The sequence below is a fragment of the Petromyzon marinus genome, unplaced genomic scaffold, assembly GCF_048934315.1.
Source record: "Petromyzon marinus isolate PM22_M1 ecotype Great Lakes invasive population unplaced genomic scaffold, UKy_Petmar_22M1.pri1.0 PM_G_Scaffold_11, whole genome shotgun sequence".
NCBI lineage: Eukaryota > Metazoa > Chordata > Hyperoartia > Petromyzontiformes > Petromyzontidae > Petromyzon > Petromyzon marinus.
The window spans coordinates 4183382-4244329 of NW_027422662.1; the positions used below are offsets into that span (position 1 = coordinate 4183382).

A 60948-nucleotide genomic window follows, 5' to 3' on the forward strand; every position below is an offset into this window, starting at 1 on the left:
CCTCCGATTAGCACGGTTGGCTACGTACGGTGCGAAAGAAGTTCAACGTACACACGTACGTGGCACCCGTTGTGGCTTCAAGGCCTCGTCGGTGGCCTGAAGCGCCCCTCGCCCCCTGAGGCATGGAGCTACGTCCCGGGTGAAGCTGCGAGGCGAGCATACATCTGGTAAACTTGTGCAGGTTGGGTTGGATCTCCTCGCGGAACTTGGCGATGACCTCCCTGACCAGACCCTGGTTGGGGTCGCCGTCCAGAGTGAAGAGGTAGGACTCGAGCAGGTGGGTGTTTGACAGGTTCCAGATGAAATCGTCTCGTTGCAGGGAGTGCAGGAACGGGTGCTCAAACTATGCAGATGTTTAAAAACGAAGGCGGTAAGATGACAAAAAATGCAATACGAGATTAACATCGCATTGACCAGTTGAGTACACATGTAAGTTAAAGGCAGCAAAACGTCAAGCTTAGCAAAGGATAGTCTTCGTTTCAGAAAAGATGTTCTCCTTGACTTATTTCTCTTTGTTTTTTTTTCGGTAAAGTCACGTAGGTAAAACTATAAAATAAAAGAATAAATGAAAAAACAACTACATTTTTTTTCATTCTATCATTTTATAGTTTTACCTACGTGACTTTACCGAAAAAACCAAAGAGTATGAATCCTTGCAGTCACGAAAGCTAAAAATCTAGACTTATTATGCAGCTGAGGGTGGGGCTGCCCAAGTCGTGCGTGCGGCTGGCAAATGTTTGATTGGTATTTGTGAATAACAGGACACTTGAATGGATCTGAGAAGTAGTTTTGTGAGATCACCTTCTGTGGGCCATTCTCTAACCAGAGGTGATGCACAGAATGAGATGTTTTTTTCCATCTCATGACATGGCACCAATTAGCACAACTCATACAGCCCTTATCAAGGCACTGCCGTATTCAGTGTTGGTCATGTAGGGTGTTTGACCATACTTCGCCAAACTGGTCAGTGTAGGTTGGTGAAGGATAGAGGACAAGGGGGGGGGGTGGGGGGGGCAGGACTGGTTCAGATATCATTTGCCACGAATGTTAGCCGTGGCCGGAAATAAAACTCAGGTGGCCGGGTTCGTAGCGCAGTGTGCGCACAACTGCGCCACCGCTCCACCCCGACGCTTGGAATAAAATTTGGGGGGGGGGAAACAACAAAAATACGTTGTTCATAATAAAGGTTTTTGGGTTAGATCGCGTTTATTTATGAATGTGTTGTAACCCTCCACCACCCGACACGGCCAATCAGCAAAAAAAAGTGTCACGTTGACAAAAAGACAAATAATTCACTACTTTAGCCCACCGGTGTGTTGAAGAGTGAATCCACATTTACAGTTTGAGTACGACGTTTCGCTGGTAAATACATCCAGCATCATCGGGCAATTCGCCAGAATGGTAAAGCCCTCGCTTGCTCCCGGTTTTATATAGAGCAGCAGGGTGACGTCATCACTTAACTCATATCAGGTGCAGTGATTAGAGGCGGAGGGGAGGGGGTATTGTAATTATATAATCGATTAGTAATCAGTCATTGGTTATGATTAGTAATGAGTTGTAGATTAGTAATTCTTTAAATCAAAATGTAACGTGTATTATTTAATAATACGCTTCCAGGCCGCACTAAGCCTGTAGCTGTCAGAGCGATTAAAGTTATTCTTGTTCCTCTCAATTTCAATGGATTATCTAATTAGTCTTTGCCAGTAATAATTAATTTTACACACCACTGCAACATTGTCAAAATCAATTGAGTGTCCTTGTTGACAAGCATGTTCTGCCACTGCCGACAGTTGTGTTTGAGATAATTTAATATTTCTCTGATGTTCTTTTAGTCTTACGCTGATGTTACGTCCCGTCTGCCCAATGTAGCAGCTGCCACATAAACAATTAATCCGATATACACCTTCTGTTGATAGTTAGGTAATGCGTCTTTAGTGCAAGATACTAGTTTTTGAATTTTGTGTACTGTACCAAATCTTACTGTAATGTTTTGCTTTTGCAAAACACGGGCTAATTTGTCAGTTACTCCTGAGATATATGGAATTTTTATTGTTTTAACAATCTGGTCGCTTTCAGCAGTATTGCTTTGCGATCGTGATTTGGCATTTAGTGCTCTGTTAATTTGAGCATTATTGTAGCCATTCTGTCGTAGTGCGTCTTTAACGTGTTTAATCTCTCTCACTAGACTCTCACCATCTGAGACTGTTTTAGCCCGATGTATGAGCATCTTGATAAGAGAGGATTTCTGAGCTGGATGATGATGTGATTCTGCATTCAGATAGGCATCAGTGTGCATTTGATTTCTGTAAACGCTGTGTTATTTTATACATCGGGCTAAAACAGTGTCAGATGGTGAGAGTCTAGTGAGAGAGATTAAACACGTTAAAGACGCACTACGACAGAATAGCTACAATAATGCTCAAATTAACAGAGCACTGAATGCCAAATCACGATCGCAAAGCAATACTGCTGAAAGCGACCAGATTGTTAAAACAATAAAAATTCCATATATCTCAGGAGTAACTGACAAATTAGCCCGTGTTTTGCAAAAGCAAAACATTACAGTAAGATTTGGTACAGTACACAAAATTCCAAAACTAGTATCTTGCACTAAAGACGCATTACCTAAATTATCAACTGAAGGTGTATATCGGATTAATTGTTTATGTGGCAGCTGCTACATTGGACAGATGGGACGTAACATCAGCGTAAGACTAAAAGAACATCAGAGAAATATTAAATTATCTCAAACACAACTGTCGGCAGTGGCAGAACATGCTTGTCAACAAGGACACTCAATTGATTTTGACAATGTTGCAGTGGTGTGTAAAACTAATTATTACTGGCAAAGACTAATTAGAGAATCCATTGAAATTGAGAGGAACAAGAATAACTTTAATCACTCTGACAGCTACAGGCTTAGTGCGGCCTGGAAGCGTATTATTAAATAATTCACATTACATTTTGATTTAAAGAATTACTAATCTACAACTCATTACTAATTATAACCAATGACTGATTACTAATCGATTATATAATTACAATACCCCCCCCTCCGCCTCTAATCACTGCACCTGATATGAGTTAAGTGATGACGTCACCCTGCTGCTCTATATAAAACCGGGAGCAAGCGAGGGCTTTACCATTCTGGCGAATTGCCCGATGATGCTGGATGTATTTACCAGCGAAACGTCGTACTCAAACTGTAAATGTGGATTCACTCTTCAACACACCGGTGGGCTAAAGTAGTGAATTATTTGTCTTTTTGTCAACGTGACACTTTTTTTGCTGATTGGCCGTGTCGGGTGGTGGAGGGTTACGACACATTTAGAAATAAACGCGATCTAACCCAAAAACCTTTATTATGAATAATATTGGTCGCGAAAGCCTACATGTTAAACTGACTAACTTCTATGGGGAGGATACTTTTCTTAAAACCAGAAAATTGGAGAAGCTCCGCATTAAGCGGATGAAATTGATATCTTCACTGGCGTTCCTCAAAAGGTGCAGAGATTCAAAGGTAATACCAAACGCAGTTAAAATAACACATCACATAAAGTCTTCTAAAGCTAACCAAATACTACACAGAGCTAGCGAATTATTATTAATAGAGAGAATACAGCACAATAGGAGTGAACTATCTTACATTTCGGAATCGCTAAAGCAGTTACACTTAGATATAAGCAATAGTGTATCTATGCATTATTGGAATATAATCGATAACATAACACAACAATCGGCTCATAATGTGTTTAAACTAACAAAAACTAACCAAATTAATCAATTTTCTAGACTACATAATAAACAAATCCCTACTGAAAACCAAAAATTTAAAAACAAAACCGTACTGAACTTGACTAACACTGTATTAACCGGTGACATGGTCTCTATCCTTTCTAAAGGCCTTAACTTTGCCGTTACCCCACGCACAATTCCAGTGGATGAGATCATTGCTGAGGTAGAATCAGCAGTTAGACTCCTTCCACATAATGAGGCAGAGATGACTAGACATGAGGTTGCTAAAATAATTGAGAATAGCAAAGTTCCAAAAGTAAATATTAGCTCTAACGAGGCAAAAGCCTTAAGAGAGCTGCGTGTAAACAAGGATATCCAAATCCTAGCAGCTGATAAAGGCCGCACTACTGTAGTGATGTCACGAGCCGATTATGATAATAAAATTAGAAATTTACTAGAAGAAAGCACCTACATTAAAATTAAACGAGATCCAACTAATACTTTAGAACGTAAGACCACTGCAATAAGTGCAAATTCATTAATCCCTAAAAATGAGCAATACCAAATTAAGCCAAGGGCCTCAAAACCACCTAGACTCTATGGGCTACCAAAGATTCATAAAATCGGCATCCCATTACGACCCATAGTCAGTACAATTGGCTCTGCCACATATCAATTAGCAAAATATATAACCCAACAAATACAGCCCTACATCGGTAGGACATCTTCATTCATAAAAAAAAATTCAGAACATCTTGTGAATGTGCTTAAAGATATTAAACTTACTCCTGATGATATTCTGGTAAGTTTTGATGTGATTTCTCTATTCACTAAGGTTCCAGTGGACGAATCGCTTAAATTACTTGATACACTAGTAAAGAATACCGGTTTACCAAAATATATTCCGAAACTTGCTGGCCATTGTTTAAATAACACTTACTTCTTATGGAGAGGGGATTTCTTTAAACAAAAGGAATGAGCAGCAATGGGTTCTTCTTTATCCCCTGCTACAGCAAATGTGTACGTGGAAAACTTTGAAATAAGAGCACTTGCCTCGAGCACATTAAAACCATCCTTTTGGTTTAGATATGTGGATGACACTTTGGTTGTCTGGCCACATGGTAAAGATACACTGAATGATTTTCTAAATCATCTCAATGCACAAAACCCGGCCATCCAGTTCACCATGGAAATGGAGGTGAATAACACACTCCCATTCCTAGATATTTTGCTTGGACATGGCCTAAACGGTAAAATAACACACAGCGTTTACAGAAAGCAAACGCACACTGATACCTATCTGAATGCAGAATCACATCATCATCCAGCTCAGAAATCCTCTCTTATCAAGATGCTCATACATCGGGCTAAAACAGTGTCAGATGGTGAGAGTCTAGTGAGAGAGGTTAACCACGTTAAAGACGCACTACGACAGAATGGCTACAATAATGCTCAAATTAACAGAGCACTGAATGCCAAATCACGATTGCAAAGCAATACTGCTGAAAGCGACCAGATTGTTAAAACAATAAAAATTCCATATATCTCGGGAGTAACTGACAAATTAGCCCGTGTTTTGCAAAAGCAAAACATTACAGTAAGATTTGGTACAGTACACAAAATTAAAAAAACTAGTGTCTGGGACTAAAGACGCATTACCTAAATTATCAACAGAAGGTGTATATTCGATTAATTGTTTATGTGGCAGCTGCTACATTGGACAGACGGGACGTAACATCAGCGTAAGACTAAAAGAACATCAGAGAAATATTAAATTATCTCAAACACAACTGTTGGCAGTGGCAGAACATGCTTGTCAACAAGGACACTCAATTGATTTTGATAACGTTGAAGTGTTGTGTAAAACTAATTATTACTGGCAAAGACTAATTAGAGAATCCATTGAAATTGAGAGGAATAAAAATAACTTTAATCGCTCTGACAGCTACAGGCTTAGTGCGGCCTGGAAGCGTATTATTAAATAATACATATTACAATTCCTTATAGGGGAAACACATACTAATTAACGGATTACTAACATAGCATATAATCACTAACACACATTACAACTAATTACTAATCTACAACCCATTACTAATCATAACCATTGACTGATTACTAATCTATTACATAATTACAATACACCCCCCCCAATCCGCCTCTAATCACTGCACCTGATATGAGTTAAATGATGACGTCACCCTGCTGCTGCTCTATATAAAACCGGGAGCAAGTGGAGAGGGCTTTACCATTCTGGCCAATTGCCCGATGATGCTGGATGTATTTACGAGCGAAACGTCACAGTACTACTCAAACTGTAAATGTTGTGGATTCACTCTTCAACACACCGGTGAGCTAAAGTAGTGAACTATTTGTCTTTTGTCAACGTGACACTTTTTTGCTGATTGGCCGTGTCGGGTGGTGGAGGGTTACGACACATTTATAAATAACGCGATCTAACCCAAAAACCTTTATTATGAATAATATTGGTCGCGAAAACCTACGTGTTAAACTATATAAACTCGAAAAATCACAATGAACTTAAAGAGAAACCCAAGAAACTGTGTCCTGACTTTTGTACCGCCCTGTATAATAATCATTACCCCTCACCCCCTGTACCCCCCCACCCTCCGCAGTACCCCTCCTCACTCATCCACTCACTCACCGAGTCGCTCACACATTCACCCACCCATTTACTCACCCACTCACTCAGCCACTCACCCAATCACTCACCTGCTGGCTCACCCACTCACTCACTCACCCACTCACTTGCTCACTTACTCGCCCACTCACTCAGCCACTCACCCACCCACACACTCACCCATCCACTCATACACTCACTTGTCCAGTCGCTCACATACTCATCTACACACTCACCCACACACTCACCCAGTCGCTCCCTCACTCACACACTCACCCATTCGCTTACACACTCACACACCCACTCACTCACCCAGTCGCACACACACTCACTCACACACCCACTCACTCACCCAGTTGCTCACCCAGTTGCTCACTCACTCAAACAGTCACCCACCCACTCATCCACCCACACACTCACCTAGTCGCTCACCTAGTTGCTCACACACTCACCTCACACACTCACTCACTCACCCACTCACCCACACACTCACTCACCCAGTCGCTCACACACTCACCACCCACTCACCCACCCACTCACCCAATCACTCACCCACCCACTCACCCAGTCGCCAACACACTCACCTCACACACTCACTCACCCAGTTGCTCACCCAGTTGCTCACTCACTCACACAGTCACCCACCTACTCATCCACCTACACACTCACCTAGTCGCTCACCCAGTCGCTCACATACTCACCTCACACACTCACTCACTCACCCACTCACCTACACACTCACTCACCCAGTCGCTCACACACTCACCACCCACTCACCCACCCACTCACCCAGTCGCCCACACACTCACCTCACACACTCACTCACTCACCCACTCACTCACTCACCCACCCACACACTCACTCACCCAGTCGCTCACACACTCACCTCACACACTCACTCACTCACCCACTCACTCACCCACCCACACACTAACCCAGTCGCTCACACACTCACCACCCACTCACCCACCCACTCACCCAGTTGCCCACACGCTCACCCACTCACTCACCCACTCTCTCAGCCACTCACCCACTCACTCACCCACTCGCTCACCCAGCCACTCACCCACTCGCTCACCTGCTCGCTCACCCAGCCACTCACCCAGCCACTCACTCACAACAATCGCCACTAATTGGCGGTGACGTCACCACGACGCTTGTGCCAGGCTCACGTGGTTAGCGGTAATCAATTGAAGGTGGAGGGGTTAATTAATTGAAGGTGGAGAGGGGCTTAATTAATTAATTACTGCTAACCACGTGAGCCTGGCACATGCGTCGTGGTGACGTCACCGCCAATTAGTGACGATTGTTGTGAGTGGCTGGGTGTGTGGGCGACTGGGTGAGTGGGTGGATGTGTGTGGGCGGGTGAGTGAGTGGGTGGTGAGTGTCTGGGTGAGTGTCTGGGTGAGTGGGTGGGCGACTGGGTGAGTGGGTGGATGTGTGAGTGTCTGGGTGAGTGGGTGGGTGAGTGGGTAGCCCCTCCACCTTCAATTAAGTAAATGAAGGTGGAGGGGTTACCAGCCCCTCCACCTTCAATTAATTAGCCACTATAGTGGTCGCAAATGCACCTGACAGAAGAGGCCGATTGGAATTGGCCCTCCACCCCACAGCACTGTCCGGCACCACGTGGAGGTAGGGAGTTGTTTTTGACAACAACAACAACAACCGCCATTCGCCACTAAGTGGCGGTGACGTCACCACGACGCTTGTGCCAGGCTATGTGCACCCTGAGGCCACGTGAAGTGTCGAACGCCCGCTGGCAGGTCACGGGGCAGACCCAGATGCCACGGGTCGACTGACTGAGATGAGTGGCTGATGCACCACCTGTGCCTCCTACTGCGCCAAACTCACCCACTCACCCAGACACTCACCCAGTCGCTCACCCACCCACTCACCCAGACACTCATACACTCACTCGTCCAGTCGCTCACATACTCATCTACACACTCACCCACCCCCTCACTCACCCAGTCGCACGCACACTCATCCACCCACACACTCACCTAGTCGCTCACCCAGTCGCTCACACACTCACCTCACACACTCACTCACTCACCCACTCACCTACACACTCACTCACCCAGTCGCTCACACACTCACCACCCACTCACCCACACACTCACCACCCACTCACCCACTCACCCAGTCGCCCACACGCTCACCCACCCACTCACCCACTCTCTCAGCCACTCACCCACTCACTCACCTGCTCGCTCACCCAGCCACTCACCCAGCCACTCACAACAACCGCCACTAATTGGCGGTGACGTCACCACGACGCTTGTGCCAGGGTCACGTGGTAAGCGGTAATTAATTGAAGGTGGAGATGGTTTAATTAATTAATGCTAACCACGTGAGCCTGGCACAAGCGTCGTGGTGACGTCACCGCCAATTAGTGGCGGTTGTTGTGAGTGGCTGGGTGAGTGGGCGGGTGGGTGAGTGGGTGGCTGACTGCCGGGAGATCCGTCTCTGCATGTTCCATCCGAGCCGGATCCCGTTTCCAGGCCCTTCGCCTTCGGGTAGTAGGTCTCCATTTCTTAAGCTTTGCTCCGTGTGCGTCTCTCTCTCTCTCAATGCCCCTCCTTCCTAAGAGTGAAACGACTTCCCGTCCTTTAGCCGGCGCGGCGCGTCCATAATGAACACCGCATGCAGTGGGCCCGCCTATTTATGTTTTCTGCACCCTCACGGAACCCCCTCCTCCACCTCCCCCTTCACCCCCACGGATCAACAGCAGCACGAACGACGTGACAGCTTAAATGCCCCTACGCGTATGACAAGACGGCCAGCGCGAACGATCACAGCGAGCGTGGTTCGCCACGTGCGCACGTGCGAAGAAGTTCAACGCCGCTCGAACCATTCAGCGCGCGCTGATCCTGTTTATCTCGGAGACCAACGAAGTTGATTATTGAGTCCTCTGAAGTGCGCCACGAGGGGGTTGCGTTCGGCGGCGCCTTTCCCTACATCGCACGGCGTTGCGACCATTTGGCCGACTGGTGCGGCTGCAGACATAAGCGACCCCACGACATCAACACCCACGTCTGGGTTATATTATTATTGTTGTTGTTATAGCGTTGCCACCTTGTCCTGGTTTTCTCCCATAATCGTGGCTGTGCTGGGAATCCAGTAAACTGTTCCCCCCGGGGAAAGTTAAAAGTCTAGTTTTTTTGTCAGTTACGTAAGATTACAACTACACGAGATGATGCATTAACACGTGGTTTCTCCCATTTTCAGCTCATACAACGTATTATTCTCACGATATGTTTAAGTGGTTTGTCCCTCAGAGATGGCAACCCAAATCATATAAGTAGAATGACTGTGGAAGAAGACGTCGCTATTTCATCGTATTCATTACTTCGCCCAGTGTTGGTGTGCGTGTGTGTGTATCTTTGTGTGTGTGTGTGCATGCATCTGTGTCCCATGTAGTGTAGCGGTTAGTGCACTGCATCACGAACCCGGCTGCCCAAGTTCGATTCCCGCTCACGGCCAACACCGGTGACGATTATCTGAACCGGTCCTGGGTCTCCCCGAGGTCGACTCGGACTCAAATTAGTATCTGATGAGGTGTGTAAACATCGCCACTGCGGGGAGACAAAGGTGGCGACCGGGCGTGGTGCTGCCCACCCCCTCGCGTGCCACAGTGCCGACCTTCATAGACGCTGGCTAGCAGCACTTGCCCCAACAGTCTGTTAATGCTATACGAGGGGACCTTTGTGTTTTTTTTTGTGTCCCACATTACCTTCAGCCCGGTCGTGGGGCAGACGTCCTGGTAAGCAAACCGGGGCGAAGCTTTAGTCTTGCCGATAGCCTAAGTGGACCCCGACCTCTCCTGCACAGCGAAGAAGAGTTGGGCCCCGTGTGTCGACTGAGTGGGGTCGTCAAGGACACGGGGGTCGTCTAACGTTGACCTCGTCTCAAGTAATCTCGGCCAAAAGTCGCCCCCCGCCTCTACCGCAAAAAAAAAAAAACCTCTACCTTTGGGCGTTTTTTTTTCGCGTTCCCAGTTTCAGGTTGCAAGCGATGAATTTATAATCAGGAACTTTGTGGTAATGTAGAAACTCGTGGCTGATTGTTACGGCTGCCGCTGTGGTGCTCACCTCCGTTGAGTCAGCGGTGAACACTCCCCATTCCCCATGGTGGGGAGTCAGTCCTCTCGAAGGCAACCCGCTATCTATAATGGGATCCTCGTTTTATTGTGCTTGCAGAGATGAGGGGCTAAATTGATCCCAGACTCGGGTGTGAACTCATCGCCTTGATTGTGAGATGGATTGTGAGTTGGATGCTCACTGCAGAAAAGCTGAGTGGACTTCATTCCTACCTCCTGGAAGAAGCTCTGATGAAGATATTGCCTCCGCATTCCAAATGTTCCAGGAAAGCACTTGGCCCATAAACAACTGATGCTGGCAAAGCAAAGATGGCATTTTCCAGCTACCGTATTAACCCACCAATTGGAGCCACACATGCCACCGTTTCATAAACATAACTCCTGTCCCACCGCCCGACCACCTTGCGACACATTGTTCCGCACATCCGATCAGCACAGTTGGCTACGTACGGTGCGAAAGTTCAACATATATGATTATTTTAATGGCTTAGTTGCCTATCACTTCACATCATTAGCCCCAAAGTTTCGCTACTCAGTAATATACGTACAGTGAGGGAAAAAAGTATTTGATCCCCTGCTGATTTTGTACGTTTGCCCACTGACAAAGAAATGATCAGTCTCTAATTTTAATGGTAGGTTTATTTGAACAGTGAGAGACAGAATAACAACAACAAAATCCAGAAAAACGCATGTCAAAAATGTTATAAATTGATTTGCATTTTAATGAGGGAATAAGCATTTGACCCCCTCTCAATCAGAAAGATTCCTGGCTCCCAGGTGTCTTTTATACAGGTAACGAGCTGAGATTAGGAGCACACTCTTAAAGGGAGTGCTCCTAATCTCAGCTTGTTACCTGTATAAAAGACACCTGTCCTAATGTGAATCCATTTCATTAGAACAAATCACTATAATTCCCATGTTATCGAAAATGTATTCGATTACATTTTCCACTCACGACCAACGTCAATTCCAATGCAGTCCCAATAGGGATCGATGCCATCGGCTTCATTTTTGACCACTATCAATTCGCATTTGTTATCCCCATAGAATCGATCCGAGTTTTAATTTAACCTTGAATCGATTTTCTCAGCACATGGCTTGGGTGAGGAGAACGCGTGGCTGCGTGTGGGGTTCATGGCGATGTCGAAACTCTACAAACTTGGCCTACTCTTCTCCTTCATCCTGCCTCTCCTCCTCCACCACCACCACCTCGTCACGTGCAGCAGCCACGGTGAGCAGAGCCGGAGGTGATCGATAAATCGGGTGCCAGTTTGTGTGATTGTGGGGGGAGCGGTGGTGCAGTGGTTAGCGCACTGTGTGTGAGTGAGTGTGTGGGGAGTGGTGGTGCAGTGGTTAGCGCAGGGGGAGTGGTGGTGCAGTGGTTAGCGCAGTGTGTGTGAGTGGTGGTGCAGTGGTTAGCGCACTGTGTGAGTGTGTGGGGAGTGGTGGTGCAGTGGTTAGCGCACTGTGTGTGTGGGGAGTGGTGGTGCAGTGGTTAGCGCACTGTGTGTGAAGGGGAAGTGGTGGTGCAGTGGTTAGCGAACTGTGTGTGAAGGGGGAGTGGTGGGGCAGTGGTTAGCACACTGTGTGTGTGTTTGGGGAGTGGTGGTGCAGTGGTTAGCGCACTGTGTGGGTGGGAAGTGGTGGTGCAGTGGTTAGCGCAGTGTATGTGTGTGGGGAGTGGTGGTGCAGTGGTTAGCACACTGTGTGTGTGAGTGTGTGGGAAGTGGTGGTGCAGTGGTTAGCGCACTGTGTGTGTGGGTCTTTGTGTGGTCTTCCCACCCAGCCCCTCGTGTGGGTGTTGAAACGGACGGCCAGGTCACGGCGGTCGTCGGCCAGAAGGTGGCGGTGCTGCGCTGCGTCCTGTGGGGTGCGGCCGTGGTGGTGGTGCAGGCCAACTGGCTGAAGGCCTCCCGTGACGACGTCTGGGCGGGGGCCAATTTGGCCGCGCTCAGCCCGCTGCACGGCACGGCGTACTCCAACTCGTCCCTCGCGGGCCGACTGCGGTTCCGCAGTGGGGGGCCGCCCGGCGACGTCTCGCTGGAGCTGCTGGACGTGCGTCATGGCGACGGGGGCCTCTTCCTCTGTCGTGTGGCCACCTTCCCCCACGGCAACTTCGAGGGGAGGGTCAACCTCTCTGTCATCGGTGAGAATTGGCACTGCCCCACACAGAGACCCATAGACTCATCACACAGAGACCCATAGACTACTCACACAGAGACCCATAGACTCACCACACAGAGACCCATAGACTCATCACACAGACACCCATAGACTACTCACACAGAGACTCATAGACTCATCACACAGAGACCCATCGACTCATCACACAGACACCCATAGACTCATCACACAGAGACCCATCGACTCATCACACAGACACCCATAGACTACTCACACAAACACTCATAGACTACTCACACAGAGACCCATAGACTATTCACACAGAGACCCATAGACTACTCACACAGAGGCCCATAGACTCATCACACAGAGACCCATCGACTCATCACACAGACACCCATAGACTACTCACACAGACACTCATAGACTACTCACACAGAGACCCATAGACTACTCACACAGAGACTCAGACTACTCACACAGACACCCATAGACTACTCACACAGATACCCATAGACTACTCACACAGAGACCCATAGACTACTCAGACTACTCACACAGAGACCCATAGACTCATCACACAGACACCCATCGACTCATCACACAGACACCCATAGACTACTCACACAGAGACCCATAGACTACTCACACAGAGACTCAGACTACTCACACAGACACCCATAGACTACTCACACAGAGACCCATAGACTACTCACACAGAGACCCATAGACTACTCACACAGAGACCCATAGACTCATCACACAGACACCCATCGACTCATCACACAGACACCCATAGACTACTCACACAGAGACCCATAGACTACTCACACAGAGACTCAGACTACTCACACAGACACCCATAGACTACTCACACAGAGACCCATAGACTACTCACACAGAGACCCATAGACTACTCACACAGAGACCCATAGACTCATCACACAGACACCCATCGACTCATCACACAGACACCCATAGACTACTCACACAGAGACCCATAGACTACTCACACAGAGACCCATAGACTACTCACACAGAGACCCATATACTCATCACACAGAGACCCATAGACTACTCACACAGAGACCCATATACTCATCACACAGAGACCCATCGACTCATCACACAGACACCCATAGACTCATCACACAGAGACCCATAGACTACTCACACAGAGACCCATAGACTCATCACACAGAGACCCATCGACTCATCACACAGACACCCATAGACTCATCACACAGAGACTCATAGACTACTCACACAGACACCCATAGACTACTCACACAGAGACCCATAGACTACTCACACAGAGACTCATAGACTACTCACACAGACACCCATAGACTACTCACACAGAGACCCATAGACTACTCACACAGAGACCCATAGACTACTCACACAGACACCCATAGACTACTCACACAGAGACCCATAGACTACTCACACAGAGACTCATAGACTACTCACACAGACACCCATAGACTACTCACACAGAGACCCATAGACTACTCACACAGAGACCCATAGACTACTCACACAGAGATCCATAGACTCATCACACAGAGACCCATCGACTCATCGCACAGACACCCATAGACTCATCACACAGAGACGCATAGACTGCTCACACAGACACCCATAGACTACTCACACAGAGACCCATAGACTACTCACACAGAGACCCATAGACTACTCACACAGAGACCCATAGACTACTCACACAGAGCCCCATAGACTACTCACACAGACACCCATAGACTACTCACACAGGGACACATAGACTCATCACACAGAGACCCATCGACTCATCACACAGACACCCATAGACTCATCACACAGAGACCCATAGACTACTCACACAGACACCCATAGACTACTCACACAGAGACCCATAGACTCATCACACAGAGACCCATAGACTCATCACTACTCACACAGACACCCATAGATTACTCACACAGAGACCCATAGACTCATCACACAGACACCCATAGACTACTCACACAGAGACCCATAGACTACTCACATAGAGACCCATAGACTCATCACACAGACACCCATAGTCTACTCAGACAGAAACCCATAGACTCACACAGAGACCAAAAGCTCGTTATCTTCTGCAGATGTAGATGCCACTGGTTCTTCACGCTCTGCAGATGTAGATGCCACTGGTTCTTCACGTTCTGCAGATGTAGATGCCACTGGTTCTTCACGTTCTGCAGATGTAGATGTCACTGGTTCTTCACCTTCTACAGATGTAGATGCCACTGCTTCTTCATGTTCTACAGATGTAGATGCCACTGGTTCTTCACGTTCTCTTCACATTCCACAGATGTAGATGCCACTGGTTCTTCACATTCTACAGATGTAGATCCCATTGTTTCTTCATGTTCTACAGATGTAGATGCAACTCGTTCTTCATAATCTGTAGATGTAGATGCCACCAGTTTTTCATATTCTGTAGATGCCACTTGTCCTTCTCGTTTTGCAGATGTAGATGCCACTGGTTTTTCACGTTCTACAGATGTAGATGCCACTGGTTCTTCACGTTCTACAGATGTAGATGCCACTGGTTCTTCTCGTTTTGCAGATGTAGATGCCACTGTTTCTTCACGTTCTGCAGATGTAGATGCCATTGGTTCTTCTCGTTTTGCAGATGTAGATGCCACTGGTTCTTCACCTTCTGGAGATGTAGATGCCACTGGTTCTTTACGTTCTGCAGATGTACATGCCACTGGTTTTTCGTATTCTGTTGATGTTAATGTCACTGGTTCTTCTCGTTTTGCAGATGTAGATGTCACTGGTTCTTCACCTTCTGGAGATGTAGATGCCACTGCTTCTTCACTTTCTGGAGATGTAGATGCCACTGGTTCTTCACGTTCTACAGATGTAGATGCCACTGGTTCTTCACGTTCTACAGATGTAGATGCCACTGGTTCTTCACGTTCTACAGATGTAGACGCCACCACCGCCGTCTGTTGCACGCCAGTTGAACTCACGACTTTCGGTCCGAACAGGCAACTCGACACACAAACAGGTTTGTTCGCATCTCTGAATGTTGCATGCGTGTGTGTCCTAGTATGTGTGTGGGTGCAACCATGTGTGTTGGTGCGTGTCTGTCCGTGTGCATGCAAGTGTGTCCGTGTGCATGCATATCTGTCCGTGTGCGTGTGTGTGTGCCTGTCCGTGGGCGTGTCCCTGTTCTGGCCACCCATCCCCTCGTTTGTCACAATCAAGGCCTTCATAGTTGCTGATACTCGCTAGCGGCACCTGCCCCAACAGTCTGCTAGGGCTTTTACGGGGGAACTTTGTCTCTGTCTGTCCTTCATCTCACTCCCTCAACCCGCAACGCCTGGGTGCAAGCAGCACGAGCCTTAAAGTGCACCTAGCCTGGCGCGTGTTGTCATTGCGGTGGTTGTTGTCGCGATGGTTGTTGTCGTCGTGCTACAGCAGCACGCTAACGCCACGCGGGGGATCGTTGTGCCACGCAGAGAAGGTGGCGGAGGCGGCGGCGGCGGGCTGGGCCAGCTGGGCCATTCCGGCCGCAATCCTCGCCGTGTCCCTCGCCCTGGCAGCCAATCTGCTGCTCTGCTGCCGCCACCGCCGGCAGCGGTAGCGTCGTCACGAGCCCTGGGGCCCCACGTGAGTCGCTCGCTTCTCTCGGACGTCGGGCGGACGTTGGCGGTGCCTGCGGGGTTACCTGTGTGACGACCTGCCGCTGTGCCCCCCCCACCACCCCCCCCGCTACCTCACCACCCCCCCCCCCCGCTACCCCCCCACCACCCCTCCACTACCCACATGCGTGCAGGGAGGAACCCCCCACTCTCCCCAAGCCACCGCGGAGAAACGCGGAGGACGACCTTGGCTACGTGAGTGGCACACCGCCCGCGCACAGAGGCCCATTCCATCCGTGTCTCTCTCTGTATTCTGTGTAGTGTATAGTGTAGTGTATAGTGTAGTGTATAGTAGTGTAGTGTATACAGTGAGGGAAAAAAGTATTTGATCCCCTGCTGATTTTGTACGTTTGCCCACTGATAAAGAAATGATCAGTCTATAATTGAATGGTAGGTTTATTTGAACAGCGAGAGACAGAATAACAAAAAAAATCCAGAAAAGCGCATGTCAAAGATGTTATAAATTGATTTGCATTTTAATGAGGGAAATAGGTATTTGACCCCCTCTCAATCAGAAAGATTTCTGGCTCCCAGGTGTCTTTTATACAGGTAACGAGCTGAGATTAGGAGCACACTCTTAAAGGGAGCCATTGGTGGGCGGGCGAGCGGTGAGCAACTTCTGGCCACCCCAGGGGCGGGGGGGGGGGGGTGGAGTCGGTCACCGTCTCTCTTATTTATTCTGACCCGCGCAGGTTTTCAAAGACGAAGATGACGACGAGGAAGGGGAGGAAGATGTTTGAGAAGCGGCGTGGGGGGGGGGGGTGCCCGAGGAGGGAGAGTGCTCCACCTTGCCGTGCTCCACCTTGCCGTGCTCCACCCTGCCGTGCTCCACCTTGCCGTGCTCCACCTTGCCGTGCTCCACCTTACCGTGCCTCCAGTTGCCGGGGCAACGCTGGGGATTGTCGCCGTGGGCGGCTTCACGAGCGGATGAACCCCCGCGTGCGACGATCTGGACTGTAGCGGAGACTGCAGGGATTCATCTTCTTTGTTCTTCCGGTAAAGTCACCACGTAGAAGGGAATTAATAAAAATAAAACATAACGTGATAAGATTCTCCCGACGTTTCGGCTGCTTGTGTTGTGGCCGAGACGTCGTGAGAATTTTATTATTTTATGTTTTATTTTTATTATTGTATTATTTCCCTTCTACGTGACTTCACCGAAAGAACCAAGAAGATTTGTTGTTGTTGTGTGATCCCAACAATCAGTGCCAAAGTTTGGCTTTTGACTTTTGTTTTTTTGGGGGGGGGGGGATTTTTTTTTACGAAAGAGCTCTCTGTTACTGGACACAGTTTTTTATTATTTTATTTTAGACTCGTGACGGTCTCTCACCTGCCAGTGCTTTCCCCCGGCATGTGCCGTTGGAAGGGAGGCGACTGGGCATGGTGCCAGGGAGCCAGGGAGAGGGGGGTGGGGGGGGGAGAATTTAAATTCGCCCTCGCGTGGCTGGGGGTCAACGAGCGGCGACATCGGCACGGTCCGTCACGACGTCCGGCACGAAGGGAGTTCCACATGTGCCGGCCGGCCGGCGGTTTATATTATTGTTTTATCGAGGCAACAAGCGGCGTCACGAGGCGCGTACAACGCCGTGAGCCTTCGTGCGCCCCGTCAGCGTCTCAGTTTTTTATTTCTCCCCGAACCCGGCCAGTTTCATCGGCCGCTCCCGCGATGCCGCGGTACTTTCATAGTTTGACACTGTTGGTTTTCGGCGAACCGATATCAGCCGGGTTAGATTGTGTAAAAAAATCAATGTACAAATGTGGCTGTCGCCTGATGAAGCTGGTTGTTGTGATTGCTGGCGAAATGTCACGGTATCCAGAGTGCAAATGTTGTTGCTTGGCTCGCTAACCCACCAGTGTGCTGTACTAGTGTACTACACTACACACTACACTACACACTATATATACTACACTATGTATACTACACTATACACTACACTATACACTACACACTATATATACTACACTATGTATACTACACTATACACTACACTATACACTACACACTATATATACTACACTATGTATACCACACTATACACTACACTAGACACTACACTATACACTACACTATACACTACACTATATATACTACACTATATATACTACACTACGCACTATACACTACACACTATATCAGGGGTCGGGAACCTTTTTGACTAAGAGAGCCATGAAAGCAAAAAATTTGGAAATTTATTTCAGTGAGAGCCATATAATATATTTTAAAAGTGAATTCAACTAAATGTCAGTATAATAAGCCTCTGAATGTATTCTTTTAAATAATGTTGTTATAACACTCACCATTAATGCGACTTCTGGTGCTGCATGGATTTGCTGATGTCTTTGTAGTCAGGTTGGTACTTGGTGAGGTTAAGCTTCATGCAAGCGTTGAGGCTTTCATCCGTTAAACGTGATCGTAGGTTGGACTTGATGTTTTTAAGATGTGAGAATGACTGCTCACATGCATACGTAGATCCAAACATGGTCAATACAGCAATACTCACACGCTGCAGTGTGTGGTATGTGACAGGAAGCGCGTTACAAGTTTTGAGAATCAGCTGGTCTTCGGGTTGGAGTTTTTTCATTTCTGTCCACATGTGCTTGCTCGCCAACTCCGCTTTCTGTCGTGTGATTCTTTCCAAATCTTCATTCAGTGACTTGAACTTATTCACCCACATGTCTGAGGCCTTCAGGTCAGCCACTTCTGCTTCAAAATCTCTGACGGAGACACCAGGGATGTAATTCAGGTCGGCTGTGTTCAGTGAACACTCGTTTGGATGGGTGATGAACTTAAAAAGACGAGTGTGCTCACGAAATTCTCCAAAGCGTGCTTTGAAGGACTGTAGGAGACTGGATGTGCAGCCAGCTAGTTGGTGGAGATCAAGGTTTTGAATGGGCTCACTTGCTGTGCATGCATCTTTAAATTGGCTCAGTTTTTCAAAATGTAATAAACGACCTGTTTCAAGATCCGTGATGAAAAGCTCCAGCTTGTTTTCAAAAGCAAATACAGCTTGTTGAAGGGATAACACTGTATTTCCAATGCCTTGCATTTTCACGTTGAGCTGGTTCAGATGTTCAGTCAGATCTACGAGATAGTAAAACTTGAGGAGCCACTCGGTGTCGGCTAGCTCAGGATGCCCGACGCCTTTCATTTCAAGGAAAGTCCGGATTTCGTTCAGGCAAGCCGCAAAACGGCTAAGCACCTTCCCTCTTGACAACCAACGCACATTGCTGTGCAAAAGCAGACCAGGATAGTTATTTACAACTTCATCCAGCAGTGTTTTAAACTGGCGATCATTTAAGGCTCGGGCAACAATAAAGTTGATCACACGAATGACCAGCGACATCACTTCGCCAAACTGCCTGTCACACATCTGAGCACAAAGTGCCTCCTGGTGTATAATGCAATGGAAACTTAGGATGGGTCTATTTTCATGTTCACGGAGAAGCGCCACAAATCCTTTGTTTTTCCCCACCATACACGGAGAACCATCAGTACACACTGAGAGAAGTTTATCCATAGGTAGACTTTTTTCTTGAGCAAACTCCATGAAAGACTTGAATAAATCCTCACCTCTTGTGGACCCTTTTAATGGCAGAACAGCAAGACTTTCTTCGCGCAGTGTGACACCAACAGCATATCTTGCAATCACGCTGAACTGCGACAAATGGCTCACGTCTGTTGACTCATCCAAAGCCAGAGAAAAGAACGGCGCTGCATTTATGTCCTTCACTTGCGTTTCCTCCACTTTGTTTGCCATCACGATGGTACGATCATGAACAGTTCTTGCCGACAGAGGCATGTCTTGTATCCGTTTGATTATCTTGTCTTTGTTCGGAAGATCATCAAAAAGTTCATTGGCTACATCCAGCATGAACGTTTTAGCATACTCGCCATCTGTGAATGGTTTTCCGTTCCTCACTATTGCTAAAGAACCAGCAAAGCTAGCCGAATTATAGTCACCTTGCCGGGTCCATACGCGGAGTTGCTGCTGGCTAGCTTGCACCCTGCTCAGAAGCTCTTGGCACGCTTTCTTTCTGCTGTCTCCCGCAGGGTATTTTGATGCAAAGGTAGCGTGGCGCGTGTCGAAGTGCCGCTTTACATTCGACCGTTTCAACGATGTAATTTTGTCATTGCAAATTAGACACACCGCAGAACCCGCTCTCTCCACAAAGGCGAATTCTTCGGTCCATTCGTCCTGAAATGTACGATACTCGTCGTCTTTTTTTCTTTTCGCCATCTTCTTCGTCGAAGGGGTAGCTTTGAGCTAATGACCGAGCAGACGCAGTCTCAGACTGATTCAAAAGGGGGCGTTTACCTGTTTTACCCAGCAACGGCAAACGTAGGCCAGTATCATCCAATTAAAATAATGGACAATTGCTCCTGCAGCCCTGAACAGGACATGCGCAGTGAAAAATCGATGGATGGATTAAAACAAGTGAGAATATTTTGTTTTATCTGCGAGCCATATGCAATCATCAAAAGAGCCACATCTGGCTCGCGAGCCATAGGTTCCCGACCCCTGCACTATATATACTACACTAGACACTACACTATACACTACACTATACACTACACTATATATACTACACTATATATACTACACTACTTACTATACACTACACACTATATATACTACACTATACATTACACTATACACTACACTACACACTATATATACTACACTACACTATACACTACACTATACACTACACTACACACTATATATACTACACTATACACTACTATACACTATATATACTACACTATACTACACTGCACACTATATACACTACACTATACACTATATATACTACACTATATATACTACACTATACACTACACTACACACTATATATACTACACTATATATACTACACTATACACTATATACTACACCACACTATATACACTACACTATACACTACACTACACACTATACACTACACTATACACTACACTATACACTACGACACACTACATTAGTAGGATCCGTCGATAATTGTTCACGTCATTGTTTTGTGATGTTCTTACTTCTGTCCGTTCACACAGAGCCTTACCGCTTATTCATATTCTGTTTTTTTCAGTAAAGTCACGTAGATAGAAAAAAATAAAATGAATAAAAAATACCACGACGTTTAGATTGCAACACGGAGAGCCATCGACTCACACGGAGAGCCACAGAATCAGAGACATAGACTCACACGGAGAGCCATCGACTCACACAGAGATCCACAGAATCACAGAGCCATCGACTCACACAGAGAGCCACAGACTCAGAGCCATAGACTCACACAGAGAGCCATCGACTCACACAGAGAGCCATCGACTCACGCAGAGAGCCACAAAATGACAGAGCCATCGACTCACACAGAGAGCCACACACTCACAGAGCCATCGACTCACACGGAGAGACAGAATCACAGACTCACACAGACTCACACAGAGACCCATAGACTCGCGCGCAGCCAAAACAAACTACAAATCAATTCACGGCCAAACACATCTGAAGAGAGGCGCCCGACAGACACCCGAGTTCGATTCCCGCTCACGGATGCGCCCTACCCAACACCATCAAAGACGTAACCGGTCCCTCTGGGGTTGGGGGGGGGGGAGAGACAAAGGCGGCCGGGCGTGGTTGCTGGCTCACACACCACCCCCCCCCCCCGTCTCGTGTGATGTCTTTAAATTCAAAAGCGCTGAAGCTTGCGCGTGGCTTGACAATGGCGCTTTTTAGTGGATGCACACGCGTGGTGATCGCACTTTGTTGAAACACATTCCTGCGGAGGGAGCTGGTAGGAACGTTGGGTTGCTCGGTCAATGGCCAGGGTCAACGGCGGCACCACGTGGTGCATTCAGCAAATATGCCCGTCTGTGAGGGCGGGCACAAGCCGGCGTGAGTAGGTTAAACGTTGAGTTTTATAAGGGCACCACGGGGTGACCAGCCCCTCCCCACCCAGCTCCACCCCTCCCACCCCCACCCAGCCCCTACCTCCCCACCCAGCCCCTCCCCACCCTCCCCACCCAGCCCCTCCCCACCCAGCCCCACCCCTCCCACCCCCCACCCAGCCCCACCCTCCCCACCCAGCCACTTCCCACCCTCCCCTCTCCACCCAGCCCCACCCCTCCCATTTTATCCGGGTGTTCGGATACATGCGTACAGACATCCACAGACATCCACAATTAATCCCCTGCCTCCTGTGAGAATTAACCCCGGTTGGGCTTCCGGTACTGCGCTGTGCCGCCCACGCGCTCTGCCTCACGGCACGGGGGGGCCGCGCGGCACGAGCCATGAAGAAAAAACAAAAACATAAAAAAAAATCCTAGAAAAGAAGAGAAGGGGGGGGGTGGGGTTACGTTAAACAAAGCATAAAAAAATCCCCCAAAAAACGAAATGATGAACGGAACCAAGTTGCCGAATCCAGCGAGCATCTTGTTTCTTCTGATCGTTAAAAAAACGAGAGAAGGACAGTGACAGAGGCAGGCAGGGAGAGAGGCATGGCACAGGGAGAGAGAGAGAGGGGCAGTGAAAGCAGCAGCAGCAGCAGCAGAGGGAGAAAGAAGCTCGTCATTGAAGAGGAGTGAGGAGGCGAAAAAAAAGAGATGGAGAGAGGCGAGGGGGGAGGAAGAGGAACGGAACGAGAGGCATGGAGGGGAGGAAGGGGAGAGGGACCAGAGAATCCTCCTCCCACACGATATTTTATTACGTGGCGGGCCATCGCCAGGTCAGGTGAGAGAGTTGATGGTGGTGGTGATGGCGATATTGTCGACGATGTTAATGATGGTGGTGATGATGGTGATGGTTGTGATGGTTATGATGGTGATGATGGTGATGATGGTGACGATGGTGGTGATGATGGTAGTGGTGGTGGTAATGGTGGTGCTGGTGACGGTTGTGATGGTGGTGATGCTGGTACGTTGACGACAATAACGGTAAATCGTCCTCTGCAGACTGAGGGCTTCCAAGCTGCAGATCGTGGGGATGAAAGGGCTTGGAGCTGAGGTTGTGAAGAACCTCATTCTGGCTGGAGTGAAGTCCGTGACGTTTCTAGATAACAAGGTATGGTACTATAATAAAGCTTGATTCCAAGCACTACTTACAAATATTTTTCATTATAACTGCTATTTGTGCACACACTCAGTTCTCAGTGGTCTGGATACGGCCTCAGAGCTTTTGCACAAATACATTCACACGTTTACGTGTTAAATGTTATGTTGTGGAGTTGTGGTGCCGCCGCAGCGGAGCCGCGCCCACCACCGTGATGCCGTCACCGATGCCTCGGATTTCCTGCCACTCTCCCGGAGCCGGTGCCTTCTCAGACGTCCGCGTTTTGGCCCCTGCACAGTCGTGAGGCCGCTGCAGCAGGGCCGCTCTGCCGAGGTCGTGCCCACCGCCGCAAAGCCGCCACCGGGGGATGTCGACGCCGACGCTGCGCACCCTCACCACCCCCCCTTCCCCCCCACACGAACGTACACACGCCCCACGTAGAGCCAGAAGGGGAGGTCACCCGGCTGATTGGTTTTTGTCCAGAAGTCCCTAATGGGATCAAACTTCATGGTTTCCTGCGGCCGGGAAATTGGGCGATCTTCCCCCTGTAGCTGACATGCACTGCGGCGCCGCGACCTGATATTAAAGTTGCATGGTCACGGCAAGGGCCATCGAACCACCGCGAGTGGAGCCACGCACGCACAAGCGCGGGTCAGTGGACTGGTAGCGGGAGAACAGAGAGCGGACGTCGGTGAGATCACTGCGGCGACGTCACCCGAGCTGGGATCTGGGCATCGATAGGGCGGGAGAATCCGAGCCCCTGATTGGACGGGAGGCCAAGGGTCTGAAAGAGCAAAAATGCCTTTGTTGTAGGTAGGATAAAAGGAGGGGGATTGGGGTAGCAGGGGGGTTCTTCTTGTTCAAGATCATTGCGGTCCCGGGAGCAGGAGAGTCAGCCATCCGAGACGTCCGTGAGACGTACTCCAGCATCGGCAGGCTCGCCGCCTCATTCCCTTACAGCGGTCAGTACATCGGGGAGAAGTAAGTACGAGTGAGAGAGGCGTAAGTTCAGCCGTTTTAAATCCAGGATAGAGAGCGGGGCGAGCGGTAGGGGAAATCGACTCGAAGACCTCCGAGGGAAAGATTAGCTTCCACTGACCATACCATCACAGGTAAATAAAATTCGCTAGTGGGGGAATAAAACTGTGTTGCGTGGTCTTTTGGGAGTGTGAAGTGGAGGGCAGTGTGCGCTGGGTGTCTACATGTATGCGCGGCTGTGCACCTCGAGACGAAGCGTGGGGTGTTTACATGCCCGCACGATTGCCCACCATAGTGCTTAGCGATCGCGTACCTGGGTGGCGGTGCCGCGGTCACGCACCCGCACACGGGTCTGGTCGCGAGATAGCGAGTTAGAGCGCCGAGCGCGCGCAAATTCGCGCGACTGTTTGAGCGGGATCTTTAACTCAGAGCCAAGCGAGCGTCCCCAATCAGCGGTGCGCGCACGGCAGAAACCCCGCCCGCCCGCCCCCCGGCTCCAACCCCCTCGCGTGCGATTGGTCTGTTTACGGGCAGAGGGAAGGGACGTGTTTGTTATTGTCGGCACACGTGGAGCGCGGGTGGGAGGGAAACACGCGCCGCGCCTGTTTGTTTACGGGCGGTACGGAGATTTACTGGTGAGCGCGCTTACAGCCCCACCCCGCCGTTGCACAGTGTAGTGCATCGCAAGCGCGAAGCGTACGAGCCGCTAATTAAACTATGCAAACGCGGTCGACATCCCAGGCAGAGGTACAGGGGGGCGAGACGTTAGGGGTCGTTAGTCTGGACCTGACAGAGCAGCCGGGGGGTAGCGGTGTGAGTGGAATGGGGGAGTCGGTGGGCAGCGGCCCCGACAATTCAGTGATGGCGGGGGACGGTAGCCCCCACAGTTTGGCGTCAGAAGCGGTACGAACCCCCGCATTACCCCACGCGAAAATAAGGCATATATTCACAGGCCGGGGTACACCTTCGTGGAAAGCATTTGCCCGCAACGTCCTAGGGGCTAAGGAAATTAATTGGTGGACGGACGCGCAGGCGTTACGTCAACTTAATATGAATCTGGATGGGCGGGCAGCCGATTTTGTGGAAGCCCTACCCGCAAGCGCGCAGACACAGCTAGAGGAGCTGATGCGCCGACTTGATCTGCGTTTCGGTACGCGCGATGAGGAGGCAAAAGCGGCCTTAGAGGCTCGCCGTCGCCAACCCGGCGAGGACCTGCGCGATTATGCCGAGGATGTGCGCGAGCTAACAAAGATCGCACGCCCGGGGTACACAACGGAAGTGATTGAGGAGCTGGCCGCAGAGAAAATCCAGCGATACTTAACGCGCACGGCGTGGTGGCAGCCAGACATGAACTGTACGCGCCTCCCCTTTAACGCCCTTGTCGAGCGCGCGCGCAAATGTGAAAGAATTTCTAGCGAACGCGCACAGCTCCGAGGACTGGGACGGGAGCGCACCATCGCAAGTCTGTCCACCGAGGAGGAAGAGGAGGAACAGGGGCTCGCCAGGACGGTAAGGGGTCGGGAAAGGGAGCCTCCGGCATCCCGCGAGACAACCCCGGGATGGGTAGCAGGGATACAGACGGGCATTGGGGGGATCGACAACAAGGTAACCCAAATGGACACAAGGTAACCCAAGTGGGTGAGAGAGCAACCCAAGTGGACAACAAGGTAACCCAAGTACGGGCACATATGACTGCGCTGCAGACTACGGTAGAGACGGTTCAGACCGAGTTGGGAGGGCTGGCCGAGAGGGTAGCCTGACTAGAGGCAGAGTCTGGGCAGCGGCGTACGGGAGGGGAAAGAGGGAGCGGGCGGGGAGGCTCCTACGGGGCCGCCGCCCTTCCCCGAGCATGCTACCTGTGCGACCAGCGAGGGCATCTGGTGAGGGACTGTCCCCAGATCGCCCGCGCTAGAAAGGCGCCAGGGTTAAACGCCAACGCCCCCTAGAGAGTGGACCACCTAGGGTTGCAATCAACGAGGTCCCGAAACAAAACGGCGATAATAATAATGGTGAGCAAGTGACACCCACACAGGTCCCGGCCACAACACCCAAGGACGCGGTGAGGACGGGCAACTGGCTACGGGAGCTGGTGGCAGGAATCACGGGGGCCACGTCGCTGGTGGAAGGACAGGTGAACGGGCAGCGCACCCGGATCCTACTGGACACGGGGGCCGTAGCCTCACTCGTGAGCGCCACGCACTGCAGCGTGCTCGGGGTTGACGTGAGCCGCCTGCAGGCCCCGGATTGCGCGCTGCACACAGCAAGCGGAGCCGGGATGGGGTTGCTGGGAAGGATCTCCCTCGAGGTCCGTCTCGGAAACCAGTTGTGCAACCAGGAATTCTACGTCTCGAGTGTGTTGTGCCATGAGTGTATTGCAGGTACGGACCTCCTGGAAAAGCTGGGGCTCAACGTGCAGCCCCGCCAGCGATGCGCCACCGTGGAGGGCAGCGGGGAGCGGATTCCGTTCCTGGGACCCGAGCCGAATCGCCCTCGCTTCACACCCGTGGCCGCTACGCTGGTGTCAGCCCTCACCATCGGGCCACTCGCCGAGATGCTGGTGCCAGTGGCAACCCCCTCCGCCGACCCCACACACCGACCATCGGGTGAGGTAATGCTAACTCCTCACCCGGAGTTGGCAGCGCGGTACGGAGTCGTAGGATCAGCCACGCTGGTAAACGCAGATGGGGGCTGACTGTTCATGCCGGTGTTTAACCCACACAGTACCCCGGCGATGCTACGACGACGCACCACAGTAGCCACCATACACCCCCTGCACGCGCACCACTCTAACGACTCGGTGTTTGCACTCTGGGCGGAAGACCCTGGCCACTCTGAGGACAACCAGGATCTGGCCTGGCGGGTCGGCCCAACCCCCCGGGCCGAGATCGCTCCCCTACATGATGCGTTACATGTGCCTTGGGCAGATTTACCTAGGGGGGAGGCCGATCAGCTGCGCGGGTTGTTACGGGAGTACGCCGACGTGTTCAGCGAGCACGATTCAGATGTAGGCCGAACAGACCTTGTTAAGCACCAAATTGACACAGGTGCAGCCCGACCGATCAAACTCCCCGCATACCGGGTGGGCGCGCCTGAACGGACCCAGATCAAGGAGGCAGTCGCGGACATGCTACGTGATAACATAATTCAGCCCTCGACGAGCCCCTGGTCTGCCCCCGTGGTGCTAGTGACGAAAAAAGACGGGTCGACCCGATTCTGCGTTGATTACCGAAAATTGAACGCAGTCACCCTCGGCGACGCCTTCCCCATACCGCGCATCGACGACACCTTTGACAGCCTCGCAGGGGCACGGTATTTTTCCACCCTCGATCTGGCGTCCGGGTACTGGCAGGTGGAGATGGCGGAGGAGGATCGGCTGAAAACCGCGTTCACCACCCCGATGGGGCTGTTCGAGTTTCGAGTGCTTCCGTTCGGACTCACTAACGCACCCGCGACATTCCAGCGGTTGATGGAGTTGGTAATGCGGGGCTTACAGTGGGAACAGTGCCTGATTTACCTGGATGACGTGATAGTGTTCAGCAGATCTCTGTCCGAGCACTGGTCAAGGTTGCGAGAGGTGTTCCAGCGACTACGAGCAGCCCATCTCAAGCTCAAGCCGCGTAAGTGCTACATTGCGCAGCGCGAGGTAGGGTACCTCGGACACCGAGTCAGCGAGGCAGGGGTGTGCACCGATCCGGAAAAGGTGCGCGCCGTAGTGGAATGGCCACGGCCCAGGAATCTGACGGAGATCAGGTCATTCTTAGGACTCGCCACCTATTATCGTCGATTTGTAAAGGGATTCAGCGAGATTGCACGCCCCCTCACCCAACTCACCTCCCCTAAGAACCCCTATCGATGGACGGAGGCCTGCGAAACGGCCTTCACCGCCCTCAAAGACCACCTCACCCACACCCCCACCCTAGCTTTCCCAGATTTCACCACGGATTTTATCTTGGACACCGACGCCTGCAGCAGTGGGCTGGGCGCGGTGCTGTCACAGGTGCAGGGTGGGACAGAGCGGGTCATCGCATACGCCAGTCGGACCCTGAGTGGGGCCGAGCTGAATTATTGCGTGACCCGTCAAGAACTGTATGCCGTGATCTTCGCGTGTAAACAGTTCCGACCGTATTTGTACGGCAGGAAATGTCGGGTGCGCACTGACCATTATGCCCTGCAGTTTCTCCTTACATTCAAGGAACTGCGGGGGCAGATGGCCCGATGGCTGGCGCAGTTGCAGGAGTACAACCTGCAAATAGAGTACCGAGCTGGGCGTACGCACGCAAACGCGGACGCCTTGTCGAGGCAGCCCGCGGTGTGTGCCGAGACAAGGTTGGAGGAAGTCTGCCCGTGCTTCACGGGAGGCCGTTGCTGGCAGGTGGCAGGCCCCCAGGAGCGCACCGAGACTAACCCTCCCCCGGTGAGAGGCAGTGCAGTATGTGCCACAGAGACCCCGGTAGGAGGAACCAGGGACCCGGGGGACCACTCGACAGGCACGGGGCCCACACCCTGGGGCCCAACGGGTCGCGCAACCCCATCCGATCGGATCCAGGAGGACGTCGGCTGCGCCTTTCCGGGCCTGGACCACGCGCAGCTGATACGGACCCAGCTGCGGGATCCGGATCTGGCGGCGGTGGAAGCGGCTCTACGGGAGAAGAAGGACGCCCTACCAGGACCCTGGAGTGGTTTGTACGCCCGGTTGTGCGTGCAGAACGGGGTAGTACGAGAGCTGACAGAAGCCGGCCAGCCTGGGTGCATCTGTGTTTCCGCCCAGGTGCGACCCCAGCTGCTAAGACTGGTGCACCACCACCCGCTCGGGGACCATGACGGGGAAACGGCGCACTCGGGAAACCCTGCATCGCCAGTATCTCTGGCCCAAGTTAGCACAAGACGTGGCCGCCTGGGTACAGGGCTGTCGCGCGTGCCAGCAATGTGGGCCGAAACCGGCACGATACCAGGTACCCATGAGACTGTTCCGCGTCAGTCGAACGAATCAGCTGGTTGGGATCGACCTGCAAGGGCCATTCCCGCGATCCCACCGGGGCAACCGATATATTCTCGTAGCGGTGGAGTACTTCACACGCTATCCCGTAGCGGTGGCCATCCCCGATAAGACAGCCCTCGTAGTAGCCCGAGCGTTCTTGGAACACTGTGTACTTAAGCACGGGATCCCTCACAGAGTCATTACTGACCAGGGTAGTGAGTTCGAGGCAGAGCTATTCCAGGCGCTGTGCCGGGAGTTCGGGATCCAGAAGGACCGAACTACGGCGTATCATCCCCAGGCAAATGGGATGGTAGAGAGAATGAACCAGACCCTAGCCGGGAAGCTTAAACGCATGGCGGCCGCGAATCAACGGGACTGGGACGAACACCTCCCCTATGCTCTGTTCGCCTACGCCACCACAGTACACACCTCCACGGGACAGACCCCGCTCCTAATGATGTTTGGTCGTGAGTCTCGCCTGCCTACAGATCTGCTGTTCGGTGTCCCTCCACCGCAATGGGAGGAAGGGAGCCGCCCCGTGGAGGACTTGATGGGGACCCTGCGAGAAGCTAGGGTCCGGGCCTACCCGCAAGGTGAGACCGCGCACCAGTGGCAGGAGCGGGGCACCCGACCCCGAATGGAGCCCCCCTTCTACTCGGCGGGCTCTCAGATGTGGCTGCACACCCCTCGCGTCGGGGCCAGGCAGGTGGGGAAGTAAACCACCTACTGGCGGGGGCCCTGGACGGTGGGGCGACAGATCTCCCCTTGGATGGTACTGATTCAAGGGGGAGAGGGGGGCTGGGAGATGGTAGTCAGTGTCCGGCGACTGAAACCATGGAGGGCGGCCCCAGCAAGGGAGAACCCCGCCGCTCGAGGACGCCGGAACCTCCCCCCCCCACACCCCCCATACCCGGGGGCCTTGTGCCGTATATGGGCCCCACGGGGCCCTGGGCCCCAGGGGGTACCGACCCAAGCCAAGGGAGACGAGGACGACGGCCCCTGAACCCTACCGCCCCCGAGTTTGTCTCCCAGCCCGCAGGTACCCAGGACCGGAAAGAACCCCTGGAGTGGAGGAGGAGACCGCCGCCAGAACCCCGAGAGACGGACCCGCCACCGCCGAGACCAGCCACAAGAGCCGGACGAGTCCCGCAGACCCCGCGGCGCTACCTCGTAGGGGCAACCCAGGCGAGGTGCTCCAGTCAACCCGGAACGGGGACTGGCACCTCGGGGGGCTGTGTGGTGCCGCCGCAGCGGAGCCGCTCCAGCGGAGCCGTACCCATCGCCGCGACGCCATCACCGATGCCTCGGATTTCCCGCCACTCTCCCGGGCCGGTGCCTTCTCAGACGTCCGCGTTTTGCCCACTGCACAGTCGTGAGGCCGCCGCAGCAGGGCCGCTCTGCCGAGGCCGTGCCCACCGCCGCTCTGCCGCCACCGGGGGATGCCGACGCGGTGCACCCTCACCACCCCCCCCCCCCCCCCCCCGCACGAACGCACACACGCCCAACGTAGAGCCGGGAGGGGAGGTCACCCGGCCGATAGATTTTTTTCCAGAAGTCCCTAATGGGATCGAACTTCATGGTTTCCTGCGGCCGGGAAATTGGGCGATCTTCCCCCTGTAGCTGACATGCACTGTGGCGCCGTGACCTAATAGTAAAAGTTGCATGGTCACGGAAAGGGCCATCGAGCCACCGCGAGTGGAACCACACACACACAAGCACGGGTCAGTGGACTGGTAGCGGGAGAACAAAGAGCGTATGTCGGAGAGATCATTGCGGCGACGTCACCTGAGCTGGGATCCGGGTATCGAAAGGGCGGGAAAATCCGAGCCCCTGATTGGACGGGAGGTCAAGGAAGCGAAACGCCGAAATTCCTTTGTTGTAGGTGGGATAAAGGGAGGGGGATTCAGGTAGCAAGGCAGTTCTTCTTCAAGATCATCGCGGTCCACGCAGGAGGGGAGTCAGCCGTTCGAGACGTCCGCGTGACGAACTTCAGCGCAGCCAGGCTCAACCCTCTACTGATCGCTTTTCTACAGCTTCCAGTGCAGCAGAGTGGAAGTACGCATGAGTAAGAGAGAGGTAAGTTTGGGCTATTTGATTGAGGGTAGAAAGCAGAGCGATAGGCAGGGGAAATACAGTCTAGGATCCCAAGGGGAATAGGCTGACATCCACTTACCCACAGAATTACGCGTAGCTTAACGGGTTGCTCGCGGTAAATAAAATAACTGGTAGGGGAATAAACTGTTTCGTGTGGTCCTTTGGAGGGTGAAGAGGAGGGTGGAGAGTGTTTTGTGTTCGCGCGCACACGCGGCTGTTTGCGGCGAATAAGGGAGTAGAGCGTGCTTGGTGTCCGTACCTGTACGATCGTTTCCAGTATTGTTCAGCGCATACCTACACGACTATTTTCGGTGGTGCCCAGCGCTCGTGTACCTGCGCAATCACCTACAGTAGCGCTTTGCGCTCGCGTGCGTGCGCGGTTGTTTTCCACGAAGCGGAGTGTTCAGTGTACGCGTGCCTACGTGTTTGGTTTCGGTGGCGTTTAGCGCTCGCATACCTGTACGATTGTTTACAGTAGGGCTTAACGCTCGCGCATCTGTGTGACGGGGTGGCGGTCGCGCACCCGCGCGATTGTCTAATAGCGAGGGAGCGAATTAAGCGCCTAGCGTGCGCGAAAACGCAGCTGTGTAAACAGCCCGTTAAATCGGAGCAAAGTAATCGCGGCGTGTTTGTTTTTGCTCAAGCGGGTGGAGCGTGGGTGGGAGGGAAACCCACGGCGGCGCGCCGCACCTGTTTATTCCCGTGCAGGACGGGGTTTTACTTTGTGAGCGCGCTCACTGTGGCACGCCGCCATTGAACAGGGTAGCGCATCGCAAGCGCAAAGCGTACGAGCCGCTAATTAAGCTACGCAAACACGGTCGACATCCCAGGCAGAGGTACAGGGGTGCGAGACATTAGGGGTCGGCAGTCTGGACCTGACAGAGCAGCCGGGGGGTAGCGGTATGAGTGGAACGGGGGAGTCGGTGGGCAACGGCCCTGACAATTCAGTGATGGCGGGGGACGGTAGCCCCCACAGTTTGGCGTCAGAAGCGGTACGAACCCCCGCGTTACCCCACGCAAAAATAAGGCATATATTCACCGGCCGGGGTACCCCTTCGTGGAAAGCGTTTGCCCGCAATGTCCTAGGGGCTAAGGAAATTAGTGGGTGGACGGACGCGCAGGCGTTACGTCAACTTAATATGAATCTGGATGGGCGGGCAGCCGATTTTGTGGAAGCCCTACCCGCAAGCGCGCAGACACAGCTAGAGGAGCTGATGCGCCGACTTGATCTGCGTTTCGGTACGCGCGATGAGGAGGAGGCAAAAGCAGCCTTAGAGGCACGCCGTTGCCAACCCGGTGAGGACCTGCCTGATTATGCCGAGGATGTGCGCGAGCTAACAAAGATCTTACACCCGGGGTACACAACAGAGGTTTTTTATTGGTTAGATGGCGTAGATATATGAATGTCTTCAAACCCGCCACCACCCGACAGCCCATTTAGTCAGGTTCGTCACGTAAACAGAATGTGCCAATTCGTTACCTGCACGGCACACCAGTTGTGTGTTGGAGAGCTAAAGCCACGACATTGATGATCTATGTTCGTGTTTGAGTACAGATGAAGCTGTCACGTTTTTAATTCATTAATGTTTTATCGTTGAAGCGATTTGTGGATCGAGTACGCCAGCCCCACATTTAGGTCGCCCCTTGACGCTGGTTGGCTTGCCACTTCATCAACGCACATTTATCGTAAATTCTGTCGCGTTTTTGATCCACAAATCGTCGCATTGAACGCGGCAGTCGCGTGACAGGAAATTACTTGGACAATTTAAGAAAAAAATTGCTCACAAATGCACTTCACCTACCTCTCATCTCACTCCACTCCACTCACTCTCCTGCCTCTCCCTCTCAATCCACTCCCCTCCACGCACTCTCCTGCCTCTCCCTCTCACTCCACTACCCTCCACTCACTCTCCTGCCTCTCCCTCTCATCCCACTCCACTCCACTCACTCTCCTGCCTCTCCCTCTCATCTCACTCCACTCACTCTCCTGCCTCTCCCTCTCATCTCACTCCACTCCACTCACTCTCCTGACCCTCCCCTCTCATCTCACTCCATTCCCCTCACTCTCCTGCCTCTCCCTCTCATCTCACTCCCCTCCACTCACTCTCCTGTCTCTCACTCCCCTCCACTCACTCTCCTGCCTCTCCCTCTCATCTCACTCCACTCACTCTCCTGCCTCTCCCTCTCACTCCACTCCACTCACTCTCCTACCTCTCCCCTCTCATCTCACTCCACTCCACTCCCCCCACTCTCAGACCCCTTCCCCTCTCGTCTCTCCGTGGCCGCGTGTATTTTCACTCGCGACACGTTATTAACATTCACGTCTTCAGCTCCCAGTCCCCCGAGCTTGGAGAACTTCGCTCCCCATTCCGGCGTCAGTGGGAGCCGTCGCTCTCCCAGCTTTGGCATTTCCCGTGCCTCCAGGCGCACCTCGTCGGGGCCTTTGGGAGGAAGTTTGGGGGAGCGACCGCCCTCCGTGTTACCGCCACCACCGCCGCCATCGCCGCCGCCGCCCAAGTCGTTAGCTATCCAGGAAACTTCCCTGGGCCGGCGCCTGAGACACCGCGGCCGGCAGCGGCGGCCTACGGCCAGGCCGCTCAGCAGGCAGACGGCCAGCGACAGGGGGAGCAGCACAGGCAGCAGGGAGCCTGGGGGAGGGGAGGGGGAGGGAGGGGGATGGAGGGAGGGGGGGGGAGGAAGGGGATTGAGACCACAAACTCCAAATACTCCCCTACTTAGGTACCATGCAATTGCAGGCGGACAACTCTACTAACGAACAAGTAACGTTCCAGAGCTCCGTGTGTTCCTAAGTCTCAACGTCACCACCATCACGGTCAACTACTCAGTCCCCTATCACCCCCCCCCCCCACTCACCATCCACGCCGGCGGAAGCCGGGGGGACGAATCTGCCACCGTCGATGGTCGTGACGCCCTCGCTGGACTCACACGAGGAGCCAACACCGTCAACGCTGCTGCACTCCTCCACCTCCTCCACCTCCTCCTCCTCGTTGTCGTCGTTGTCATCGTCCACCTTCTCTCCTGATGGCGCACAAAAAACACAGGAAGGCCGTAGGTACGTCTATGGGTCTCTGTGTGGTGAGTCTATGGGTCTCTGTGTGATGAGTCTATGGGTCTCTGTGTGATGAGTCTATGAGTCTCTGTGTGGTGAGTCTATGGGTCTCTGTGTGGTGAGTCTATGGGTCACTGTGTGATGAGTCTATGGGTCTCTGTGTGGTGAGTCTATGGGTCTCTGTGTGATGAGTCTATGGGTCTCTGTGTGATGAGTCTATGGGTCTCTGTATGGTGAGTCTATGGGTCTCTGTGTGATGAGTCTATGGGTCTCTGTGTGGTGAGTCTATGGGTCTCTGTGTGATGAGTCTATGGGTCTCTGTAAGGTGAGTCTATGGGTCTCTGCGTGGTGAGTCTATGGGTCTCTGTGTGGTGAGTCTATGGGTCTCTGTGTGGTCAGTCTATGGGTCTCTGTGTGGTCAGTCTATGGGTATCTGTGTGATTAGACTCTGGGTCTCTGTGTGATGAGTCTATGGGTCTCTGCGTGGTGAGTCTATGGGTCTCTGTGTGATGAGTCTATGGGTCTCTGCGTGGTGAGTCTATGGGTCTCTGTGTGTGATGAGTCTATGGGTCTCTGTGTGGTGAGTCTATGGGTCTCCGTGTGATGAGTCTATGGGGGGGATCGGCAACAACACACCACACACTCACCACACTCACCACACTCACCACACACACTCACTACACTCACTACACTCACCACACTCAACATACACACACCACACTCACCACACACTCACCACACACTCACGACACACACACACACTCACCACACTCACCACACTCAACACACACTCACCACACTCACCACACACTCACCACACACTCACGACACACTCACCACACTCACCACACACACACCACACACACACACCACACACTCACCACACACTCACCTATCTCGCAGCTCATGCCGGAATACCCTTGGGGGCAGTTGCAGGTGAACTCATCCGGCTTGGCGTTGATGCAGCTGCCTCCATTCAAGCACGGCTGGTGGCTGGCGCAGTAATTCAGATCTAGCGAGAAGCGAGGGAGGGGAACGGCAACAACAACATCCACCACCGTGTGACAATTGGGTTTCCCCCTTTTATTTGGCAGCAAAACAGCGACGTTAAGATGTTAAAACACCAAATTGTGAAACCCTTTTACAAGGAATCACGTCACTGCATTAACCAAAATGCTTGTGGTCAGAATGCAAACAAAACACATCATCTGATAGTAGATGATGATGATGCGCTGTCCTTGAAGCTGATTGGTCCACACCAGAGACGGCTTTCTTTAGAGCCTCGTCTCAAACGGTGTGAGACCAGAGGTGACCTCTAGACCAGAGGTGACCTCTAGACCAGATGTGACCTCTAGACCAGAGGTGACCTCTAGACCAGAGGTGACCTCTAGACCAGAGGTGACCTCAAGACCAGAGGTCACCTTAGACCAGAGGTGACCTCTAGACCTGAGGTGACCTCGAGACCTGAGGTGACCTCGAGACCAGAGGTGACCTTTAGACCAGAGGTGGCCTCTAGACCAGAGGTGACCTCCAGACCAGAGGTGACCTCTAGACCAGAGGTTCATTCTGAACCGCAAGGCATTGTGGTTTGTGCAGTGACGTCATGCCTTGTAAAAGGTTTCACAGTTTGGTGTTTTAACATCTTAACGCCGCTGTTTTGTTGCCAGAAAAAAAGGGGAAAAACTTATTGTCATATTTTGGTACTGGCAGAGGAGGTCCCATGATGTAACATCCACAACCACCACAACCACAACAACCACCACCACATCCACCAACACCATCACCACAATCACCACCACCACAACCACAACCACCAACACCACCACCACCAGCACCACCACCACCAACACCACCACCAACACCATCACGACTATCACCATCACCACCACAACCACCACAACCACCACAACCACCATCACCACCACTATCACCACCACTATCACCACCACCACTATCACCACCACCATCACCACCACCATCACCACCACCACCAGCACCACCATCACCACCACCATCACCACCACTATCACCATCACCACCACTATCACCACCACCACCATCACCACCACCACCATCACCACCACCACTATCACCACCACCACCATCACCACCACCATCACTACCACTATCACCACCACTATCACCACCATCACCACCACCACCAACACCACCACCACTATCACCACCACTATCACCACCCCCACCGCCACCACCACCACCGCCACCACCACCACACACTCACCACACTCACCACACACACCACACACACCACACACCACACACTCACCACACTCACACCACACACCACACACTCACCACACTCACCACACACACACCACACTCACACCACACACACCACACACTCACCACACACACCACACACTCACGACACTCACCACACACACACCACATACTCACCACACTCACCACACACTCACCACACTCACACCACACACTCACCACACTCAACACACACACAACACTCACCACACTCACCACACACTCACTACACTCAACACACTCACCACACACACACCACACTCACCACACTCACTACACTCACCACACTCACCACACACACACCACACACTCACCACACACTCACCACACACTCACTACACTCAACACACACACACACCACACTCACCACACTCACACTACACTCACCACACTCAACACACACACACCACACACTCACCACACACTCACCACACTCACCACACACACACCACACTCACCACACAATCACTACACGCACCACACTCACCACACACACTCACCACACACTCACCACACTCACCACACTCACCACACACACACCACACTCACCACACACTCACTACACTCACCACACTCACCACACACACTCACCACACACTCACTACACTCAACGCACACTCACCACACTCACCACACTCACACTACACTCACCACATTCACACACACACACACCACACACTCACCACATACTCACCACACTCAAAACACACACACCACACTCACCACACAATCACTACACGCACCACACTCACCACACACACTCACCACACACTCACCACACTCACCACACTCACCACACTCACCACACATACTCACCACACACTCACTACACTCAACACACACACACCACACTCACCACACTCACCACACTCACACTACACTCACAACACACACACCACACTCACCACACACTCACCACACACTCACTACACTCAACACACTCACCACACACACACCACACTCACCACACTCACTACACTCACCACACTCACCACACACACACCACACACTCACCACACACTCACCACACACTCACTACACTCAACACACACACACACCACACTCACCACACTCACACTACACTCACCACACTCAACACACACACACCACACACTCACCACACACTCACCACACTCACCACACACACACCACACTCACCACACAATCACTACACGCACCACACTCACCACACACACTCACCACACACTCACCACACTCACCACACTCACCACACACACACCACACTCACCACACACTCACTACACTCACCACACTCACCACACACACTCACCACACACTCACTACACTCAACGCACACTCACCACACTCACACTACACTCACCACATTCACACACACACACACACCACACACTCACCACATACTCACCACACTCAAAACACACACACCACACTCACCACACACTCACCACACACTCACAACACTCACCACACTCACCACACATACTCACCACACACTCACTACACTCAACACACACACACCACACTCACCACACTCACACTACACTCACAACACACACACCACACTCACCACACACTCACCACACACTCACGACACACTCACCACACTCACCACACTCACCACACACACAACACACACTCACCACACACACCACACACACTACACTCACCACATACACTCACTACACTCACCACACTCACCACACACTCACCACACGCTCAACACACACTCACCACACACTCACCACACTCACCACATTCACCACACACTCACAACACACACTACACTCACTACACACTCACCACACACTCACCACACTCACCACACTCACCACACACACACCACACTCACCACACACTCACTACACTCACCACACTCACCACACACACTCACCACACACTCACAACACTAACCACACTCACCACATACACACCACACTCACCACGTACTCACTACACTCCCCACACTCACCACACACACTCACCACACACTCACCACACACTCACGACACACTCACCACACTCACCACACTCACCACACACACCACACACACTACACTCACCACACACACTCACTACACTCACCACACTCACCACACACTCACCACACGCTCAACACACACTCACCACACACGCACCACACTCACCACACTCTCACCACACACTCACCTATCTCGCAGCTCATGCCGGAATACCCTTGGGGGCAGTTGCAGGTGAACTCATCCGGCTTGGCATTGATGCAGCTGCCTCCATTCAAGCACGGCTGGTGGCTGGCGCAGTAATTCAGATCTAGCGAGAAGCGAGGGAGGGGAACGGCAACAACAACATCCACCACCGTGTGACAATTGGGTTTCCCCCTTTTATTTGGCAGCAAAACAGCGACGTTAAGATGTTAAAACACCAAATTGTGAAACCCTTTTACAAGGAATCACGTCACTGCATTAACCAATATGCTTGTGGTCAGAATGCAAACAAAACACATCATCTGATAGTAGATGATGATGATGCGCTGTCCTTGAAGCTGATTGGTCCACACCAGAGACGGCTTTCTTTAGAGCCTCGGCTCAAACGGTGTGAGACCAGAGGTGACCTCTAGACCAGAGGTGACCTCTAGACCAGATGTGACCTCTAGACCAGAGGTGACCTCTAGACCAGAGGTGACCTCTAGACCAGAGGTGACCTCAAGACCAGAGGTCACCTTAGACCAGAGGTGACCTCTAGACCTGAGGTGACCTCGAGACCTGAGGTGACCTCGAGACCAGAGGTGACCTCTAGACCAGAGGTGACCTCTAGACCAGAGGTGACCTCCAGACCAGAGGTGACCTCTAGACCAGAGGTTCATTCTGAACCGCAAGGCATTGTGGTTTGTGCAGTGACGTCATGCCTTGTAAAAGGTTTCACAGTTTGGTGTTTTAACATCTTAACGCCGCTGTTTTGTTGCCAGAAAAAAAGGGGAAAAACTTATTGTCATATTTTGGTACTGGCAGAGGAGGTCCCATGATGTAACATCCACAACCACCACAACCACAACAACCACCACCACATCCACCAATACCACCACAATCACCACCACCACAACCACAACCACCAACACCAGCACCACCACCACCACCAACACCACCACCACCAACAACACCATCACGACTATCACCATCACCACCACAACCACCACAACCACCACAACCACCATCACCACCACTATCACCACCACTATCACCACCACCACTATCACCACCACCATCACCACTACCATCACCATCACCACCACCACCAGCACCACCATCACCACCACCACCACTATCACCATCACCACCACTATCACCACCACCACCATCACCACCACCACCATCACCACCACCACTATCACCACCACCACCATCACCACCACCATCACTACCACTATCACCACCACTATCACCACCATCACCACCACCACCACCAACACCACCACCACTATCACCACCACTATCACCACCCCCACCGCCACCGCCACCACCACCACCGCCACCACCACCACACACTCACCACACTCACCACACACACCACACACACCACACACCACACACTCACCACACTCACACCACACACCACACACTCACCACACTCACCACACACACACCACACTCACACCACACACACCACACACTCACCACACACACCACACACTCACCACACTCACCACACACACACCACATACTCACCACACTCACCACACACTCACCACACTCACACCACACACTCACCACACTCAACACACACACAACACTCACCACACTCACCACACACTCACTACACTCAACACACTCACCACACACACACCACACTCACCACACTCACTACACTCACCACACTCACCACACACACACCACACACTCACCACACACTCCCCACACACTCATTACACTCAACACACACACACACCACACTCACCACACTCACACTACACTCACCACACTCAACACACACACACCACACACTCACCACACTCACACCACACACTCACCACACTCAACACACACACAACACTCACCACACTCACCACACACTCACTACACTCACCACACTCACCACACACACACCACACTCACCACACAATCACTACACGCACCACACTCACCACACACACTCACCACACACTCACCACACTCACCACACTCACCACACACACACCACACTCACCACACACTCACCACACACTCACTACGCTCACCACACTCACCACACACACTCACCACACACTCACTACACTCAACACACACTCACCACACTCACCACACTCACACTACACTCACCACATTCACACACACACACCACACACTCACCACATACTCACCACACTCAAAACACACACACCATACTCACCACACACTCACCACACACTCACAACACTCACCACACTCACCACACATACTCACCACACACTCACTACACTCAACACACACACACTCACCACACTCACCACACTCACACTACACTCACCACACACACACCACACTCACCACACACTCACCACACACTCACGACACACTCACCACACTCACCACACTCACCACCCACACAACACACACTCACCACACACACCACACACACTACACTCACTACACTCACCACACTCACCACACACTCACCACACGCTCAACACACACTCACCACACACTCACCACACTCACCACATTCACCACACACTCACAACACACACTACACTCACTACACACTCACCACACACTCACCAGACTCACCACACACACACCACACTCACAACACACTCACTACACTCACGACACTCACCACACACACTCACCACACACTCACAACACTCACCACACTCACCACATACACACCACACTCACCACATACTCACTACACTCACCACACTCACCACACACACTCACCACACACTCACTACACTCAACACACACACACACCACACTCACCACACTCACCAGACTCACACTACACTCACCACACTCACACACACACCACACTCACCACACACTCACCACACACTCACGACACACTCACCAAACTCACCACACTCACCACACACACCACACACACTACACTCACCACACACACTCACTACACTCACCACACTCACCACACACTCACCACACGCTCAACACACACTCACCACACACACACCACACACACCACACTCACCACACACTCACCAGACTCACCACACACACACCACACTCACCACACACTCACTACACTCACCACACTCACCACACACACTCACCACACACTCACAACACTCACCACACTCACCACATACACACCACACTCACCACATACTCACTACACTTACCACACTCACCACACACACTCACCACACACTCACTACACTCAACACACACACACACCACACTCACCACACTCACCAGACTCACACTACACTCACCACACTCACACACACACCACACTCACCACACACTCACCACACACTCACGACACACTCACCACACTCACCACACTCACCACACACACCACACACACTACACTCACCACACACACTCACTACACTCACCACACTCACCACACACTCACCACACGCTCAACACACACTCACCACACACACACCACACTCACCACACTCTCACCACACACTCACCTATCTCGCAGCTCGTGCCGGAATACCCTTGGGGGCAGTTGCAGGTGAACTCATCCGGCTTGGCGTTGATGCAGCTGCCTCCATTCAAGCACGGCTGGTGGCTGGCGCAGTAATTCAGATCTAGCGAGAAGCGAGGGAGGGGAACGGCAACAACAACATCCACCACCGTGTGACAATTGGGTTTCCCCCTTTTATCTGGCAGCAAAACAGCGACGTTAAGATGTTAAAACACCTAATTGTGAAACCCTTTTACAAGGAATCACGTCACTGCATTAACCAAAATGCTTGTGGTCAGAATGCAAACAAAACACATCATCTGATAGTAGATGATGATGATGCGCTGTCCTTGAAGCTGATTGGTCCACACCAGAGACGGCTTTCTTTAGAGCCTCGTCTCAAACGGTGTGAGACCAGAGGTGACCTCTAGACCAGAGGTGACCTCTAGACCAGATGTGACCTCTAGACCAGAGGTGACCTCTAGACCAGAGGTGACCTCCAGACCAGAGGTGACCTCCAGACCAGAGGTGACCTCCAGACCAGAGGTGACCTCTAGACCAGAGGTGACCTCCAGACCAGAGGTGACCTCCAGACCAGAGGTGACCTCTAGACCAGAGGTGACCTCTAGACCAGAGGTTCATTCTGAACCGCAAGGCATTGTGGTTCGTGCAGTGACGTCATGCCTTGTAAAAGGTTTCACAGTGTGGTGTTATAACATCTTAACGCCACTGTTTTGTTGCCAGAAAAAAAGGGGGAAAGTTATTATCATATTTTGGTACTGGCAGAGGAGGTCCCATGATGTAACATCCACAACAACCACAACCACCACAACAACCACCACCACATCCACCAACACCACCACCACAACCACCATAACCACCACCAACACCACCACCAGCAGCACCACCATCACCACCACCAACACCACCACCAACACCATCACAACTATCACCATCACCACCACCACAACCACCACAACCACCACAACCACAACCACCATCACCACCATCACCACCACCAACACCACCACCACCCCCACCATCACCACCACCACCATCACCACCACCCCCACCATCACCACCACCACCATCACCACCACCACCATTACCACCACCACCATCACCACCATCACCACCACCACCACCATCACCACCACCACCATTACCACCATCACCATCACCACCACCACCATCACCACCACCACCATCACCACCACCACCATCACCACCACCACCACCATTACCACCATCACCATCACCACCACCACCAACACCACCACCATCACCACCATCACCACCACCACCATCACCACCACCACCATCACCACCACCACCATCACCACCACCACCATTACCACCATCACCACCACCACCACCAACACCACCACCATCACCACCACCCCCACCATCACCACCACCACCACTATCACCACCACCACCATCACCACCACCACCCCACCACCCCCACCATCACCACCACCACGGATGATGGTGATGATGATGATAGGTAAATATTGATGGACACATCCGAGCGTTGGATGGGGAGCGAGTGGAGGGAAATTCACCGGGTGACTTGGGGGGTGGAGGGGGGAGGAGGGGGGGGGGAGGAGGGGAGGTAGGTGGAGGAGGTGGGGAGAGGGGGTAGGTGGAGGAGGGGGGGTAGGTGGAGGAGGGGGGGGGGAGGAGGGGGGGGGAGTAGGAGGAGGGGGGTGCGGTAGTGGCACCTTTGTCACAGAGGAGGCCTCCCCAGCCACTGTCACAGCTGCAGCGCCAGGGCTGCTGTCTGCAGCTGCCGTGGCCACAGCCTGGGTAGGGGACGCAGCGCTGGCACAGCTCGCCCTGCCACCCGGAGCGGCACCTGCGGACACGCGGGCAGTGCTGAGTCTATGGTGCAGTGTTGAGTCTATGGGCAGTGTTGAGTCTATGGGCAGTGTTGAGTCTATGGTGCAGTGTTGAGTCTATGGGCAGTGTTGAGTCTATGGTGCAGTGTTGAGTCTATGATGCAGTGTTGAGTCTATAGTGCAGTGTTGAGTCTATGGTGCAGTGTTGAGTCTATGGTGCAGTGTTGAGTCTATGGTGCAGTGTTGAGTCTATGGTGCAATGTTGAGTCTATGGGCAGTGTTGAGTCTATGGGCAGTGCTATGGTGCAGTGTAGAGTCTATGGGTAGTGTTGAGTCTATGGTACAGTGTTGAGTCTATGGTGCAGTGTTGAGTCTATGGTGCAGTGTTGAGTCTATGGTGCAGTGTTGAGTCTATGGGTAGTGTTGAGTCTATGGTGCAGTGCTGAGTCTTTGGTGCAGTGTTGAGTCTATGGGTAGTGCTGAGTCTATGGTTCAGTGTTGAGTCTATGGTGCAGTGTTGAGTCTATGGGGAGTGCTGAGTCTATGGTGCAGTGTTGAGTCTATGGGCAGTGTTGAGTCTATGGTGCAGTGTTGAGTCTATGGGCAGAGTTGAGTCTATGGTGCAGTGTTGAGTCTATGGGCAGTGCTGAGTCTATGGTGCAGTGTTGAGACTATGGTGCAGTGTTGAGTCTATGGTGCAGTGTTGAGTCTATGGTGCAGTGTTGAGTCTAGGGTTCAGTGCTGAGTCTATGGTGCAGTGCTGAGTCTATGGTGCAGTGTTGAGTCTATGGTGCAGTGTTGAATCTATGGCTAGTGTTGAGTCTATGGTGCAGTGCTGAGTCTATGGTGCAGTGTTGAGTCTATGGTGCAGTGTTGAGTCTATGGTGCAGTGTTGAGTCTATGGGCAGTGTTGAGTCTATGGTGCAGTGTTGAGTCTATGGGCAGTGTTGAGTCTATGGTGCAGTGTTGAGTCTATGGGCAGTGCTGAGTCTATGGTGCAGTGTTGAGTCTATGGTGCAGTGTTGAGTCTATGGTGCAGTGCTGAGTCTATGGGCAGTGGTGAGTCTATGGGCAATGTTGAGTCTATGGTGCAGTGCTGAGTCTATGGGCAGTGTTGAGTCTATGGGTAGTGTTGAGTCTATGGTGCAGTGTTGAGTCTATGGGCAGTGTTGAGTCTATGGTGCAGTGTTGAGTCTATGGGCAGTGCTAAGTCTATGGTGCAGTGTTGAGTCTATGGTGCAGTGTTGAGTCTATGGGCAGGGCTCAGTCTATGGTGCAGTGTTGAGTCTATGGTGCGGTGTTGAGTCTATGGTGCAGTGTTGAGTCTATGGTGCGGTGTTGAGTCAATGGTGCAGTGTTGAGTCTATGGGCAGTGTTGAGTCTATGGGCAGTGTTGAGTCTATGGGCAGTGTTGAGTCTATGGGCAATGTTGAGTCTATGGTGCAGTGCTGAGTCTATGGTGCAGTGCTGAGTCTATGGTGCAGTGCTGAGTCTATGGGCAGTGTTGAGTCTATGGTGCAGTGTTGAGTCTATGGTGCAGTGTTGAGTCTATGGTGCAGTGTTGAGTCTATGGGCAGTGTTGAGTCTATGGTGCAATGTTGAGTCTATGGGCAGTGCTGAGTCTATGGTTGAGTCTATGGTGCAGTGTTGAGTCTATGGGCAATGCTGAGTCTATGGTGCAGTGTTGAGTCTATGGTGCAGTGTTGAGTCTATGGTGCAATGTTGAGTCTATGGTGCAGTGTTGAGTCTATGGGCAGTGTTGAGTCTATGGTGCAGTGTTGAGTTTATGGTGCAGTGTTGAGTCTATGGGCAGTGTTGAGTCTTTGGGGCAGTTTTGAGTCTATGGTGCAGTGTTGAGTCTATGGTCCAGTGTTGAGTCTATGGTGCAGTGTTGAGTCTATGGTGCAGTGTTGAGTCTATGGGGAGTGCTGAGTCTATGGTGCAGTGTTGAGTCTATGGGCAGTGTTGAGTCTATGGTGCAGTGTTGAGTCTATGGGCAGTGTTGAGTCTATTGTGCAGTGTTGAGTCTATGGGCAGTGCTGAGTCTATGGTGCAGTGTTGAGACTATGGTGCAGTGTTGAGTCTATAGTGCAGTGTTGAGTCTATGGTGCAGTGTTGAGTCTAGGGTTCAGTGCTGAGTCTATGGTGCAGTGCTGAGTCTATGGTGCAGTGTTGAGTCTATGGTGCAGTGTTGAATCTATGGCTAGTGTTGAGTCTATGGTGCAGTGCTGAGTCTATGGTGCAGTGTTGAGTCTATGGTGCAGTGTTGAGTCTATGGTGCAGTGTTGAGTCTATGGGCAGTGTTGAGTCTATGGTGCAGTGTTGAGTCTATGGGCAGTGTTGAGTCTATGGTGCAGTGTTGAGTCTATGGGCAGTGCTGAGTCTATGGTGCAGTGTTGAGTCTATGGTGCAGTGTTGAGTCTATGGTGCAGTGCTGAGTCTATGGGCAGTGTTGAGTCTATGGGCAATGTTGAGTCTATGGTGCAGTGCTGAGTCTATGGGCAGTGTTGAGTCTATGGTGCAGTGTTGAGTCTATGGGCAGTGTTGAGTCTATGGTGCAGTGTTGAGTCTATGGGCAGTGCTGAGTCTATGGTGCAGTGTTGAGACTATGGTGCAGTGTTGAGTCTATAGTGCAGTGTTGAGTCTATGGTGCAGTGTTGAGTCTAGGGTTCAGTGCTGAGTCTATGGTGCAGTGCTGAGTCTATGGTGCAGTGTTGAGTCTATGGTGCAGTGTTGAATCTATGGCTAGTGTTGAGTCTATGGTGCAGTGCTGAGTCTATGGTGCAGTGTTGAGTCTATGGTGCAGTGTTGAGTCTATGGTGCAGTGTTGAGTCTATGGGCAGTGTTGAGTCTATGGTGCAGTGTTGAGTCTATGGGCAGTGTTGAGTCTATGGTGCAGTGTTGAGTCTATGGGCAGTGCTGAGTCTATGGTGCAGTGTTGAGTCTATGGTGCAGTGTTGAGTCTATGGTGCAGTGCTGAGTCTATGGGCAGTGTTGAGTCTATGGGCAGTGCTAAGTCTATGGTGCAGTGTTGAGTCTATGGTGCAGTGTTGAGTCTATGGGCAGTGCTCAGTCTATGGTGCAGTGTTGAGTCTATGGTGCGGTGTTGAGTCTATGGTGCAGTGTTGAGTCTATGGTGCGGTGTTGAGTCAATGGTGGAGTGTTGAGTCTATGGGCAGTGTTGAGTCTATGGGCAGTGTTGAGTCTATGGGAAGTGTTGAGTCTATGGGCAATGTTGAGTCTATGGTGCAGTGCTGAGTCTATGGTGCAGTGCTGAGTCTATGGTGCAGTGCTGAGTCTATGGGCAGTGTTGAGTCTATGGTGCAGTGTTGAGTCTATGGTGCAGTGTTGAGTCTATGGTGCAGTGTTGAGTCTATGGGCAGTGTTGAGTCTATGGTGCAATGTTGAGTCTATGGTGCAGTGTTGAGTCTATGGTGCAGTGTTGAGTCTATGGGCAGTGTTGAGTCTATGGTGCAGTGTTGAGTCTATGGGCAATGCTGAGTCTATGGTGCAGTGTTGAGTCTATGGTGCAGTGTTGAGTCTATGGTGCAATGTTGAGTCTATGGTGCAGTGTTGAGTCTATGGGCAGTGTTGAGTCTATGGTGCAGTGTTGAGTTTATGGTGCAGTGTTGAGTCTATGGGCAGTGTTGAGTCTTTGGGGCAGTTTTGAGTCTATGGTGCAGTGTTGAGTCTATGGTCCAGTGTTGAGTCTATGGTGCAGTGTTGAGTCTATGGTGCAGTGTTGAGTCTATGGTGCAGTGTTGAGTCTATGGTGCAGTGTTGAGTCTATGGTGCAGTGTTGAGTCTATGGTGCAGTGCTGAGTCTATGGTGCAGTGTTGAGTCTATGGTGCAGTGCTGAGTCTATGGTGCAGTGCTGAGTCTATAGGTAGTGTTGAGTCTATGGTGCAGTGCTGAGTCTATGGTGCAATGTTGAGTCTATGGTGCAGTGCTGACTCTATGGGTAGTGTTGAGTCTATGGTGCAGTGTTGAGTCTATGGTGCAGTGTTGAGTCTATGGGTAGTGTTGAGTCTATGGGCAGTCTTGAGTCTATGGGCAGTGTTGAGCCTATGGTGCAGTGTTGAGTCTATGGGTAGTGTTGAGTCTATGGGGAAGTGCTGAGTCTATGGTTAGTGTTGAGTCTATGGTGCAGTGTTGAGTCTATGGGCAGTGTTGAGTCTATGGTGCAGTGTTGAGTCTATGGTGCAGTGTTGAGTCTATGGTGCAGTGCTGAGTCTATGGTGCAGTGCTGAGTCTATGGTGCAGTGCTGAGTCTATGGGCAGTGTTGAGTCTATGGTGCAGTGTTGAGTCTATGGTGCAGTGTTGAGTCTATGGTGCAGTGTTGAGTCTATGGGCAATGTTGAGTCTATGGTGCAATGTTGAGTCTATGGGCAGTGCTGAGTCTATGGTTGAGTCTATGGTGCAGTGTTGAGTCTATGGGCAATGCTGAGTCTATGGTGCAGTGTTGAGTCTATGGTGCAATGTTGAGTCTATGGGCAGTGTTGAGTCTATGGTGCAGTGTTGAGTCTATGGGCAGTGCTGAGTCTATGGTGCATTGTTGAGACTATGGTGCAGTGTTGAGTCTATGGTGCAGTGTTGAGTCTATGGTGCAGTGTTGAGTCTAGGGTTCAGTGCTGAGTCTATGGTGCAGTGCTGAGTCTATGGTGCAGTGTTGAGTCTATGGTGCAGTGTTGAATCTATGGCTAGTGTTGAGTGTATGGTGCAGTGCTGAGTCTATGGTGCAGTGTTGAGTCTATGGTGCAGTGATTGGTCTATGGTGCAGTGTTGAGTCTATGGGCAGTGTTGAGTCTATGGTGCAGTGTTGAGTCTATGGGCAGTGTTGAGTCTATGGTGCAGTGTTGAGTCTATGGGCAGTGCTGAGTCTATGGTGCAGTGTTGAGTCTATGGTGCAGTGTTGAGTCTATGGTGCAGTGCTGAGTCTATGGGCAGTGTTGAGTCTATGGGCAATGTTGAGTCTATGGTGCAGTGCTGAGTCTATGGGCAGTGTTGAGTCTATGGGCAGTGTTGAGTCTATGGTGCAGTGTTGAGTCTATGGGCAGTGCTAAGTCTATGGTGCAGTGTTGAGTCTATGGTGCAGTGTTGAGTCTATGGGCAGTGTTGAGTCTATGGTGCAGTGTTGAGTCTATGGGCAGTGCTAAGTCTATGGTGCAGTGTTGAGTCTATGGTGCAGTGTTGAGTCTATGGGCAGTGCTCAGTCGATGGTGCAGTGTTGAGTCTATGGTGCGGTGTTGAGTATATGGTGCAGTGTTGAGTCTATGGTGCGGTGTTGAGTCAATGGTGCAGTGTTGAGTCTATGGGCAGTGTTGAGTCTATGGGCAGTGTTGAGTCTATGGGCAGTGTTGAGTCTATGGGCAATGTTGAGTCTATGGTGCAGTGCTGAGTCTATGGTGCAGTGCTGAGTCTATGGTGCAGTGCTGAGTCTATGGGCAGTGTTGAGTCTATGGTGCAGTGTTGAGTCTATGGTGCAGTGTTGAGTCTATGGTGCAGTGTTGAGTCTATGGGCAGTGTTGAGTCTATGGTGCAATGTTGAGTCTATGGGCAGTGCTGAGTCTATGGTTGAGTCTATGGTGCAGTGTTGAGTCTATGGCCAATGCTGAGTCTATGGTGCAGTGTTGAGTCTATGGTGCAGTGTTGAGTCTATGGTGCAATGTTGAGTCTATGGTGCAGTGTTGAGTCTATGGGCAGTGTTGAGTCTATGGTGCAGTGTTGAGTTTATGGTGCAGTGTTGAGTCTATGGGCAGTGTTGAGTCTTTGTGGCAGTTTTGAGTCTATGGTGCAGTGTTGAGTCTATGGTCCAGTGTTGAGTCTATGGTGCAGTGTTGAGTCTATGGTGCAGTGTTGAGTCTATGGGGAGTGCTGAGTCTATGGTGCAGTGTTGAGTCTATGGGCAGTGTTGAGTCTATGGTGCAGTGTTGAGTCTATGGGCAGTGTTGAGTCTATGGTGCAGTGTTGAGTCTATGGGCAGTGCTGAGTCTATGGTGCAGTGTTGAGACTATGGTGCAGTGTTGAGTCTATGGTGCAGTGTTGAATCTATGGTGCAGTGTTGAGTCTAGGGTTCAGTGCTGAGTCTATGGTGCAGTGCTGAGTCTATGGTGCAGTGTTGAGTCTATGGTGCAGTGTTGAATCTATGGCTAGTGTTGAGTCTATGGTGCAGTGCTGAGTCTATGGTGCAGTGTTGAGTCTATGGTGCAGTGTTGAGTCTATGGTGCAGTGTTGAGTCTATGGGCAGTGTTGAGTCTATGGTGCAGTGTTGAGTCTATGGGCAGTGTTGAGTCTATGGTGCAGTGTTGAGTCTATGGGCAGTGCTGAGTCTATGGTGCAGTGTTGAGTCTATGGTGCAGTGTTGAGTCTATGGTGCAGTGCTGAGTCTATGGGCAGTGTTGAGTCTATGGGCAATGTTGAGTCTATGGTGCAGTGCTGAGTCTATGGGCAGTGTTGAGTCTATGGGTAGTGTTGAGTCTATGGTGCAGTGTTGAGTCTATGGGCAGTGTTGAGTCTATGGTGCAGTGTTGAGTCTATGGGCAGTGCTAAGTCTATGGTGCAGTGTTGAGTCTATGGTGCAGTGTTGAGTCTATGGGCAGTGCTCAGTCTATGGTGCAGTGTTGAGTCTATGGTGCGGTGTTGAGTCTATGGTGCAGTGTTGAGTCTATGGTGCGGTGTTGAGTCAATGGTGCAGTGTTGAGTCTATGGGCAGTGTTGAGTCTATGGGCCGTGTTGAGTCTATGGGCAGTGTTGAGTCTATGGGCAATGTTGAGTCTATGGTGCAGTGCTGAGTCTATGGTGCAGTGCTGAGTCTATGGTGCAGTGCTGAGTCTATGGGCAGTGTTGAGTCTATGGTGCAGTGTTGAGTCTATGGTGCAGTGTTGAGTCTATGGTGCAGTGTTGAGTCTATGGGCAGTGTTGAGTCTATGGTGCAATGTTGAGTCTATGGGCAGTGCTGAGTCTATGGTTGAGTCTATGGTGCAGTGTTGAGTCTATGGGCAATGCTGAGTCTATGGTGCAGTGTTGAGTCTATGGTGCAGTGTTGAGTCTATGGTGCAATGTTGAGTCTATGGTGCAGTGTTGAGTCTATGGGCAGTGTTGAGTCTATGGTGCAGTGTTGAGTTTATGGTGCAGTGTTGAGTCTATGGGCAGTGTTGAGTCTTTGGGGCAGTTTTGAGTCTATGGTGCAGTGTTGAGTCTATGGTCCAGTGTTGAGTCTATGGTGCAGTGTTGAGTCTATGGTGCAGTGTTGAGTCTATGGTGCAGTGTTGAGTCTATGGTGCAGTGTTGAGTCTATGGTGCAGTGTTGAGTCTATGGTGCAGTGCTGAGTCTATGGTGCAGTGTTGAGTCTATGGTGCAGTGCTGAGTCTATGGTGCAGTGCTGAGTCTATAGGTAGTGTTGAGTCTATGGTGCAGTGCTGAGTCTATGGTGCAATGTTGAGTCTATGGTGCAGTGCTGACTCTATGGGTAGTGTTGAGTCTATGGTGCAGTGTTGAGTCTATGGTGCAGTGTTGAGTCTATGGGTAGTGTTGAGTCTATGGGCAGTCTTGAGTCTATGGGCAGTGTTGAGCCTATGGTGCAGTGTTGAGTCTATGGGTAGTGTTGAGTCTATGGGGAAGTGCTGAGTCTATGGTTAGTGTTGAGTCTATGGTGCAGTGTTGAGTCTATGGGCAGTGTTGAGTCTATGGTGCAGTGTTGAGTCTATGGTGCAGTGTTGAGTCTATGGTGCAGTGCTGAGTCTATGGTGCAGTGCTGAGTCTATGGTGCAGTGCTGAGTCTATGGGCAGTGTTGAGTCTATGGTGCAGTGTTGAGTCTATGGTGCAGTGTTGAGTCTATGGGCAGTGTTGAGTCTATGGTGCAATGTTGAGTCTATGGGCAGTGCTGAGTCTATGGCTGAGTCTATGGTGCAGTGTTGAGTCTATGGGCAATGCTGAGTCTATGGTGCAGTGTTGAGTCTATGGTGCAGTGTTGAGTCTATGGGCAGTGTTGAGTCTATGGTGCAGTGTTGAGTCTATGGGCAGTGCTGAGTCTATGGTGCATTGTTGAGACTATGGTGCAGTGTTGAGTCTATGGTGCAGTGTTGAGTCTATGGTGCAGTGTTGAGTCTAGGGTTCAGTGCTGAGTCTATGGTGCAGTGCTGAGTCTATGGTGCAGTGTTGAGTCTATGGTGCAGTGTTGAATCTATGGCTAGTGTTGAGTCTATGGTGCAGTGCTGAGTCTATGGTGCAGTGTTGAGTCTATGGTGCAGTGTTGAGTCTATGGTGCAGTGTTGAGTCTATGGGCAGTGTTGAGTCTATGGTGCAGTGTTGAGTCTATGGGCAGTGTTGAGTCTATGGTGCAGTGTTGAGTCTATGGGCAGTGCTGAGTCTATGGTGCAGTGTTGAGTCTATGGTGGAGTGTTGAGTCTATGGTGCAGTGCTGAGTCTATGGGCAGTGTTGAGTCTATGGGCAATGTTGAGTCTATGGTGCAGTGCTGAGTCTATGGGCAGTGTTGAGTCTATGGGCAGTGTTGAGTCTATGGTGCAGTGTTGAGTCTATGGGCAGTGCTAAGTCTATGGTGCAGTGTTGAGTCTATGGTGCAGTGTTGAGTCTATGGGCAGTGCTCAGTCTATGGTGCAGTGTTGAGTCTATGGTGCGGTGTTGAGTCTATGGTGCAGTGTTGAGTCTATGGTGCGGTGTTGAGTCAATGGTGCAGTGTTGAGTCTATGGTGCAGTGTTGAGTCTATGGGCAATGTTGAGTCTATGGTGCAGTGCTGAGTCTATGGGCAGTGTTGAGTCTATGGGTAGTGTTGAGTCTATGGTGCAGTGTTGAGTCTATGGGCAGTGTTGAGTCTATGGTGCAGTGTTGAGTCTATGGTGCAGTGTTGAGTCTATGGGCAGTGCTCAGTCTATGGTGCAGTGTTGAGTCTATGGTGCGGTGTTGAGTCTATGGTGCAGTGTTGAGTCTATGGTGCGGTGTTGAGTCAATGGTGCAGTGTTGAGTCTATGGGCAGTGTTGAGTCTATGGGCAGTGTTGAGTCTATGGGCAGTGTTGAGTCTATGGGCAATGTTGAGTCTATGGTGCAGTGCTGAGTCTATGGTGCAGTGCTGAGTCTATGGTGCAGTGCTGAGTCTATGGGCAGTGTTGAGTCTATGGTGCAGTGTTGAGTCTATGGTGCAGTGTTGAGTCTATGGTGCAGTGTTGAGTCTATGGGCAGTGTTGAGTCTATGGTGCAATGTTGAGTCTATGGGCAGTGCTGAGTCTATGGTTGAGTCTATGGTGCAGTGTTGAGTCTATGGGCAATGCTGAGTCTATGGTGCAGTGTTGAGTCTATGGTGCAGTGTTGAGTCTATGGTGCAATGTTGAGTCTATGGTGCAGTGTTGAGTCTATGGGCAGTGTTGAGTCTATGGTGCAGTGTTGAGTCTATGGTGCAGTGTTGAGTCTATGGTGCAGTGTTGAGTCTATGGCGCAGTGTTGAGTCTATGGGCAGTGTTGAGTCTATGGGTAGTGTTGAGTCTGTGGGCAGTTTTAGTACCTCCATCATCCCCAACTCCCTCCCTCCCCCCATCCACGGTGCCTATTGTGGCCTGTTGGACACCACGGCCCTGACGAGACCCCACGTGGACATCGCCAGGTATGGCTGCGAGACGGTGCAGCGCTGACGTCGTCAGGGAACGGTTGCAAATGGTTTAAAAATGCAAATCCTGTTCATTCCTTCACTATACACTACGCTATACACTATACTATACACTACACTATACACTACACTATACACTACACTATACTATACACTACACTACACACTACACTATACACTACACTACTATACACTACACTATACACTACACTACTATACACTACACACTACACTACTATACACTACACTACTATACACTACACTACTATACACTACTATACACTACACTAAACACTACACTACTATCCACTACACTACACTATACACTACACACTACACTACACTACACACTACACTATACACTACACACTACACTATACACTACACTATACACTACTATACACTACACTATACACTAGTATACACTACACTATACACTACACTATACACTACTATACATTACACTATACACTACACTATACACTACACACTACACTCTACACTACACTACACTATACACTACACTATACACTACACTATACACTACACTACTATACACTACACTATACATTACACTACACTATACACTACACACTACACTACCCTATACACTACACTACACACTACATTATACACTACACTATATATTACACTTTACACTACACTATACACTACACTACTATACACTACACTATACATTACACTACACTAAACACTACACACTACACTATACACTACACTACACACTACACTACACTATACACTACACTATACACTACTATACACTACACTATACACTACACTATACACTACACTATACACTACACTATACACTACACTATACTTTACACTACACACTCCACTACTTGACACACGACGTCGGTACGCTCAGCGGCAGGTCGTCCAACGCCTCGCTGGGAGTGCATTGCGGCGTTGTTGGCGTCAAAGTTTCGCTCACCGGCATTGTCCGGGGACGTCGCAGCCTCCACGCAGCGAATCGCAGCCAGGCCTGCAAATTGCTGAGGCAGGAAGCCGAAGAGAAAATTCGTCGCCATTCTGGCAAATCGCCCGACCACAGCGACGATTCCACTGGTTGATGTAACGGCGAAACGTCACGGTGCTCACACACATTGTCAATGTCGTGGATTTACTCTGCAAACACACCGGTGGGCTCATGTCGTATACTACACTATACACTACACTACTATACACTACAATATAAACTACACTACAATATACTACACTACTATACACTACACTACAATATACTACACTACTATACACTACACTACTATACACTACACTATACACTACACTACAATATACTACACTACTATACACTACATTATACACTTCACTACAATATACTACACTACTATACACTGCACTATACACTGCACTATACACTACACTATACACTACACTATAATATACTACACTACTATACACTACACTATACACTACACTATAATATACACTACTATACACTACACTATACACTACACTATACACTACACTACTATATACTACTATATACTATACGACATTACTATACACTACACTATACACTACACTACTATACACTACACTACTATACACTACACTATACACTACACTACTATACACTACTATACACTACACTATAATATACTACACTACTATACACTATACTATACACTACACTACTATACACTATACTATACACTACACTACTATACACTACACTACAATACACTACACTATACACTATACTATACACTACACACTACACTATACACTACACTACTATACACTACACTACTATACACTACACTACTATACACTACACTATACACTACACTACTGTACACTATACACCACACTACTATACACTGCACTATACTTTACACTACAATATACTACACTACTATACACTACTGTACACTTCACTATACTATACACTACTGTACACCACACTACTATACACTATAAACTACACTATACTTTACACAATACTTTACACGATACACTACACTAATATACACTACACGACTATACACTACTATACATTACACTATATACTGCACTATATATTACATTAAACACGACTATACACACACTATGCACCGCTAGACACTGCACTACTATACACTATACTGTACACTACACTACTATACTATGCACAACTATACACTACACTATACTATACACAACTATACACTACACTACTACACTATACACTACACTATACACTACACCATACACTACTATACACTACACTATACAGTACACTTTACACTACACTATACTATACACTACACTATAAACTACACTATACTATGCACTACACTATACACTACTATACACTACACTATACACTACACTATACACTATACTATACACCACACACTACTATACACTACTATACACCACTATACACCACACTATACACTACACTATACACTACACTATACAATACACAACTATACACTACACTATACACTACTATACACTACACTATACACTACACGATACACTACACTACTATACACTACTATACACTACACTATACACTACACTATACACTACACTATACACTACACTATACACTACACTAAACACTACTATACACTACACTACTACACTATACACTACTATACCCTATACTACTATACACTATACTGTACACTATACACGACACTATACACTACACTATACATTACTTTAAATTATAATAGTAACAAATTGGCATTTTGTTGACGTTACAAATCCCTTACTGATTGGTTGTGTCGGGTGGTGGAGGGTTACGACACAACATCGATACTTATGCAATCTGATACCAACAAACCTTTGTTATGACAAATATCGGTCGTGAAAGGCTCCCTACGCATCAAGCTTGAGAAAGAATTCACTTCTAAAGCAACGAGGTCGTCAATTCGGGGCGGCGGTTTCAGAGTGCACGGCCTCCCAGCGGCTCCCCAAGATATCGGCAGGAAAGAACACTCCAGAAGGCCGCTGCTGCTGCGAGAATGAGCGGAGTTGGCGTGGTGGTGGTGGTGGTGGTTCATGCTCCTTGACGAGCTCAGCAGCAGCGAGGGAGGTGTCGGGGGTTTATTTGTGTCAAGGATTGTGTTGTGTGTGTGTGCTTCATCAGGGCCTCACGTCACCACCGCTACCACCACCGCTACCACCACCGCTACCACCACCGCTACCACCACCAAAACTACCACCACCGCCACCACCACCACCACCACCGCCACCACCACCGCCACCACCATCACCACCACCGCCACCACCACCACCACCACCGCCACCACCACCACCACCACCGCCACCACCACCGCCACCACCACCGCTACCACCGCTACCACCACCGCTACCACCGCTACCACCACTGCTACCACCATCACCACCGCTTCCACCACCACCACCGCCACCACCGCCACCACCACCACTACCACCAACACCACCACCACCACCGCCACCAGCGCACCTCTGTCACAATATTCCCCCGCCCAGCCCGGCATGCACTCCTTGCGTCCGTGGGCGTCGCACTCGTTGTGGCCGAAGTGGTCGTCACGGCGACGGCACCACCGCTTGCAGTCGACGCCGTAGTAGTCGGCGTGGCAACGCACGCGGACGCGGTACTCCAGGGCGGTGGCGTTGGCGGCGGCCGCGTGGTGCAGCGTCCGCCACGGCTCGCCGGGGCGGTCGCCGATGACGTGGACGGCTCGCGTCACCTGCCGGAGATCTCCTCCTGTGGGGGGGGGTGGAGGAAGAGGAGGAGGAGGATGTCGCGTGACGATTCAAATAAATAGCGAAATAAAAATGTGCAAAATAAAAGCATGCGAATATTCATTGAAATATTTACATGAATATTTTTTGTTTTTTTTTACGTGACTTTACCAAAAAGAACCAAAGAGTATAGAAATATTACATGAATATTTATAGAAATATTTACATGAATATTTACGTAACATTTTTTTGCTGTATTATGTAACTATGTAAATACATATCTAGATAAATATATGAACAATAAATACGTGTTATATGAAGATTTAAATAAATATGGTCGTAAATATTTAAACTATATTCATTAAAAAAAAAATTCAATATTGGCTGCGAATTTTAATAGCGCGGTGAGCTAACCACTGCACCACCGCTCATCATACGTGAGCAATATGCACGTACACACACGCGTACACACACAAAGACAAAGATCCCCCATATAGCCTTAACAGACTGTAGGGGCAAGTGCTGTTAGCGAGCACCTATGAAGGCCGGAACGGTACACGAGGGGGTGGGTGGCCAGCACCACGCCCGACCGCCTTTGTCTCCCTAGTGGCAATGTTTACACACCGCACCAGGTACTCATTTGAGGCTGAGTCGACCTAGGGGAGGCCCGGGACCGGTTCAGATAATCGTCACTGGTGTTGGCCGTGAGCGGGAATCGAACCCGGGTCGCCAGGTTCATAGCGCAGCGCGCTAATCGCTACACTATCGCTCCCCACACACACACGTACACACACACGCGTACACGCACACACGTACACACACACGTACACACGCACACACGTACACACGTACACACACACGTACACACGCACACGTACACACGCACATGTACACACGCACACGTACACACACACAAGTACACACACACACACGTACACACACGCACGTACCTGGCGCGGTGCCGTTGTGCTGTTCCCACACATCCACAGCCAGCGAGCACCACAGCTGCAAAGTTCAAGCTCACCGTCAATGAGTCACTCATTGATGGCGAGGTCACGGCGAGGTCACGGCACTCCCTCCCCTCTCTCACTTCCCTCCTTCCCTGCCTCCCTCCCCTCCCTCCCTCCCTGCCTCCCTCCCCTCCCCTCTTACTTGGAGAAAGCTGTGAATTGTTATACAAAGGAGGTTACCCTTCACCCGTGATAGCTCAAAACCGCAAATGGCAACCACAAGCCCCACCACCACCACCACCACCGCCACAACCCCCACAACCCCCACCACCTCAACCACCACCACAACTCCCATCCCCACCACTGCCACAACCACCACCACCACAACCCCCACCACCACAACCGCCACCACAACCACCACCACAATTCCCACTACCACAACCCCCGCCAGGTGAGCGTCTCACCCTCACCAGGTGAGTGTCTCACCCCCACCAGGTGAGCTTCTCACCGTCTCCAGGTGAGCGTCTCACCCCCACCAGGTGAGCGTCTCACCCCGACCGGGTGAGCGTCTCACCCTCACCAGGTGAGCGTCTCACCCTCACCAGGTGAGCATCTCACCCTCACCAGGTGAGCGTCTCACCCCCACCAGGTGAGCGTCTCACCCTCACCAGGTGAGCGTCTCACCCCCACCAGGTGAGCATCTCACCAGGTGAGCGTCTCACCAGGTGAGCGTCTCACCCTCACCAGGCGAGCGTCTCACCCTCACCAGGTGAGCGTCTCACCAGGTGAGCGTCTCACCCTCACCAGGTGAGCGTCTCACCAGGTGAGCGTCTCACCCTCACCAGGTGAGCGTCTCACCAGGTGAGCGTCTCACCCTCACCAGGTGAGCGTCTCACCCTCACCGGCCACGCGAAGTCGAAGGCCACTGACAGGAGGAGCCCCGCACCGCCTTCGCCGCGAGCGGTGGCCGAGCCCAAGGGGCACGGGCGGAGGCCCGTCGAGGGCCTCAGCCCGTGGGACGCCTCCCCGAGGCAGACGCGGACCACGAAGGAGGAGGGGAAGGAGCCACGCAGAGCGTCGCCCCCGCTGGGCAGGGCCTGGAGAGAAGTCACCTGCAGGGAGAAGTCGCCAGAGGCGTCGCACTGCTGGGGGGGAGGGGGGAGGGAGAGGAGAGGAGGAGGTGAGGGGGGAGGTGAGGGAGGTGAGGGGGGGACATTGTAAGGAGCAACAGCAGGGGCAGAAGCAGCAGCAGGGGCAGCAGCGGCAGGGGCAGCAGGGGCAGGGGCAGCAGCAGGAGCAACAGCAGAAGCAGCAGCAGGGGCAGCAGCAGCAGGGGCAGCAGAAGCAGCAGCAGGGGCAGCAGCAGCAGGGGCAGCAGCAGCAGGGGCAGCAGCAGCAGGGGCAGCAACAGGAGCAGCAGCAGGGGCAGCAGTGGCAGCAGCAGCAGGGGCAGCAGCAGCAGGGGCAGCAGGAGGCCGGTGCAGTACGAACTCCGCACAGCGGCAGCAGCAGCAGGGGCAGGAGGAGGTAGCGGACAAAGTTCCCTGCTGCGTGGGGCCGCTGCAGATGCAGTTCACCCATCCTCCTCCTCTCCCTCATCCTCTTCCTCCTCTTCCTCCTCCTCTCCCTCCTCCTCTTCCTGCTCTTCTTCCTCTCTCCTCTTCCTCTTCCTGCTCCTCTCCCTCCTCCTCTCCCTCCTCTTCCTTCTCTTCCTCTTCCTCCTTCTCACCTTTCTCCTCCTCACTTCACCTTCCTCCACACCTCCTCCGTCTTTCGAGTAAGCTCCTCTCTGCACCACCGCCACCGCCTCCCCTCTTCTGCCTCTCCACACGTGATGATGGTGGTGGTGATGGTGGTGATGGTGATGGCGGTGGTGGTGATGGTGGTGCAGGGATATGACATCAGCATTGGACGCGAGATGATTGTGGTGGTGGTGGTGTTAATTTGCATTATCCCAGCCACGCGTTGTGCTACAGGTGCCCAACCCCCCAACCCATCACCTTAATTCACTGAGTGGTTAATTGCTTCGGCCAGGTGCGGCCGTCAAACCGCGTGCCGCTTCAACAGCTGCGAACCAGGTGGGGGGAGGGGGGGTGGGGGGAGGGGGGCGGCGTTGTTGTCGACTCATTGTTTGAGATTCTGTGGCAACGCATTGACCGCTTGGATTGGTGCAAAGTGTCTGTCTCTCTCTCATCATCACCATCATCATCACTACGGTGGCTAGGAGGTTAACTCTCTCGCCTGGTACACGGGGGGTTGTGGGTTCAATACAGACCATGAGGATGTCTGCTGCTGTACATTTGGAGTTATTTCTCTCTCTCTCATCACTCATCATCACTACGGTGGCTAGGAGATTAACTCTGTCGCTTGGTATATGGAGGTCGTGGGTCAATACAGACCCTGATGATGTCTGCTGCTGTACATTTGGAGTTATTTCTCTCTCTCTCTCTCATCACTCATCATCACTACGGTGGCTAGGAGGTTAACTCTCTCGCCTGGTACA

The 60948-nt window shown here is 51.3% G+C and overlaps 3 protein-coding genes across 4 annotated transcripts in view; 1 reads left to right on the forward strand and 2 right to left on the reverse strand.

Moving 5' to 3' along the window:
- LOC142908973 (hydroxylysine kinase-like) overlaps positions 1-8851 on the reverse strand; it is a 10156-nt gene extending 1305 nt beyond the window's left edge. Inside the window, exons 1-2 of the mRNA XM_076059658.1 lie at positions 8825-8851; positions 163-343 (exon numbers count right to left, since the gene is read on the reverse strand). Of these exons, the coding sequence (XP_075915773.1) occupies positions 163-343; positions 8825-8851 (208 nt within the window). The remainder of the gene's footprint in view (positions 1-162; positions 344-8824) is intronic.
- On the forward strand, positions 8792-18891 carry LOC142908940 (uncharacterized). The gene is made up of 7 exons (XM_076059617.1): positions 8792-8895; positions 11569-11709; positions 12265-12624; positions 15397-15645; positions 16100-16250; positions 16417-16477; positions 16975-18891. Exons 1-5 carry the CDS (start codon positions 8850-8852, stop codon positions 16222-16224), a joined length of 921 nt encoding a protein of 306 aa, XP_075915732.1. The 5' UTR covers positions 8792-8849; the 3' UTR covers positions 16225-16250; positions 16417-16477; positions 16975-18891.
- A 13845-nt stretch (positions 18892-32736) lies between these two features.
- On the reverse strand, positions 32737-60420 carry LOC142908941 (uncharacterized). 2 transcript variants are annotated; one of them, XM_076059618.1, is made up of 11 exons: positions 59937-60420; positions 59348-59590; positions 58446-58500; positions 57254-57517; positions 54740-54800; positions 44042-44175; positions 42322-42441; positions 38877-38996; positions 35341-35460; positions 34253-34417; positions 32737-34026 (listed from the first exon to the last, which is right to left on the reverse strand). In XM_076059618.1, exons 1-11 carry the CDS (start codon positions 60042-60044, stop codon positions 33605-33607), a joined length of 1812 nt encoding a protein of 603 aa, XP_075915733.1. In that variant the 5' UTR covers positions 60045-60420; the 3' UTR covers positions 32737-33604. The 2 variants fall into 2 exon arrangements, with proteins under 2 accessions (XP_075915733.1, XP_075915734.1); XM_076059619.1 differs by having other exon boundaries at positions 59348-59587; positions 59937-60419.
- Between the last annotated feature and the right edge of the window lie 528 nt (positions 60421-60948).

Excerpts from the sequence above, each read along its gene's own strand:
- LOC142908940 (XM_076059617.1), top strand. The coding sequence starts at position 8,850 with ATGTTCCATCCGAGCCGGATCCCGTTTCCAGGCCCTTCGCCTTCGG. Across the intron at positions 8,896-11,568 it reads TCCAGGCCCTTCGCCTTCGG|CACATGGCTTGGGTGAGGAG; the intron begins GTAGTAGGTCTC and ends CGATTTTCTCAG. Across the intron at positions 15,646-16,099 it reads GCAACTCGACACACAAACAG|AGAAGGTGGCGGAGGCGGCG; the intron begins GTTTGTTCGCAT and ends TGTGCCACGCAG.
- LOC142908941 (XM_076059618.1), bottom strand. The coding sequence starts at position 60,044 with ATGAGGGAGAGGAGGAGGATGGGTGAACTGCATCTGCAGCGGCCCCAC. Across the intron at positions 58,501-59,347 it reads CCTTCGACTTCGCGTGGCCG|CTGTGGTGCTCGCTGGCTGT; the intron begins GTGAGGGTGAGA and ends TGAACTTTGCAG. Across the intron at positions 54,801-57,253 it reads GGGGGAATATTGTGACAGAG|CAATTTGCAGGCCTGGCTGC; the intron begins GTGCGCTGGTGG and ends TTCCTGCCTCAG.